General features: G+C 48.1%; 2 protein-coding genes across 5 annotated transcripts in view; both read right to left on the minus strand.

Annotated features, from left to right (window-relative positions):
• Window positions 1-6,942: 6,942 nt before the first annotated feature.
• On the minus strand, window positions 6,943-49,168 carry ST14 (ST14 transmembrane serine protease matriptase). Its single transcript, XM_049654312.1, has 19 exons — window positions 48,947-49,168; window positions 25,650-25,809; window positions 25,176-25,303; window positions 24,899-24,969; window positions 23,612-23,769; window positions 23,359-23,394; window positions 22,891-23,131; window positions 20,677-20,816; window positions 20,226-20,323; window positions 19,115-19,224; window positions 18,894-19,024; window positions 17,552-17,656; window positions 17,116-17,226; window positions 16,880-16,993; window positions 16,439-16,561; window positions 15,442-15,628; window positions 8,668-8,942; window positions 7,741-7,877; window positions 6,943-7,648 (listed from the first exon to the last, which is right to left on the minus strand). The coding sequence occupies exons 1-19, from the start codon at window positions 49,025-49,027 to the stop codon at window positions 7,487-7,489; spliced, it is 2,568 nt and encodes an 855-aa protein (XP_049510269.1). The 5' UTR covers window positions 49,028-49,168; the 3' UTR covers window positions 6,943-7,486.
• A 15,136-nt stretch (window positions 49,169-64,304) lies between these two features.
• The window catches only part of APLP2 (amyloid beta precursor like protein 2), an 86,723-nt gene continuing 79,683 nt past the window's right edge, over window positions 64,305-71,344 (minus strand). For all 4 annotated transcript variants that reach the window (XM_049654331.1, XM_049654322.1, XM_049654352.1 and 1 more), the window contains 4 exons: window positions 68,892-68,977; window positions 67,645-67,719; window positions 67,114-67,269; window positions 64,305-65,833 (listed from right to left, as the gene is read on the minus strand). In XM_049654331.1, the coding sequence (XP_049510288.1) occupies window positions 65,732-65,833; window positions 67,114-67,269; window positions 67,645-67,719; window positions 68,892-68,977 (419 nt within the window). In that variant the 3' untranslated portion in view covers window positions 64,305-65,731. The remainder of the gene's footprint in view (window positions 65,834-67,113; window positions 67,270-67,644; window positions 67,720-68,891; window positions 68,978-71,344) is intronic.

Genomic DNA, 71,344 nt, shown 5'->3' on the forward strand with positions numbered 1-71,344 from the left:
TAAACCTGCTCCAGCCTAGGAATCTGCCAAAGACTCCCGCCTGTTTCCAACCCTTAACACAATCCAAGATCATATAAATGAGGCTTGCTCCACATGCAGAGATAGGCCATCCAGTTCAGGAGCTCAGGAAATACTTGTGGGTCTTGAAAGTGCCTGCCAGCCTCTGTAAAGTGTGGTGCGTTCTCCCAGGGTGTGCAGAAAACAGCTGGCAAACAGCCATTGCCTATGGGTAGTCACACCTTGAGGTGACGGGTCAGGAAGAGAAAAGGAAAGGGCCTTCACAGTGATACCCAAACCCAGCGTTTCCACACAGGGGGACGCAGGAGTTCTACATCCATGCTTCGCCAAGACTCACCATTAACTGGACGGGAGGAACGTCATGGAGAAAGGTGAACCACCCAAAACTTCCTTCGGGACCTCTACGCCTGCCCTTTCAGCAACTGATCTAATGAAAAGCGGTGTGTGAGCGCCCCCTACCGCTCTTACCTAGAATAAGACCCAGAGCAAGGATTCAAAACAATCTAACCCTAACCTAAACTTAACAAAATACTTTTAAACCAAATTAAAAGACTTTTGTCTAAAATACCCAGTGAAACAGTCCAAACTACTAGCCACTCATTTATTTTTCAAAAGCCTTTGAACTAGAACAAAACACAATTATCTTTACAGCTCTGGTTGCTATATTCCTCCGGATCTTAGCGAAAATCTGCCATCAGTGATCCAGAAATACTTCCACCCTGCCAGAAGCTCAATCTGTGGATCTTTTTTTGAGATGGAAAAATCTGAGCAAGGGGTATTTCCCTGGGCTCAGCAGGGCCCAGTACATGTTCCACAGCCCAACAGAATTTCTATCCATCTTCCTTTCCACTCACTGCTCCAAGCTAAGGTACCCGCGTCACCGTGGGCTTCTGCTGCCCTTTGCTTAAGCTTCCGCCAAATGCAACCAGCATTTAGCAGAAATGCATGGCTTAGGGAAGCAAGATGAGGGGCAAAGGTGGATCTTTCTGAATCTCAGGTCAAAACTCATAGTTCTGCCCATGGCCAACGACTCAAGGAAACATGTTCTCCCTCCAGTCCACATTGGCCTCAGGCACAGGAATAAGAGAAAGCAGATGGTTTGGCCCCTGAGAAAGGGAAATGCCCAGGGGCTATTGGGGGTAGCCAAAGAAATAGGAATGGGAAGGATTTTGAAATGCTGAAGGAGCCATTCCAGAGTCCAGCTAGTGAAAGTTCATTTTAGCCTTTTCCACGGTGGTGCCTAAGCCAGTGAGTTTATTACCTGGCAAGAGAGGTCCTGGACCCAGCATCTCAAAGCTTCAGGTGGAGAGTACCTTGGTTCCAGAAGGCAGTACGGGATTAAGTGCACAGGCTTAAGGCCAGCAACTGGGGTTGCACCCTTCATCTTCAATCACTGAGGAAACCTGAGCAAGATACAGTGCACCTCCAGGCTCAGTTTCCTCTCCTGCAAACGGGAGTGATAGAATACACATCACAGGACTGCGATGAGCGTGCAGTTAGGTGACATAGATGAGACATTGGGCACATGCTGCTGGTTGTCACTGACACTTCTTCTATGTCACTGAAGCAGATCCACCAGATCCTACACAGAGCCAACATCCAGCAGGGGAAAGACAGCAAGATAACTTCAAACACCCTTTGGCGAGGCAGGTGTACAAAGACAGGTGGAGGAACAGCGACTTCCTCGGCACCAGAAGCCTGTCTCTGGGCTACAGCAGGTTGGCCCAGATGACCTTTAAGGTTCTTTCCAACTGTGAGGCTGAAGGGTGGGATTCTTCCAGGATGCCCCGCAGGCCATCGTTAGCCCAGGAAGTAGTTCCCACTGAGCAACTGAGGGATCACGGAAAAGTCCTGGCACAAACTGGAAAGGCCCCAGGCACAGGCTCCTTTCCCCTGCCCGGGCAGGTAGCCAGACCCTGTGACCTCACACCTACTAGGAATGTGAACCGCCCCAGGCCTTGGACATGCCTCAGGACCCTCAAGACTGGCTTCCTACATGTCCCCCTCCTACATCAATCAACTGCCCTCTCCTCGGTCACAAATGACAGAGTGGCCCCCAGAGAAAGCTTGTTGAATTAATGACTTCCTTCTTCATCCTTTCCTCTGGCTTACATAAATAAGCTTGTTACCATTTTTGGTGCAAGTCACAGGCTTCAAAGATCTCATTTTTTTCTAGTCTGTTTCTGTACATTTCTCCAGTCCTAATAGGCATTTGGACAGAATTCATATCATGAAATTCAAAGAGGTATCCAATGCCATTTATTTTGGGAGCTGTTCTCTGAATATACTTCTTTGTGGAGAGAGAGCTTCTCCACCGTTCTCTGCTGGACCTCGCTCGTCCTCCCCTGCCCCCAGCCTCCCTCTCCCAGTACCCCCTGCCCCCCACCACACACACACCACCGTGTTCTCGCAGCTCTCTGGAAAAAGAGCACAGGCTATGGATGGAAGAATTTCTTTTTTGAGTTAAGCAAGTCCATATGAAGTTCCAGAGGAGAGGTCTGGCACAGGCACTGAGTTATTCTTGATCATAAGGGTGTGGGCAGGGAAAGAGTGATGACCTCCAAGGTAAAGGACGCGTGTGGCGGAAGGGAAGCAGGAGAGCCAAGGGGAAGGGAAAGTTAGGTTTACATCCCTGGAAATTACACACATGCCTCCTCCTTTTGGAAGATTCTGAGACAATGGAACAGACAGACCATGGAATGGATTCCGCTGATGCCTGGAAACAACGCTGGATAGTACTTTTCAGGAAACAATCGGAGGTGAGGGATAGAATAAATAGTCTGAAGCTGCAGACAGAGAGGATGATGGAACTTGGGACTATACCACCCCTCTCGAGAAGAAAAGGAGGAAAGCAGGCCCTCTCTGACCACCAAAGCAGTTAGCGTGACAGATAAGTGTCAGGGAACAGCCAGGACATAAAATCTAGACAGAGCCCCCCACCCTTTACGTGCAGCTGGTGCCCAGGGCTCAATCCTGCCTTTCCCGATGCGCCCATGGCGGCTCCCTCTCATCTTCTGTCTCTGCCACCAGCTCAGAAGGGCTCTTCCCCAGGGGAGCCAGGCCACCAGCTGGGTGGCGGGAACCCATGCCACCCCACAAGCCCAGAACAATGGCCACTTGCTCCCTGTTGTTAGTGCCAGTGTCTGTCACCTTGTGGAAGATGAGTTTGAACCATCTTCTACGTAAAATGCCAAGATGTAAAAGCAGGTGACAAATATTCCCATTCCTGCTTTGGGGGTTGGGCTCATCATTCACAGCGGTATTTGGTGGCTTTCCAAGCATCCTTCCTGATGATCTCCCTGAGGGTTCCCGGCCCAGTGACCAGGGACCTGCCCTGAGACAGTGGTTATCCCCCACCTTCTTCCAACAAACACTCTCCTCCCTTCCCTCTTTCAACCAACCGCCCTCACTGGGCAAATTGAGATAGGCTTGTGGCTAGGCGGAGCACAGGGACCTGATCGGCAGAGACGTTCCACCCAGGCTGGCAAAGCAGATGGGGCTGCATTACCAGCCCAGAGCAAACCCCCCGCCCAGAAATAGGCTGTGTGGCAGGAAGGGCTCATGACCAGGTTTGTCAGAATTCCCAAAAGAAATGGGAGTCATGCAGCCTACCTTCATTCTGCGTGTTAAAATGTCCTTTCCTTATGAAATGATGGTGTGTGAATAATACAGTTCGTGGTGGGCCAGGGCCTAACAGTGCCGACTCTGGAGCCAGATTGCCAGCACTCAAATCCTAGATGCAACAGGTAGGTCCTAAATATGGGACCTGGGCCAGTGATTCAAACTATTGGTGCCCTGGTTTTCTGTCTGTACAATGGGAATGACCATAGGGTTGTGAAGTTTACATTAAATAAGACAAAGCACAAAGAACACTTAGAAGACGCTTTTCATTAAATGGGAGATGTGTTGGGCCCGTGCACTCTTACAACTTCACAGTTCCAAGAAATTCAAATGTCTGAGAACCACTGACTTAATTTCCTTTACATGTGGCTGCAGGTGCACAAAACACCCACCCACACCCACACCCACCTCCACCCCCACCTGTGACTCCAAGCCTGGAAAGGTGAAAAGCATCATTTCATCCCTAAAGGGTTGAGGCCCCCTAAATTCATGCCTGTAGGCACCTCAGAGCCCCTGGGGAGGGAGAGAGTGTCCTGGGGTAACAGCCAGGTAACATTCCTGTGACATACTCTACTTGGGACCTTCTTCCCTAAAACACACACCCTGCTCTTCCCCCTAAATGTATGTGTGTGTGTGTGTGTGTGTGTGTGTGTGTGTAAGAACACACTTTCCTATATGTCGCAGCTATCTGCCAGCTGTGTTTAATTGGATGATATTTCACACTTGCTTGCTACCCTCAGTAATAACCCACCTCCTACCCATAGGTCACCTCTGTTCTCGAAAGCTGTCTTTTGACTCTTCCCTGGGAATGTATGTTCTCCTGGGCCCAACGTCTGAGAGCCAGGGTCCTGACTGCAGTTTAGGGTGACGGGGGTACCAAAGGGGCAGAAGGACTAACCAGGAAAGGCTTGGTGCTGGGGCCTCTTGATACCCTAAAAAAGGACACCAATTATATTGCACTAAAAACCAAATGAAAAGCAGGAAGACCGCCTTCTGAGAACATTGGACCTGGGGTCCTTTCCTGTCCCACCTCAGGCAACCCCAGAAGGCACCCTTGTGACTGCAACATGCCCCGCCCCCTCTGGGTGGTCTGCAGCCCAGAAGGGAAATCCTGTGCTGCCCCCTGATGGCTGCACGACTTCCCTCCCGGCCCTGTGGGTTCTGCGGCTCTGAGTCTCCCCCAGCTTCCTAACTGGGCCCTTTCCGTGTCTATAATAAAGTCCATCCTAAGTAATCCAAATGTACTGTTATTTCTGCAGAATCTACATCTGGATCAGACTCCCGGCCCATGCAATTGAATAAACATTCACTAAGCTTTAGTTCAAATGTTTTTGGTTGGTGGCTAAAACAAAAGAGAGTCAGGTAGTTGGCAGGAAACCAAAGAGATGGATCTGTGGACTAAGGAGCCTCCGAGTGATGAGTTTGACTTCCCGTTACTGAAGGATTCTTAGGCCATTCTTATCTCCAGTCAGGAGTAAATGGATTTGCTTCCACGGTCTTTTGAAAAGAACTGACAACTTCATTGAGCTTCCAGGCATCAAATGTTTGAGGTTACTAAGACCTCAGCAGGAGTAGAGGACATACCTGTACACCACTGCCCTGGGCATTGGGCAGGGGGCACTCGGTGAGGTTGATGCTGTTACCCGTGGACACACTGCTAAAATGGTGGCCCTCAAACTTCAGGTTCATAGAATCATCTGGAACACTTGCTAATACACAGACTCCAGGGCCCTGCCCCAAAGTTTCAGGTGCAGGAGGTCTGGGTGCAGCATGAGCCTTCCCGGGTGGTGTGGCTGCTCCCGGCGAAGGGGCCACACTGTGGGAACACACTCATAGATGATGTGCCCAGTACCACCCTCCCGCCCCCGAGACTCCTGGAGAGGAGTCCTACCAGTATTTTTAACCCACTCCCCAGGTGGAAAACAGTGGGGCTGAGGAACCACAGTAAACTGGAACAGGGGGTTACAGAGAGACACTGGGCCCTTAGGGGACAAAGGCACTTGCAGAGTGAAGTCTTCTGATGACCCTGCTTGCATTTCTGACCCTGGGAAGGAGTGTGCAAGACCATGTTAGGCCATGGTGGGAGAATGAGGATGCTGTGGTCTGGCACAGGCCAGGCTGGCCTCCCCGAACCCCACTGTGCAGGGAACCACTTCCACAGCTGAGCCAAGGCTGCGGCCTGAGGGGCGTGCGTACTTGGGAAGCAGAGCACAGATGAGGCCTCTCCCTGAATGTCAGCTATTTACAACCTGGCACCACCTGCACAGCGGTCTTCCAACAACATCTTCTTTCCTCTACCTGTAACACCTTGGTAAAAATGGATGCTCTTTCCCTTCCTTAGAAGGAAAACCCAACAGGCATGCCTGCACAGGTGTCAAGACAAAACCTCTCCTCCTTCCAAAGGGTAAAACACTCAGGCTAAAATCCAAGGGGCAGCTCGTCTCCTCCATGAAGTCTGTCCAGATTGCTCCAGACCGTATCTTCCTCCCTTTGGTTCCCAAAACTCATGGAGGGCAAAGACAAATAGGTATTAACAATATTAACAAATAGGTATTAGCGTCTTCTAGGAGCCAGACCTAATCCAGGCATACGGTGATGAGCAAACACCTCCCCGTCTTTGTTCATGACACTGGCCATCTGATTTCTCTTCCTAGGACCCTCCTATCCCCCAGCCCCAGCTTGTGTAGTGCCTTGGCATACAGAAGGTCCTCCAGTATCCCTTCGGGAACTCCCTAAGCCCTCCCTAGAAAACTGATGTTGTCCCTCTGTGTCACTCCAAGCAAGGAGAAAGAGAATATTTTAAATTAATAAGTATGTAAAAGTCAAAGAAGGTGCACTGGAGATGTGAGAACCCTTAAGCAAGGCATCATCCCTTCTGCTAGGCTCAGGGACCACCCGCTCAGACCACACTGGACAGCCTCGAGTTCATGCATACCCTCATGTCTGCATGTACAAGCACGCACACACACACGTGCATACACACACCTCATCTGACCACCTCCCCACCTAAGGGAAAACCCTACTTCCTCTTTTCTTCTGGGGAAACAGCGCCTCCCTCTCCTAGGGTGCCCAGGTTGGGCCACAAACCCTTCCCACCTCATACCTCACTCCTAGCCCCCTCTCTGTCGTATACACCACCTTTCAGGGCACCAGGCCCTGCTCTCAGAAGCAAAACATAGCCCCTTGCTGGCCTCTGCTCTTGGTCTGACTTCAGGGTCTGTGCTGAATGGAATTTAAACCCAGTTTCTTACAGCTGAGGTTAGGAGGAAGGAGGAAGGAGGAAGGAGAGCCCATCAACTCCAGGAAGAAAAATATTTACCTAAAAACAAAGTTTACTCATACACACAAATTCACACACTAAGCCCCCCCCCCCCCCCAGGAGCTGATAAAAAAACAATTCAAATCTTAGACAGGTGTGTCTTCCAGGGCCCTTTGGCCTGGGTTTCCTTACAGTGTGAAGCTAGGAGTCCACAGCGCCCTACCAGCCTCATCTTAGCGGTCCCGGCGCAACACTACTGCTCCTGTATCAGAGAGGCAGGAGGAGGAGAGGCAGAGGACTCGGATCTTTGGGAATGAGCCTCAGCCCAGCTCGGGGCTGGAGGAGAGAGGCTGTGTCTTCAAGTCTCCGCTCCTTGGCACCACCAGTGTCCTCCCTCCCCACCTCGCATCCTTGCTTTGGAGGCTGAGGGAGGAGAGGGGCTCTCCAGGGTGATTCACCCTCTCCAGAGGTCCTGGGGATTCAGTTCACAGTCTGGCTTCTGGGAGGCCCAAGTCAGGGGTGGATTTAGCGATCGTGTCCTTGGCCCGCAAGTGTGCACGTTGGGTGGCCAACGGATGGCCCCTGCGTCTACACCCCAGTCTGCTCTTTAATCCAGTCCCGAAATACAGGGAGCCTCGTGTACACGCCGGGCTTGTCCCTCTGAGCGCAGCCTTCACCCCAGCTCACCACGCCGGCCTGGAAGATCCGCCCGTCGCCCTCCACGCTGGACAGAGGGCCCCCGGAATCGCCCTGCGGGGAGACCAGGGCCGGATGAATGCCCGCCCCGGGCCCCGCCCCCTGCCCGGGCCCCGCCCCCAGGCCCACCCCCGCCCCGCGCGCACCTGGCAAGCGTCCACGCCGCCGCTGAGGTAGCCCACGCACATCATGCGTGGGGTGATCTGCTGCGGGAGCAGACTCTCACAGGTCGTCTGGTTGATGACGCGGATCTCGCCCTTCTGCAGGATCAGTGCGCTGGAGCCTGGTGGGGGAGGGGGAGACGGGGGGGGGGGAGGGGGAGCAGTGCTGACCCGGGGCCATTGCGCCCACCTGCAGGGCCATGGGCAGGGCCCCATTCCAGAGACCTCGGTAGCAAATCTCCCGACACAGCCTCCAAACCTGTGGCTGACAAATGCTCAAGGAACTGATGCCACACCAACGCGAGGGGACATCGTGCAGCCCTGTGGGTAACTGGGCGACACGCGTAAAACCCGCCGGGTAACAGGTGACGGGAGATCGGACATTCGCCGTGGGAACAGGTGTGGGAAATGAAAAACAGGAAGACCCACGGAAAGCACCACAGAGGGGCCCCGGGGTGTCGTCATGGCAGTAGAGCCAAGTGTCGGGTTTACTTTTTCCTCTCTTTATTCTACAGGTTGTTAGCAATGTGCTGTAGTACTGTTATAACTCATTTTTTTCAATATAACAATTACCAACTCAGGGCCTTCGGATGGAGGCAGAAGGACAGAGGAGGCCAGGCTCCTGCAACAGGACCTGACACGGGCACAGCTAGCTTGCCTCTACAGCACACAGGACTCCCACCACAGTGCTCTTACATTCACTGAGCACCATCTTGGAAGGTGTTTTATCTTCATTTTACAGATGAAGAAACAGGCTCAGAGTTTAAGCAACTGCCAAGGTCACTCAGATAGTTTAGAGGCACCTCCAGGCCTCTGACCCAGAGCCGAGTATCCACTTCACCTTGGGACAACCTCCCGCTGCCAGACAGAGGCAGGTGGGCAGCCCACCCGTGGCCAGCCCAGCCGGCTCACCTCCCTCCTGGGTGTGGCCCCAGCCGGTGACCCAGATGGCCTTGCCGGTGGGGAAGGTGTGTGAGGCTTCCGGCAGGCAGATGGGCCGCACGGTGCTGCTGTACTCGGCCGGCTGTTCCAGCTCCAACAGTGCGATGTCATAGTCGAAGGTGAAGTCGTTGAAGTAAGGGTGGCTGATGATGCGCTTGAGCCCGAGCTCCTGCACCCCACTGGCGCTGCGCTTGCTCTGGTCATGCAGGCCCAGGAAGGCAGTCCATAGGGTATGGTCGGAGTACCTGGGAGAGGAGCGGGGACAGCGACCCTGAGCAGAGCACTGACCTAGGGAAAGCCACTGCCACCACCCAGATGTTGAGGGGACTGTGGCTTCTGCATGGCTGCAGCCCTCAGCTGAAACCGCTGGTGTCTCCTGCCATGGCACTCAGCCCCCATAACCCCCTTGTTTCCCTCTTTTAAGATATTTTTTTAATTTTTTTTTTAACATTTTATTTATTTTTGAGACAGAGAGAGACAGAGCATGAACGGGGGAGGGGCAGAGAGAGAGGGAGACACAGAATCGGAAGCAGGCTCCAGGCTCTGAGCCATCAGCCCAGAGCCCGACTCGGAGCTCGAACTCACGGACCACGAGATGGTGACCTGAGCTGAAGTCGGACGCTTAACCGACTGAGCCACCCAGGCGCCCCAAGACATTTTTAATCTGATTACCAAAAATGCATTTCTCATCAATCTGATCTTTCACAGAAGGAATAACACAGAACTCAACAGAAATACTTTTTTAACACAGTGGTTCAGTAGACTGTTCAGTAGACTGAACTTCATTTACTAGGTCTACTGTTGGTCGTGGGACAGGTGTAGCAATTCTGAACTCTATCATGCATACTGGCTGTCTGAACAATTCAGGAGGACACACTGATGTTGCTGGGAGCCTCAACTTCCAGTGTGGGAAAAGGGAGATACAAAAGGAATCGGGGAGGAGGGAGCGCAATCAGAAGTAGCAATAAGAGCTCAGAATTTTTCCTAAAAATGGCTCCAAAGCAATGACATTCCCAGCACACCCAGGACTTGGTTTCTAAATATCCTTCTCCATTAAAAAGAACCAAATCTCCTTGGAGAAATGGTCGATTTCAAGTCTGAAGCAAGCAAGGCATCAAGTGACCTTGGAACATTTTGTTTCACCAGAAGTAAGTGCTCACACAATCATGGAGCCAGTATTAGGATCATCCAAACATCAAAGTAAACCACAGGATTCAAGTACTGTATGTGCTGAATAATATAAAAGGGGGAGGGGAATCCAGGAGTCCATCCTGAATCTAAAAAATACTTTTGAAATTTTATAAGGACAGAGGAAAGCTACTCTTTACAGAACAGCTAACAAATACAGAAGAAGCAATACAATAAGAAATCACATTTTGCATCTACCATAGCAACAACCAACACCAGCAAGAATCATAGACGGATGATAAAGGCAGAGAGTAGGAGATTGCTGGGGAACAAGACATTCACAAGGATTCAAAGTGTCGCCCAAGATTACTCATAACCAAGTGGGGGAGGCACATTTATAATGGAGAAAGCCATGACCACCACCTTAACCAGCTGATCAGTGTTCTCCCAGCCATTCCCACCAATGGGCTAGGACACAACATCACCTGTGTAATGCTTTCGGGGGGGGGGGGGGGTGAGCTTAACCTAATTCTCACCATGAAGAAACAATCAAAATATCCAAATTAAGAGACATTCTACAGAATAACTGGCCTGGACTTTTCAAACATAAAATGCCATAAAAAAATAATAAAAAATAAAGGCTTGGGGGAACTGTTCTAGAATTGAGAGACTAAAGAAAACTAAGGACTAATACAAAGCATGACCTTAGACTAGATTTTAAATTTAAAAAAAAAAAACACAAAAGACAATATTGGGGGACACTGGGGGACACCTAGAACATGGAGGATGTGCTCACCACTTGTCCCATGTCAACACTGTCATTTCTGGAGGTGATCCCTGTATTGTGGGTATATGGGAGGCTCTCTCTGTTCTTGGGAGACACGAGCTGAGGCACTTAGGGGACAGGTGTCATCACGGTTAGGCTGCACATAACTCAGAGTTCAGAAAAGCATGTACACGTGTAAAGAGAGAGAAATACAATGGTATAAAGGGTATGAGATAAAGGGTATGAGAGTGTTCATTTTTTTCTTTCATTGTAGTTGCAACTTTTTTGTAGGTCTGAGAAATTTTCAAAATAAAAAATTGGGGAAATATCTCTTTTTTTAAAGTTTATTTATTTTGAGAAAGAGAGAACACGAAAGAGAACAAGGGGGAGGGGCAGAGAGAGAGGGAGAAAGAGAGAGAAGCCCAAGCAGGCTCCACACCATCGGCGCAGAGCCCGACACAGGGCTTGAACTCACGAACCGTGAGATCATGGCCTGAGCTGAAATCAAGAGTCAGACGCTTCACCAACTGAGCCACCCAGGCACCCCAGAAAAATATATCTTTAAAATAGAAAATCTGCATGAGGGGGGAAAGCATGAAGACCTGCCTCATCTTTAACTTCTCAGGAAAGTCAAGAGGCTACTGAAGCAGTCAGTCCTAAAACGTCCAGGCAAGGCACCTTCTCTCCAGCCGGCACGGAACGTTACAGTCCTCCTTGACCGTCTCTCTCCCCCATCCCTGCCTGAAGCCCAGCTCCCCTGCTCTCTGCTGACCTGGGCATCCTTCCCTTCTCTCCATTCCTGCCACCACCTCCCTACAGAACCTCACACCCGGACAGAAGCACTGGCCTCCAAACCGGTCTTTTTGCTCCTGGTCTCTCTTTAATTTGCCAGATGAGAACTTCCTGAAAACTGCTTTTGTGAGATCCTTTCCAACAGCCAAAGATGATTCCAAGACCTGCCGAATCAGCCCTCACCTCCCCAACCAGGAATTAATTCTGCATTTCTAACTTTTTCTCCCAACCATCTGTGGTGTTCCAGACTGCATGAGATCCAGTTTTCAAGTGGATCTCTTGAATCCACTGTGTACTTGGGGAGGGAGCCATGAAAACCACCCACGACAGCACAGCATGGGTGACCTCCAGAAAACAGGTAGCAGGCTGTGGAAGAGCATGGGGTGGGAAGAGGTGAGTCAGGAGAGGAAGCAGGTCATGAAGAAGGCCTTGGAGATCATATAGGACTTGGTTATTGAAGGCCTCCGGGCAGGGGAGAAAGCAGCACGATCACCAAGAGCCAATGTTTGCAGTGCTCAGGAGCCCCCCAAATCGAATATATGGAAGGTGTAAGGGCAGGACAGAGACTGAGGTTGGAGAGATGGCAGGGGCTGGAGAATGCGGCCATGGTGATCATGCTACGCCGTTTCCACTTTATCCCGCGGGTTATCGCAAGCATGTAAGCAAGGGGGTGATGTGATCAGATCAGCTCTTTGGAAAGACCACCTTCACATTGCGGAGACAGACAGGCATGCCAAGAAGGAAGAAGGTGATGAGGTAGAGGGGGCTGTAGTCACCGAGGCTGGGGAGCCAAGGGAGCAGTCATGTGAGGGGGAAAGAGTAGAGAAGGCCTGGGATGTCTAGCAGGCAAGGGCCAGGGGTTGAATGGACGGGACGGGTAAGGGGAGGGGGCAGAGTGGGAGGGTCATCCTCCTCCCCTCTGGTGCCATCTCACCTGATAGACATCCCTTGTCACCCCTGTGTCCATGCTAAGCCCCAACTAAAGCCACACTGGTCTTTTCTCTCCAGTCCACATTCCTCCATCTAGGACAGCCTTTGATTATACGAGCAGACTCAGTCGCCAGCTGTTGAAGGTCCACACATGTACCAGCCATCGAGAGACAAGGTGTGAAGGGTAGCCACTGAGCTGCCCCCGTGACGGCCATGTGGTTGGGAGGGCACTGGTGGTGGCCAAGCCAAGCACTCTTCTCGGTGCCAACGCATCAAGTCATTTCATTCCCCCAGTCAGCCCTTCAATGTAGGGCTGCCTATTTTAAGCTTAGGACTCGGGCACAGAGAGACTCAGTAACTTGCCCAAGATCACACAGCTAAGAAGTCATGGAACGAACTGAACCAGGTAGCCTCCTCTCAACCATGGTAAGGCTCAGCGAGCACTTGCCAACTCAGAAATGCGTCCAGAGTGACTGCACTCCACACTCCAGATCCTTGCACACTTCACACCCGCCTGCCTCTGCTCACGCCTGTCCTTTGTCTGGAAGGTCTGCGTCACCTTGTCCAGTTGCAAACACCCTCACGTTTCAACACTCACATCAGATGCTCCTGCTCATAAAGGCACTCCTAAGTCTCCCTCCCCAGCCCTGGGGCAGAATTCTCAACTCCCACCCGCACGGCCTAGGTAACCTGTGCCTGGTTGCTGCATAGCACTTACCACGTGCACGTGCATGTACATTTATGTGTGCACAAGCACGCGTACCGTATGTCATCCCCCTCGCCTGGGAAGCCTGGGAAGTGCAGGGAGGAAACCTTATTCATCGTTGTCTCCCAGTGCTAATAACAATGGGTGTTGAATGCATTAAGTGCACTATTAACTGGCAGACGGATAATCAAGAGAAGATGAAGGACAAGGAAATGAGAAATTCAGTGAGGAAGCAAGAGAAAGAGGGAGAAGTAACAGAGGGCACAGGGTGAGCTCTTCAGCGAAGACCGTACATGAATATCTTAGCTCGCCCTGCTGAGGGTCTAGAAACAGTGGGACTGCGGTATCACTAAGGACACCAAGCACCCTGGTCTCACTTTTTAAATACTATTCCCTGCTAACATTTCTTGAGGGAATGGCTAATTCTGGGGCTGGATCCGGACAAGCACCTGGTAGGAGCAGAAAGCAAGGAAGTGTCTCAAAAGAACAAAAGAACGAGGGCAGATCAAAAGGACACAGGAGCCAACCTCAAAGAGAGCGCAATGGTCACATTTGGAACAATTTGAGCAACAAAGTAGTATCACTGGATTACAACCCAAAATGTAAATATACATGCATCCATACAAATATAAGTAGATGAAGAAATAAATGAAAAAGAAGGGACAAATCTTCCTTACAGAAGACTTCCAAATTGGCTCACTTCCTAATAATAAAGGGGGAAATACTTTATGGTAGGAACCCCGGCAAGTGCTATCTCAACCAAATGAGAAAGATCAACATTACCATCGGTAAGTCATGTTGATATCATGTGCCTGCTGACAAGATGTGATATCCTTTCCAAACACTCAGAAGCCCAGTGTAATCGTGACAACAGCAGACAAACCCAGATGGGGGGCATTCCATAGGATGCCTGGCCTCCAGATCGTCAAGATCACAAAAACAAAGACAGACTGAGCCACTGTCCTAGATCGGAGATTGGGGGCATGGGACAACAGAATGCAAAGTGGGAGCCTGGACTACCTCCTGCCCCAGAAAGGATATAAAACCCCTGGGATACCAGGAAAGCCCACACTGGTGTTAGCAGAAGGGACCAGTGTGGGACAGACGCACCACATTAACAACAAGGGCAACTGCGTTAGGGTGTGTGGGAACTCCATTCTGTCTTTGCAACCTGTCTGTATCCCAAGACAACAAGCTTATTTTACAATATTTGTAAGTAAGCTTCCATCACTCCAAAAAGAAACAAAATCTCTTCTGCCCAGGGTGGAGGAAAGTGTGGTAAAATAAGAGAGGACAGTCAGGTGGGACGAGGCTGCCCTCTGACAGCTAAGCAAGGCCCTGGGGACAGCCACACTGACCCTGCCCCCTGCGGACCATGTCATCACCCATGCCTACGTGCACCTGCCTGACGTTGCTCAACGTCCGTGCCTTGGGCCTACTTGGTGCCCTAGCGCTGTCTCTCCAGAAAGTGCACAGTGGTTCTTCTCTCCGCCCCGCAGAAGGGTGACTAGGACAGTCCGGTCACCCTCTCACACAGCTGCCTCTGTCCAAAGGGCATGCACCCAGCAGGAAGGCCCTGAGGGCGGGGATTCCCTGCAAGGTCTGCTCCCCTGTGCCTGCTTCTCCAGGAGGAAGCCATCCCACTAGACTCCCTACGGCCAGTGGCTAGAGGCCTGCGGCAGACCACCTGTTCCTGCCGACCCTCTGGTCTGCAGACTGTGGCTCTGCTTACCCTGTTCTGAGATGCCAGCCTGACCCTTTCCTTAGAGGCTTTCCTGGGCCAGGCTGGAGTCTGCCCAGGGACCTGAGGCTCCAATGTGTGGAGCACAGTGTGTACCAGGTTTCAGGAACACGAGCATGTTATTCTCAGAACTCCAAGGATAAGAACTCATGCTGTCACCAAAGCTGCCAAAGCACCTGAGGCCCAGCAGGCGTGGATAACTTGCCCAAGGTCACTGGGCAAACAAAGCTGGAATGTGAATGTGAGGCTTGTCCTAGCCGGTCCCAAGGAGTCCCTGTGTGCGGACTAACGGCACAAGCCTTGGAATCCACACACTCGGGCTCTCGTCTGACTGTGCCACTTCATAACGGCACAACCTCAAGCAAATGTTCTTACCTCTCTGAACCTCTGTTTCTGTAAAACGGGGACGTAACCAGACCTGCCCAACTGGGTTGGTAGGAGAAGCACTTAGATACTGCTTGATGGAAAGGGAGTACCCAACAAGTGTTAGTTTTATTATTACCACTATGACATCCCGGGGTGTCTCCCACCCCTCCAGTCCTGGCCCTGCCCCCGTGCCATCCACTCTGCCATGACTTACACACACAGGGGGTTTCCAAGCCCAGAAAACAGAGGAGAACCTCTTAGGGTCTAAGAGGAAGCCTCCCTGCTCCTGCTCAGTGGCTCCCGCCCAGGGCTTACTTGAATCCTTTGTCGTCGATGAAGCAGTGAGCTGCTGACACCATCCAACTGGGAGAGATGATCGAAGCCCCGCACACGTGGCCCTGGCCCAGGGCGTGGAGGCTCACCTGCCAGGGCCACTCACCTTCATCTGCATTCTTGCCCCCGACGACCCTAGACTGCCTGGTGAACGACCGCAGCCCACAGTCTGGGAGGGGCAGAAAACCCAAAGGTCAGAAAGTCACGGCGGGGCACTAGCCCCTGGGGCCACACGCCAGGCTCAACGGGAGGTCATGTGGGGTGGTGGCCTTTTGGTGGGACCCTCTACAAATATCTTCCAGCCTCAGAGACCCACTGACTTCCTCCCGGCCCCCCTCCCCACTCCCACACTCAAAACCCTCACGCTCCTACCTCCTTAGTCCTGCCCAAATGCATTTAGAGGCCTTCAGAGAGACCTGCTGGTTTGCTTAGATTTAATTTGAGTGTCATTTGCCTAGATGTCCTCGTTGAATGCTGAAGGACACAGCTCTCAGAGGGAAGAGCCGGGGGGGGGGGGGGGGACGGCGATGCAAAGTCACAGAACAGCTACAGCTGTGCTCAGATTTAACCTATGGCCAGTGACTCTGAAATACACATGAGGCTACAAATTGAAGCATGGTTGGGGTGGGGACTAAACCCTGCCGATTGCTCTGGTAAGCTGTGCCCCACTCCAGGCAGGATGGGGAAGCCAGGACTTGCCACTGCCCTGTGGGCCAGGTCTACAGAGCAGGGGCCAGCCCAACACCTCAGCCAGGATGCGAGCTCTGCCACAGAGGCACTGATGTGCTTGCTGGCTGCCCTGGGCCCTGCCTCCAGGATCAGAGCTGGCCCATTGGACAGTGCCTCTGTGCCAGTCAGCAAAGTCACCCTTTCCCCCAGGTAGACAGGGGCAGAGATGGGTGACTGAGGCACTGGCATGATTTCTACCTCTGTATGTGCCTTGCACAGTGAACAACCTGCACAACTGTATGCAGCTCACCACAATCCTTCTCATCTGAGCCGTCACTACAGTCCTTCTTCCCATCACACTCGGGGTTGCTCTTGCTCACACAGAGACCGTTGCGGCAGCGATAGGTGTGTTTGGTGCAGGCAACAGTTGTTACTGCTCAAGGAGGAGTACAAGGGGAAGGGAATCAGTTCCATGGCAACACCCAACCAGAAGCCTGATGATCCATCCACCTTATGCTCCTTATCAAGCCTGCTGTACCCATCCACACCCATGCCCACATCCTTCCAGGCCCACCAAAGGTTCTCCACCTTCTGGAAGATTCTCTCCCCACTGACGTACTCTCTCGTCACACTTCACAGAGAGGGTGGTTTGTGTTTATCAAACTTTGGAAACTTGGAATGTGAGTGTGCTCATGGCAGCTCCCACCAGGAGGAAAGCCCCTAAAGCAAGGTGGGCTGGGCCAGGTCTCACCTCTGTCACACGTGGCCTCATCAGACCCATCTCCACAGTTGTCTGTCCCATCACACTGCTGGTTCTGTGGGATGCACTTCCCATTGCCACACTGGAAGGTCTGAGCCGGGCAGCCTGGGGACAGGGCCTCACGCTCAGCACCAGTTCGCCAACCCCCCGCTGAGGTTGCAGGGAGGCCCCTGCAGGGAGGCACTGCCACCCCCCTCCTCCCACCCTTCCAGACACCAAGCACTCACTGCACTGCAGCTCATCACTGTTGTCCCCGCAGTCGTTCACACTGTCACACACCCAGAAGAGGGGCTTGCAGAACTTGTTCTTGCACGTGAACTGGTAGGTGGCATTGCATTCTGAAGGGGGCACGGGGCAGCGGTCAGCTGGGCTCTGAGCCCTCGTTCTGACAGCAGTCATTGCTCACAGCTTCCCCGGGCAGGAAGGGTGACCACACAGCCACCCGGGGACCACCTGCCCTGCTGGAGGGGGCAGCTCCGGAGTGCCTCTGCGTTCCTGGCTATGGAAGCGAACCCCACTAGTGCAGAAACACTCCAGTGCCTGCTCGGACAGAAGGCAGGGCTTCCAAACAGCACAGGGAGGGAAGGGGCTTGAGGTCTACATGGGGAGCAAAAGATGGGGACGGCTACCCAGCAGCCGGGCGCGCGAGGGCAGAGGACTCACGGCAGTTGAGCTCATCGCTGTAGTCTGTGCAGTCAGCCCAGCCGTCACAGCGCAGCTCGTTCCGGATACACCTGCCCGTGTTACACATGAACATCCCCGGGCACGCTGCAGGGGAGAGGGCAGACCTCAAGTCCACAGCCACCAGCCTCGCCTCCCACGCCGACTGCCCTCCCTCAGGGCCAGCCTCACAGCCACACCGAGGACCAAAGAGAAAACTCTTCCCCATCCAGCCCTCCACGGAGAGAGGAGCAGGCTGCAGCCGGCACCCCAGGGCTGTGGTCCCCCAGCCCCACCATGCTGCGGCAAGCACATTTCCTACAGCCGGCACGGGAGGCTAGCCACAGACCCCTAGCGGGGCGGCGGGGAGTGGGAGTGGGGCCTTGACTGCCGATGATCAAGCCCCAGGAAGCTCCAGACAAAGTGGAGAGAGACTGGCTGGGTGTGCTCTCAGTTCTACTGCCCCATGTCCTTGGCCGCCCACTCCTGCCCAGGGGCCAGGCTCCCCATGCCCAACACGGAGCAACAGTAGCCCGGCAGATGGATGATGTGTACACCCCATCCAAGTGTCCAGTTGCATCCCTGGACTTCCTTAATTCTAAGACATGTCCCATATTCCAGTGTTTCTGAGACCGGGATGTCCAACAACTGATGTCATCAGGAAGCAGACAGAGCTGAGAGGAGACTGTTCTCTGTGCTGCACAGGCAGCCCAATCACTTATTGGAGGGGTTTGTTCATCCAATCGCATTTTGGGTGGTGAGCCGTGCGGTTGCATTTTAACTGAAATTTGGGTTCTTGCATATAATTAAAATGTCTGCCGGAAGGTTACTGTGTGATGTAGGGGCTGAAACAAAAAATCACTGTGACTAGGTTAGAACTGCTATGCGCACAGCAGACGGTGAGACTCGAGGCAGCAGAAACTGCCAGATCTCTTAGGTGTAGAACACGGAACTGTCCGAGCTAGGAGCAGGGGGCGTGATGAGTCGTGCCCCAGTATTTTCTCCCGGGTCTCCCTCTCTCTCTATTCCCGAAGGTGTTATAAGGCCACAAAGGCAAGCACAGATGCGCCAAGTCGTGGTAATGCTGAACTGGAGGGACAGACGGCTCAAAGGAACTCGGGAGGCCTCGGGCACGGTGTGTGCCAGGGTTCACTGCCCACCTTTTTCAATATGTGCATTTCCGGCAGCCTTGCAATTTTGTCTCAAAAAGCTACCGGACATGCACCTTAATGTTCTCTGGTACCTCAGAATTAGGAGAGCACAATGCTGGGAAGATACAGAGCAGAGAGCTCATCGTGGGCCAGTCCCTCTAGCCAGGTCCCCCCTTCTGGAGACGTGTACTCACGGTCACTGGAATCATAGGAGAGGTACTCGGCCAAGAAACCCGTGTCAGTGTAGGACTGGTCGGAATGGAAGCGAACAGTGATCTTGCTGCTTTTGCTGGTCACCACAAACTGGGTCCTCTCCCCGCAGTACCTGGAGGGGGCGGTCACCGGTAGGAAGAGGATCCAGAAGTGTTCGGGGCGCCCCCTTCCCCTCCAGCACTGGGTGCCCCAGGGTACTCACTTCTCCCCGTTGACCTCCACGTAGTCCTTGAGGCAGCTGCCCGGGGGCACGTTGGGCTCCAACAGGTAGAAGAGCTTGAAAAGCACTTTCACGTTTTGGCTGTTGGGCACCTACGGAGAGCGATGCTGCTGGGCCTCTGCTGCTTCCTAACCCCCCTCCTAAACCCAAGGATGCCACGTGCTGCTGGCCACGGGGGCTGGGGGACAGTGGCTGCTGTGTTTTTATCTCCCTGACCTGTGTGGGCGATATGGAACACACAGCAAGAGGGACTCGGGTTGGACGGCTGGAAGACCCTCTAGACTCAGAGGCAAGAGACACTCTTATTCCTAAAGAAAGCTGGTGGTCCTCCTGGCACCATCGAAGAAAGAAAGGAGAGATGGGTCCCTGACTCGGATGGCCTGCGGGCAGCCCCGGAGGCAAGACTTGTCATTTAGCAAGTGCTTTCTCCAAGCTGCACACACAATCGGCAACATTACCTCTGAGAGGCAGACACCACTCCTTCTCCTCTTTCCTAGGAGCAAGCTGAGGCTCTGATGTAGAGTGACTGGCCCAAGGTCCCTCAGGGGGCCACTGATCAAGAGCTAAAATGTGAGGGGCGCCCTGGTGGCTCAGTCGAATGAGCGTCCGACTCTGGGTTTTGGCTCAGGTCACGGTCTCACGGTTCGTGAGTTTGAGTCCCGCATCGGGCTCTGTGCTGATGGTGCGGAGCCTGCTTGGGATTCTCTCTCTCTCCCTCTCTCTCTGCCCCTCCCCTACACGTGTGTGTGCATGTGTGAACATGCACATGCACACGCGCCCTCTCTCAAAAATAAATAAATAAACATTGTTAAAAAAGAGCTAGAATTTGAGACCATTTGAATATGGGTCTGCTGGAGGTTACAAGGTTAGGGCTACTCCACCCTGCTCTACTCTGCAAGGCTTTAGATATTCGGCAACTTGGGGGCTGCTAAGGGAGCCCATCTCCCTCTCCTTGACCTTCCTCACTTGCCATTCTGGAGCATCCCTCTTCTTCCTCCCTCCCTTCCCCTCCCTCTCCCGTTCCCCTGTTCCTTCTCCCTCTTCTTCTCCCTCTCCCCCCTTTCTGCCCTCACAGGCACCCTACAGCTCCTACCTCAATGTCCCACGTGCAGTTCATGTTGGGCGGGTAGTGGCCAGGATAGTAGGGGCTGCTAAATGTCCCTTGGGTTCCACGTAAGTAGCCTCCACAGCCTGAGAGGAAAGGCAGGAGGAAGAGCCTGAGGACCGAGGACCTGCCTGGCCAGGCAGGCAGGTAGGTAGGCCGAGGGGCCCTGGCAGAGCCAGCCGGCGACTCTCTCAAGCTGCCTGCCAGGGCCGCCGCACACTCCACAGCCAGCGGCCAGAAAGGCTGAGCACTAGGAGACTGACCACTTTAGGGAGGGCTCCTGACCCACACAAGAGACAAAAGGCCCTGTGGCTTAAGCTTCAAACCTCTGACACCGACCTGAGCCAGTTCACCAGCCCAAGGGATTGGCCTGCGCCTCGTGGGCTCAGGCCAGCCCCTCAGACCTGTCCCTCCTCTGCCCCACCAGGCCCTTCCTTACTGCTCAGCTTAGGCAGCTGGAAGAACGTGGCCTCAAAGCCAGGGTGTCGCCGCTCAGTGTTGGTTATCAGCGTGACGAGCAAGACATTCTGGGAGGAGAGGAAGGTCAGGTTGTAGGAGGGAGGGTAGGTGCCACACAGCCTGTAGGGGTCAGAAGTTGTATGTGTTACAGAGAGCAGACAGAAACCAGGCGTCCCTAACCCCGGTCCCATCCATAAAAGGCCAAGGGTCATTTAAAAGCCCCTCCCCACACAAATGACCTGAGATAGGATTTATTTATCTTTGTTTAAAACAGCAGAAAACAGGGACGCCTGGGTGGCCCAGTCAGTTAAGCATCTGACTTTGGCTCAGGTCATGATCTCAAGGTTTGTGAGTTCGAGCCCCGCATCAAGCTCACTGCTGACAGCACTGAACCTGTTTTGGATCCTCTGTCCCCCCATCTCTCTTCCCCTCCCTGGCTCATTCTCTCTCTCCCTCCCTCTCTTTCTCTCTCAAAAATAAACATTAAAAAAAAAAAAAAACAGCAAAAACTCAGAAGCCTCAAATGCTTGACCACAGAAGATTCATTAAACTATGGGCTAAATAATAACAATACTAGTAACAGTAACAGCACCGACAACACTTAAGAACATGTTAAGAACTCAGGAGTCTTCATAACAACTCCACTAAGTAAATACTATTATCCCCATTTCACAGATAAGGATACTGAGGCACTGAAATAACTTGCCCAAGGTTCCACAGTTAATAAGTGGCTGGGCATCCAGGCTCCGGAGCCCACACAGCTAATGACTGTGTCACGTTGCCTCTTTGTGCTCATTGTACATTACACAATGCCACGTTATGCAACCATTAAAATCACAGAAGCAAGCTTACTGATTTGGAAGGATCATCATGATATACTTCAGTTTTCAAACCAGACAGCAAAACCAAACGTGCCGTAAAATCCTATTTTTAAATCTATACACAAACATACACACACATAGCAGAAAGCGTGGAAGAACACACCTCACAAATTTAACAGTGATTACTTCCAGATCATGATGGAGGTCTGTGCTCTCTGTGCATGTCTATTTCCCACTTTCTCCTTTTGGAGCCATGTGTTTATTTCGTTGTACAATTCATGAATTACAGAGAGGGGAAGAAACCTTGCACAAAAAGGGTGTTCAGGCTGGAGTCCTAGCTGCTGAGCTAAGGCAGCAGATGGTTCTATCTTGTTTTGGAGCCTGAATTCTAGCCCATTATTTATCACAAAACGTCTGCCCGGCTCATTTCCACAGGCAGCAAGAGAAGACTCTGGCCCACTGAGTCAGGGAGAGCTCGGGAGAGGGCAGCTCATGCCCACCCACGGCGCTCTGAGAAGCACGCTCAAGCCCCACAGCGCGGGGCGGAGGGCAATCATCTCGGCACCCCCGAGTTCCTCAGCAGGTGTATGATGCCTTTTTATTTCCTGTAAGCCTGATGCTTTGGGCAGCTGGGGGCTCGCAGCCTCTGGAGAGACTGCCCTTCCCAGGACTCGCCAATTCCTAGACATAGTCAACTCACCCTCAGGGAAGCCTTTCACATACAAACCAATCAATCCAGAGCCCACACCCCAACCACCTCCTCCATGGGGCTCTTCTCTCCAGGCCACCATCCACCCGTCCTAATCACCCCACGACCAGATACCTGACAACTAGAGATAGATTTGTGCCCCAGAACCCACTGGAATTACTCAAACCAGTCACTCCTAAACCTGCATACACTGCCCTGCCTGGCCTTTCCGGCAGAAACCACAACAAAGGCTCCTGCCTGTGTTCTCCTCTGGCCCCCTCTGCCTCCTGACTGACCCTGGGGCTTCCCCATGTGGCTTTGCATGCCCCCTCCTCTGGGAACTATAAGTAACAAACTATCTTTTCAATGGCAGCCACCTCCTGGTCCACTGGCCTCAATATAAGCGAGTCATGATAAAGTGAGCATTTTACAACAGCAGTCTCTGGCAAGGAAAGGAAGTGCGCCGTGCTCACTGGCAGCTAGGGACCAGTGAGCCTTCCTCACCCTTGCCAGGGCTGAAATCACCCCTGAGACGCTCTGGGAGCTCACACTGAGGATCACACACACCTGCTCTCGACTGCCTGAAAGTCATAGGCTGTATCTCCAACCCATGTTACACTTCCCTCTGGAGGCAGCTGCCAAGCTCCCGCACCGCAGCCCGCCTCTGCTTCCCCAGGACACTCACTGCACCACGGCACGGGGTTCCACGGGGCTCAGGGTGTCATACACCATGACCAGGTCACTGCCACGGTCGTCACAGGGCGCGACATCAAAGCTTCGGAAAGTGAGGCTCAGCACGGAGTCGGCGTCCCCCCGCAGGGTCCACTGGCAGCGGGCCCGAGCCGGGTATGGGCTGTCAGGGAAGCCAGGCGTGGTGAAGCGGGTCACCTCCCCGCTGCGGGCGTGCAGGGCAAAGCTGCAGCTGTCTGTGTGGGAGACGGAGAGGGCAGAGCTGGTAGGGGCGAGCAACCCAGAGCCTCCCTGGGGGGTGCACCCAGGGAGATGTGCCAGGCTGCCCTGGACCCAGAAGAGACAGAAGAGGGGGCTTCTCACAGCCTGGGACAGGTGGGGGATGTGTATGACTTCGGGGGACCCCCTTGACTGAAAGGGCGTCTGGCCACATCCATCTTCTCTGGGAGGATGGCATACTTACTGTCCTGGGTGGTCTGCACTGTTCTGGGGTCAGTGGCTGAAGAACAAGAGGGAAAACACAGTATTTACCGCTGTGGTCAATTTCATTCATCCTGCTTCCTTATTCCCCTAAAGGGAGGTACCCGGCCAGCAGACCGTCTTCCCTTCTATGCACTGGCTCGGGAGTGCTGCCCTCCTGCAACGGTCCAGGGCCTGGCCCTGCTCCAGGGAAGCCTGGCCCAGCAAATGCCCACGCCCAGTGTCCCTGTACTCACGGAAGGCCACCACCGAGGTCAGCACGAAGGAGTTGAGGGCGCGGGCACGGGGTGGCATTGTGATCACACGCTCCTTTGCCATGGCGCTCTCGGCCTCCTCCACCAGGTACTTGGGGATGCTGAACTCGGACCAGAAGTAGGCAATGACACTGCCCTCGCTGTGGGGAGAGGGGTGAGCCTGAGGCGCAGGTGGGCGCCAGGCACCCCACCTGTCCCCACACTCTCCCAGATGCTGGATATAGATGTGATGGCTCAGGCTCCCCAAGAGACCTTCCTCCAGGCAGGGCCCACCTCAGATTCTTTTATGCTTGCCCACCTTTCGATCCTTTAAGGAAGAGATCTTGCCTCTGTACCCTCTACTCTCACAGTCTCTCGCCAACCAGACGTGTTCTGGGGCCAGCTCAGGTTTGGGAGTGGGAAAGCAGCCTGGATTGTGAGCTGTCAATGCTACCACTAGCTTGGGCGCATTGAATATCAAACTCTCGAGTCTGTGTCCTCATCTCTGAAAGAGGATGAGAATGCCACCTGCCAGCCAGCACTCATAAAGATTAAACTGGGGCACATGGGTGGCTCAGTTGGTCAAAGTTCAAGTCTTCCATTTCGGCTCAGGTCGTGATCTTATAGTTCGTGGAATCAAGCTCTGAATCGGCATTGGACTCTGTGCTAATGGCACACAGCCTGCTTGGGATTCTCTTCCTCAACTGTCTTTCTGCCCCTCCCCACTCCCGCTGGCCCACTCACTCTCTCTATCTCAAAAAAATTAACATTAAAAAAAAATTCTTTTTAAGCACACATGACTCTTGATCTCAGGGTCATGCGTTTGAGCCCCACATTGGGCATAAAGATTACTTAAATAAATAAATAAGCTATTAAATAAATACGTAAAGATTAAACTAACTAAATCAAAAGTACTTTTGAGATAAAGTCTATTTTTAAAAAAGTATGTTGAAGGCTGCCTAAGCAAGGAAAATATGAAGACTCACCGAAGCCTTCCAAACCCAAATTTGGAAACATAACAAACGATCATCACCATTACTGAGTGGTTTACATGGAGGACACACCACACCTGTCTTCACCCGTGGCACCTGGGGACACTCCTACAGATGGCTACCCCTGCCCTGGAGACAGCAGAACTTGTGGGCTAAAGTACACACACCTAGGGAAGAACAAGGATGGCACCTTGCTCCCCATGCCAGACCTTGAAGCTGCATCACCCTGCAGGCTGCGAGCTCTCTGCCCACCTACCACACAGCCCTGATCCCACCCAGCCTTCTCCCCGGCACCCACCTGAAGGCAGTCACAGACGACTTCTTGTAGTAGGGGCCCAGGGTCGGCACCCCACTGTACAACAGCTTCAGCTGAGGGCGAGAGGGAATGCTCACGGCATGCCAGAGAACAGCAATAGCCCACTGCCCAAGACCGTGCCTCTCCCTCCCTCCTGGGACCCACAGGCCAGCCCAGGGATCCGGGAGTGAAGGGAGCAGTGTTCTTTCAGCCAGGGTGAGGCTGGGAGTGCCAGGGCAGACCCCAGGGACAGGGCTCCCTGCCCATGGACTGGACTCACCGCTTCCTTCACCTTGCTGGCCAGGTTTGCGAACTCCGTGGAGTTGGAGTTCTCATAGGCATCCAGAAAGTTCTCGTTTGTGATCCTCAGGTAGCCATTGAAGACCTTCTGAACCCGCGCATTCTGGTCTATGGGAGACCAGAGAAGGAGGGTGGTCAGAGGAAGTGACACCGTCATGCTACCCTGGTCCCCCCACTGTCCTCAAGCTGCCCTCAGCAACCCTGGAGGAGTGAATGCCAGGAGAGGCCAGTGGATGCATGAACTTGTGGGCCAACACCCCTCCCTTATGGCTTGGAAGAGCCAGGGGAGCCAGGGCCCTGGACCCTTCCTTACCTACCCCCAGCTGCACCCTCCGGTCTCTCCCTCATGCCCACAACCGGTGGCCCCTATGTCTGTCCACTGAGAGAGGACATACAGCCACCATCCTCCCTCTCCCCATCACTCTCCCCAGAGCCAACCCCTGGCTCTACTCACACTGGAAGTGCCACACCATGAAACAAGTCATGAGAGAAAGCAAGAAGATGCCAACCAGCACGGCCACCAGCACCACCCAGCGCTTCGGGCCCCGCTTCTCAACCTTCTTGGTGTTGTTGACTGGCAAGAACTCCACGCCTTCCTCAATGCCCTTCATGCTCTGAACAGAGAAATGAAACACAGCTCAGAAACTCTCTCTCTCACCTTAACAGCCTCCCAGCCCTGCTCCAGGAAGAATGTTTACACTTTGTAAGGTCCAGCTTGGAGCAAAAAGCGAGGAGAAATGAGAAGTGGCCTTCCCATCCACGCATCCCAGTGTCAAGGCAGCGCCACATGTGTACTGCTTAAGAATTGATAGTTTAAATAAAAATGAAACAGGCTGTCTAAACCCAGTCATGGAGACTCTCCACTTAAATGAATCATCTCTGACGCAGGTACATGCCCGCATGTGGGGAGAGCAGGCCCAGCCCAGGGCCGTGATTGGCCGCCACGGGGTCTCTGTGTGAGCTTCTAGAGGCAGCCCCTCCTCCGGCTAATGCAGCCCTGGGGCCTTGGTGCAGGGAGACCCTGCCAGATTCAGTCCCCACTGATCGCGGGGAGGCAGGAGGGGGTGGGCAGGAGCCTATGGGCAGCACGGAAACCGTACACCCAACCTACCCGGTGCCCTTGCTCTGCCAATGTTTAACCAGCCCCAAGTAAAAAGGCAGTAAACCGGGGCAGCCCTGCCGTGCCACTGTGGAACAAGCCACTGTTTCTCGCCTTGGTGTCCCACACCAGAATCTCAAGGTGACATGAGGCCAAGGTTCTACGGGAATCCACACCCAAGCTCATCCCAGAGCCGGAAAAGCAAACAAAACACCCAACAAACAGGATGGCAGCTTACCCAGGTTCCTCCCAGTCGGGGCTATCCAGGAAGAGAGGGGACATGAATAATACGACAGGCGGGGTGTCCGTCGATGACAGGCGGGGTGTCTATGGGCGCCTGATGACAGAGAGGCAAACTCTTCTGCCCTATAACATACACTCTGTCTGCCCTAAATCCCGGAGAGGAGCTCTGCCCTTTCAGGTTTAACTACCTCAGACCCACTCCAAAAAGGGTTTGTAATAAACGCAATAGCCCCCAAATTCCACAGATGTGGCCATTTCAACAGTTTCCAGATGTGGTTCTGCTGGTGTTTACCTCACACTCTTGATGTGCTTGAACTAACATTTCTTGATTTGTTACATTTGAACATCACCTGTTAATTTCACCATTATAAAAGAGTCTCCCGACTCCTGACATGTTTGGATACTGAAATTTCTATTTTAGATCCTTAACTGGTTACTTTTGTGACTTTAATACTGCATACAGAAACAGTAGCTTCATAGCTAGCCCTGCCTTGGTAATTATATTGCAATATATAAATGAATCAAATCAACATGTTCTATACCTTAAACTTACACAATGTTCTTATATCTCAATAAAATAAATTTTTAAGAAGGAAAGAAACACACTTCAGAGACAACTGCTTAAAATGCTTTCACAAGCTGCTTATTCTGGGATTTATCTACATACTTCTAAATAATATGCAAATACCACTATCTCTTGATTCATCTATTTAAAATATAATCATCTGACTTCCTATTATGATAATGTGAATTTTAATATACTTCCTTCTCTTTTTCTCACCCATCCTCCCAATAGCTATAGGGCTAAAGTTTTTTTTTTTTTTAATTATATCCACATTCTATATCTAAATTACTATATTTTCATGACACTTGAACAACATGGGAGATGAGGGGTACCCACCCCACACATAGTCAAAAGTCCACATGTAATTTCTGACTCCCCAAAACTAAACTACTCACAGCCTACTGCTGACCAGAAGTGTTCTGTGGACTTCTGTGGACCAGAAGTGTTCTGCTGACCAGAAGTGTTCACAGCCTACTGCTGACCAGAATATGTTCAGCACATATTCTGCATGTTATATGCATTATATACTGTATTCTTACAAAAAGTAAGCTAGAAGAAAATGTTAAGAAAATCACAAGATAAAATACATTTACAGTACTATACTGTATTTATTTTTTAAAAAAACACACATATAAGTGGAACCACACAATTCAAACCCGAGGTGTTCAGAGGTCAACTGTATTAGTCTTTGAAAACATTGTTCATTATTGTTTCCCTTCCAGTACAATAATTTGTTTCTCTTGCTGCCAAATTTCATTTACCTGGGTGTCTTTTTAACATATACTGAAGTCTTTCTATACAATCTAAAAGCTACATAATACTCTTCCAACCTTCTACATATAAAGTCTGTCAAATACCCTCTCACTTCATTTTTTTCCTGGAAGCTTCCTTTCTAGAGCCCTCTGTCCTTTCCCATAGCTAATGTCTGGAACTTCCTTCAACATCACCCTGGGAATTTCCTTCCTCTCCCTCTTGTGTTAAAACCCCTATTTCCTGGATTCCATATCTTCATCTTTCTTGGCTTACTTCATTTTAGTAGAACACATAGTTCAGTAGCTTCCCAAGAGAGAAATTTTTTAAGACTGCATTTTTCTGGAAGTATCTTCACTCTGTACGCGCATATGTTGATAGTTTAGCTGGGTATAGAACTATATGTTTCAAATAATTTTCACTTAAAATTTTGAAAGCTCATTGTTTTTTAGCTTTTAATTTTGCTTTTGAGAAATAAGATAACAGTACAAATCCATTATTTCTTAGTCATAATTTGTTACCTTTCTCTGAAAACTTTGAGGATTGCTTTGAATTGGGTCTTTAGATTTCATTATGCTGAGCTTTCCACCTGCTCTTTGAATTTGGAAATTCCTATCTTTCAGTCTGGGAAACTTTCTTGTACAGGCATACCTTGTTGTCCTTTGTTTTATTGCACTTCACAGACAAAGCATTTTTTACAAACTGAAGGTTTGTGGCAACCCTGTGTTGAGCAAGTCTTATCTGCACCATTTTTCCAAAAGCATTTGCTAACTTCATGTCTCTGTATCACATTTTGCTAATTCTCAAAATATTTCAAACTTTTTCATTATTATTGTATCTGTTATGGTGATCTGTGATCAGTGATTATGACTGAAATCTCAGATGATGTTTGACAATTTTTAGTAATAAAGTTTTTTTTTAAGTTTATTTATTTATTTTGAGAGAGAAAGACACTGAATGCACGAGCAGGGGAGGGGCAGAGAGGGAGAGAGAGAATTCCAATCAGGCTCCACACTGTCAGCACAGAGCTTCACATGAGGCTCGAACCCACGAATTGTGGGACCATGAACTGAGCTGAAATCAAGAGTCAAATGCTTAACTCAGTCAGATGCTTAATCGCTCCACTAATAAAGTAGTTTTAAATTAAGGTATTTACATTGGTTTCTTTTTTTTAATTTTTAATGTTTATTTTTTGAGAGAGAGAAAGGCACAGCACAAGTTGGGGAAGAACAAAGAGAGAGGAGAGAGAGAATCTCAGATAGGCTCCACACTTGTCAACACAGAGCCCTATGTGGGGCTCCAACCCACGAAACCATGAGGTCATGATCTGAGCCAAGATCAAGAGTTGGATGCTTAACTGACTGAGCCACCCAGGTGACCCTTTACATTGTTATTTAGACATAATGCTATTGCACACTTAGTAGTGTGCCTCCTTCATTTTCTCTGGTCTATCTTTCTGCAATTCCTATTACATTGATTCTCTACTTATTGTTTTCCTGCTATTATCCATCTGTTTATTTGTTTGCTTGAAGTAATCTCTATGCCCAACATCGGCTCAAACTCATAACCCTGAGATCGAGAGTCACATACTCTACCAACTGAGCCACCCAGATACCCCCATCTCATTGTTTTTCAACTTCTCTAACTGAAATTTTCATTTATGCTGTTAGCTAATTTCCCAAGAGTTCTTTCTTGATCTCTGAATTTTGGATACAAAATCTTCCCATCTTTATACTGCTATTGAGTACCTTTTCTCTGTTTTTTGGCTTTCTCTTTCATGTTGAAGGCTTTCCTCAAATGCTTCAAGATGATTGGTTATTCATTTATATTTAAGAATGAGGTCCTAAAGGTGGTTTGGAAGCATCATTTACCACAAATGGGTTCACTGTAGGCTACAATTAAGTGGCTATCCAGATTTTTTTTACTGGGCACTCCCAACTGTCAGGCTATGTTTCTTTTCTATGGGATGGTTTAATTGCTCCAGAGAATCATTTTCTAATTTCCCGGATACACTGATTTAAACCCAGACACTAGCATTCTGGAACATGTGAAAGAATAGATCTTTGGCTATTTTTCATTCCTCACTACAGCCTTCCTCTGCACGTAGTGTCCTCAAGTCTAGAGAAATCAATTTCCCATCCCTTATGGAGGACTGGTGGGGTAGGGGTATCTTTGTTTGGGACTGAGGTGGGATCTAGGGATTTCTAACAATGCCCCTCCCTAGTTCTCCTCTATCTCATAGGCTGAGCCAAATTCTTACACCTGGTAGAGGACATTATCAAAGACTGTAAGAATATTTCCAAGAGCTAAAGAGAGGCACATATCTTTAAATGCAAAGGGTTCACTGAATGGTAAGAAAGAGAAATGAAAAAACACAACTAAATATATCATGATAAAATTCAAGATAAAGTAGATCCTTTACATCTTTACCTGGCATTTTTTCCCCTCTCTCATATTTTACATTTCTTTGTCATTTGGTTCTATTCTGGGATTTTTTAAACTTATTCTTGTGAACCTTTAATGGAATTTTTAAAATAATTTCACTGACATAAAATTGACATGAAATAAACTACATATTTAAAGTATACAATTTTTGGCATATATATACACCCATTAAACCATCACCACAATCAAGATAATGAACATATCTGTCACCTTCAAAAGTTTCCTCGGGCTATTGCCTCCCTCCCATTCCTCCCTGATTGCCTTTCTAGTCCCAAAGCAACGACTTACCTGCTTCCTATCAGTAAAGACTAGTATGCTTTTTCTAGAACTTTTTATAAATAGAATTATACAACATGTACTCTTTATTGTCTGGCTTCTTTTACTCAGCACAATATTTTGAGACTCATCCATGATATTAAGTTTTTAATGTATTTTTTAAAATTTTTTAAATGTTTTATTTATTTTTGAGAGAGAAAGAGAAACAGAGTGAACAGGGGAGGGGCAGAGAGAGAGGGAGACACAGAATCCGAAGCAGGATCCAGGCTCTGAGCTGTAATCACAGAGCCTGACATGGGGCTCAAACTCACAAACGGTGAGATTATGACCTGAGCAAAAGTTGGACACATAACCAACTGAGCCACCCAGGCACTCCAAGTTTTTAATGTTAATAGTGCATTCCTTTCTTTTTTCTTTTTTTTTTTTTTTTTAAATCTTAACGTTTATTTATTTTTGAGACAGAGAGAGACAGAGCATGAACAGGGGAGGGGCAGAGAGAGACAGGGAGACACAGAATCTGAAACAGGCTCCAGGCTCTGAGCTGTCAGCACAGAGCCTGACGCGGGGCTTGAACTCATGGACCGTGAGATCATGACCTGAGCCGAAGTCGGATGCTTAACCGACCGAGCCACCCAGGCGCCCCTAGTGCATTCCTTTCTATTCTTGAGTAGTATTCCATTATATGGATACACAACAATTTGCTTACTTACTCACCTGTTGATGAACATTTGGGTTATTTCCAATTTGAGACTGTTACAAATAAAGCCGCTATAAACATTCCTGTACAAATCCTTACATTGGCATATGCTTTCACTTCCCTTGGATAGATACCTATGAGTGGAACAGAAAGTTTGTATGACAGGTGTATTTTTAACTTTTTGAGAAGCTGCCAAACTGTTTCCCAAAGGGACTGTATCATTTTACATTCCCATCAACAGTGTATGAGGACTTCCATTGTCCACATCCTATCCAACATTTGGTATGGTCAATCTTTTTTATTTTAGCCATTCTAACAGCTGTATAGTGGGGTCTCATATGGTCTTAAGTTGCTTTTCCCTAATGACTAATGATGTCTAACATCTTTTCATGTGCTTAACTGCCATTTGTTTATCTTCTTTGGTGAAGTGTCTTTTCAAATTTTTTCCCTAGTTTTTTAAATTGGTTTGCTTATCTTCATATTACTGAGTTTTGAGAGTTCTTTCTATATATTCTAGATACAAGTCTTTTAACAAATACAGAATTTGCAAAGATTTTCTCCTAATTTGTGGCTTGTATTTTCACTTTCTTAACAGGGTCTTTTGAAGAACAGAAGTTTTTCATTTTGGTGAAGTTCAATTTGTCAAGCATTTCTTTTATGGACTGTGATTTTGGTGTTGTATTGAAGAAATCTTTGCCTGATCCAAAACAACAAAGATTTTCTCCTATGTTTTCTTCCAATAGTTTTACAGTTTTAGGTTTTATTTGGCCCTATGATCCATTTTGAGTTTTTTTTTTTTTTTTTATTTATATGGTGGCAACTGGGTGGCTCAGTCAGTTAAGCATCCAACTCTTGATTTCATCTCATGTCATAACTTCATGGTTTGTGAGTTCATGCCCTGTTCAGGTTGACACTGCAGAGACTGTTTAGGATTCTGTCTCCCTGTTTCTCTGCTCCTTTCTCTCTCTCTCTCTCTCTCTCTCTCTCTCTCTCTCTCTCTCTCTCTCAAAAATGAATAAACACTGGGGCACCTGGGTGGCTCAGTGGTTGGGCAACCGACTTCGGCTCAAGTCATGATCTCACAATTCGTGAGTTCGAGCCCCGCATCGGGCTCTGTGCTGACAGCTCGGAGCCTGGAGCCTGCTTCAGATTCTGTGTCTCCCTCTCTGTCTCTGCCTCTCCCCCACTCGCACTCTGTCTCTCAAAAATGAATAAATGTTAAAAAAAAAATGTAAAAATAAATAAATAAATACTTTAAAAAATTCTTTTATATGATGCAAGGTATAGATGAAAGTTCTCTTTTTCTTTTCCTTTCTTTCTTTTTTTTATATGGATATCCGATTGTTCCGCTATTGGGACCATATTTGTTGCACAGACCATCCTTTTTCTACTGAATTGCCTTTTCACCTTTATCAAAATCAGTTGTCCAAGAGGTGCCTGGCTGGCTCATTTGGTGGAACATACAACTCTTAATCTCAGCGTCGTGAGTTCAGGCCCCATGCTGGGGATGGAGTTTACTTAAAAAAATTTTTTTTCAATCATTTATCCATATATCTGTGGGTCTTTTTCCAGACTCCACTCTGTTTCATTGGTCTCTTTGTCCATCTTTATGCAAATATCATACTGTCTTCATTACTGTAGCTTTGTAAGTCAAAAAAACTATTGAAATACTAAGTGAGTTTAGCCAGGTTGCAGGATACAAGATTAATACACAAAAATCAATTATATTTCTATGTATTATCAATGACCAATTGGAAATTTTAAAAAAATTTTAAATAGCATTTACAATAACATCAACAATATGAAATACTTAGGGGGCAAATCTGACAAGAGATATACAAGACCTGTACGGTAAAAAATACAAAACACTGCTGAGAAAAATTTTTAAAGACTTAAATAAATCAAGTAATATCCCATGTTCATGGATTGGAAGACTCAATATACCTGTCTATTCTCCTCAGATTTGTCTAGAGATTCAGCATGATCTTGATCAAAATCTCAGTAGGCTTTTTGGAGAAACTGATTAATTGTTTCTGAAATTCATGTGGAAATGCAAAAGATTCTGAATAAAAAGAACAAAACTGGAGGGCCAATGTCACTGGATCTCAAGCCTTATTATAAAGGCAGTGAACCTTTTATTTCAAAAATCATATACAGTATTTCATTTCCAAGAGTGATGTTTTATTCTTTGATGGTTACTTTTTTTTTTTTTTTTTTTTTTTTTTAGAGAGAGAGTGCAAGCAGGGGAGAGGGGCAGAGAGAGAAAGAGAAAGAGAAAGAGAGAGAGAGAGGGAGAGAAAGAATCCCCAGCAGGCACCACACCCAGCAAAGAACCCCATGCAGGGCTCAATCCCATGATCCTGGGATCATGACCAGAGCCAAAATCAAGAGTCAGACATTCAGCCAACTGAGCCGCTCAGGAGCCTCATGATGGTTGCTTTTTACAGCCGCCTTTTCTTATTTTATGAATTCACTACCTTCTTGCTTTTTCTTAGGAAACTAGATTTTTTTACATTCAGAACTTTGTCTTTGCCTTTCTCTTTCAAGATGTAGATTAAATGTCCAATGGTCCTTGGCTGTTTAATAATCATGTTTAAAAAAAACCAGTAAAGTTTTGGCTAGATTCTCAGAATAGAGTGTGTGTATGTTTACATGTGTTAGATGAAATGTAACAAGATAATAGCTTATTTCATTTATTTTCAGGGCACAGAGTGGCTCAGTTGGTTGAGCGCCCAACTCTCGATTTTGGCTCAGGTCATGATCCCAGGGTTATAGGACTGAGCCCCGAGTCAGGCTCCTTGCTAAGCATGGAACCTGCTTGGGATGCTCTGTCTCTCTATCTCTCTGTCTCTCTCCCTTCACTCTTCTCCCCTGCTCGCTCTCTCTCTCTCTCTCTCAAAAAAAAAAAAAAAAAAAAAGTTTATTTTTAAATTCCAGAGTAATTTCACAACTATTTTGGAATCATTCATGGCTTGTGCCATCACTCCCGCTCTATAGATAAGGCAAGGAGAGATGATGACTGCAAGGTCACATAGCTACTTGGTGGCAGACCCAGATTAGATCCTGGTTTTCTGCGTCCCAATGTGATCAGCTCCAGGAACTCAGGAAGCAGGTATTAAGGGAAATAGAAAGCAAGTTCCTTGGGAAGGGGAAAGTAGCTGACAGCATGGACAGCGGACTCCAGGGGCCACCCCCAGGCTTACTATGGAGCAAGGCCGTCAGCATGAGGACTGGCTCAATGGCAGGGTTTGGGTTATCCCTGCATGTGAATTCTGGGGCTCCCTTCAGCCCAGAAATGTTGTCTAATCAGTAACTAGACTGCTTCCTTTTATAACCCTACCCTCAACTCCATTTTTAGGCATATCATACTTGCCTAACCCAGTCACTTTACTGATAAGGAAACTGAGGCTGACAGAGGGAGTGACCTGTCCAAAGTCACAAAGGCAGTGAAGTCAGTAAAGCAGCAAAGCTGAGACGAGAGCCACACCCTTCCAAGCCTACCTGGGGTTTCAGGCAAGCACATGGTCCATCAGCCTCCACAGGAGGAGGTGGCAGGGAGCTCCCCCCCTCCCCAACCAGGTCCTAACTGCTTACATAACCATCTCTCTACACATAACCATCTCTCTGCAGGACCATAAAGCCAATGGAAGACAAAATATGCCAGGGCCTGCTTCTGCCTCTCCTTTCTCTCTTTCATAAAAGTAAACACATGAGCAGGTGCACATAAAAACTCAGGGCTGTGAAGCCAGGTGCTTGGTTATCATGAACAGAGATAGAGGCCACATAACTCTTGAAGCCAATTCCCACCAGCCAGCTCAAGTTAAACCGCGACCAGAGTCCCCAGAAACACAGCATGGCTCAAGGCCAGCTCAGACAAGGGAGCAAGGAATGGTTTCCCCAAGGACAGATGCACATAAAGGGCTTGGAGCACACAGACACACACAATGAAAACCCTGGAGGGCTGAAGGGGGAGAACCCAGGTGATAGGCTGCAGGGACAAGATCAGATTATCACCATTCCCATCCACTTCCTGGAGGGAGATAGAGAGTACAGTCCAGAAATCCAGGAGGGGAGATGTATAAGCCCTGGAGAATATCTACTTTCTGTTGTTTTAAGCACACAAATCCAAATGATACATATCCTCCCCAAGGCCACTGACTGTCCAAAAACAATGACTTCTAGAAGGTATTTGATGATATAAGAAAGATTCTTGCAGTCACCTGACTACCATCAAGTAAAAAACTCACCAGAACTGGAAGTGAAATGCTAAGCAAACAAAACTTGGTGTCCAAGTCAACCAAAAAAATCCTTCCATTTGGAAGGCAACTTCTCCTGGGTCCTCTGTCACCAGCTCCAACTCTCCAGGGCCACCCTTCCATGGGCTCCAAGGACCACCAAATCCAAAGCCAGAATTTGTCACTGGTAGCTTAGAATGTGGTCTTCGCTAGAGAAAAGCAACTGGTAAATGTTTGCATTTATAAACAGCAAAAATAATACTGACTATCCAAACATCTACACAAGATTTCAATCAGAGCAGATGAGGAAAAAGTTAATCTTCATGCCAGACATTTTTTTTTTTAGTTGTTCCTCATTTGGCCACGGTGGGGTGTGACCTGATGAGAAGGCAGGGGATGAAACTGAACACTGAAGAAGTCACTCAGAGTCCTGGGATGACATCACACAACAACTGGCAATCTGCTTCTGCTGTTGAAGATCAAGATCAAGGGGCAGAGGTGACATCAGTGGCTGGAGACACAGGTGTTTTTCTTAAACCTGAGATAAGGACAATGGTGGTTGGCTTCATGTGCCACTGTCAGCTTTGTCGTTGACTTGTGGCAGGGTGCCCTTCACTTATAGCTTTGGTGGCTCAGTATACCCACCATCAGCTGAGATGGATCCCAATTCCATGATGTCATCACTGCCACCACAGACATGAGAACCAAAACACACCCCTCAGATGATTCAAGCAAGAAAGCACAGTCTGCCCATCTGCAATGGTTTTCCAAGGTGAGGAGGGATGCTGTAGCCCTCATACATGCCCTCCTTTGCAAGGACAAAGGCAAAGCCAGCATAACTCTCAAGGCCACCCCCTGATACCAGTTGGAGTTAGATCCTGGCCAGGGTCCCCAGGAATACAGCATGGCTCAAAGCCACTTCAGACAACAGAGCAAGGAATGACTTCCAAACACTAGAACTGTACTTGTCTTCCTGGGTGATGCTGAGCACAGATGTGCACAGAATTGAGATACCAGAGGTGACACTGGAGAAGAGTCTCTACTTAGATGGGCTCTCTCCAAACTCAGCAGCTATGGACAGAGAGCAGCCAGCCCATGTACAGGCTCCGGGGGCAAGGACTTCACAGTGGCCCGCACAGAGAGGATACCTGATTTGTTCATCACAAGATGACTAAAGGGACAACGAGAAGGGAAAGAAAGCCCACATTGGAATCCTCCACCCACTCACCAACCTGGGGTAATTGATCTCGCAGAAGCGGGAGTCTCAAGAAACCCACAAGGAGCTACAGTTCCCATGATCATACCACCCCAATATTTCCCAGACTTGTCAGGTCACAAAAAATTATAAAAGAATAAAATAAAACAAACACAGGGCTTGCTCAGCATCTAGTTTCCCAAGCCTCTCCCCCTGGAGATTCTGATAGTGTACATCAGGGGCAGGGTCCTGAGATCTGGAAGTTTAACAAGACCCCAGGTTATTCTTAGGAACCTGACGGTTGGAGAACCACCACCTACCATTTCCCAGAGGCCACCTGCCTGGCTCACCCACTTCCCATTGCTGTGAGAGGAACCATCTAGGTTCGAGTTCCACCCGCCCTATTTTAAGCAACCAAGTGGATGCAAGGAACATGCCATATGGGGCTGCACTTTGCTTCTTGCCCTGGGACCCTCCCATGATTAGGGTATAAGCATCACCCCAAAGTCCCCGAGACTGCCACCAGAGCTCCTGGGGGACACACACTCCCAGCCGAGGCCTAGTCAGCTGGCGGTGGACTCCCTAAACCCTTCTTCCTTTTTGGTGCCCAACCCTCTCACCCTTACCCTTTGACTCTGTCCCTGTCTTCAGCTGCCCCACCAGAAGCAGCTGCTGGGAAATGGGTGAGGCTTCAGGGCCCTAAAGTGGGTCCAGAGCTACCTGTAGATCTGTGACCTCCAAGCCATCTAGGGGAGCAGAAAGCTGATCCACAGCCAACAATTTGTACTGGAGGAAGCAAATCGCAACTCGGCCCACCTGGTCAGAGCAGAAAGGAAAGTCCCCAGGGGGCTGACTCAGCCACTGTGGGCGCTCTGTCAGCACAGAAACTCAGTAGGTCTGTAACAGCCAGTATCTGGCTACTGCAGGTTTCACGCTGTGTCCCCTTCCCGACTCCCTGCAACGCCTGGGCCCTTCCTAGTGCACTAGGAAGGCCTCCTGCTCCTGACCAGGGGGACAGAAGAAACCAGGGACCTCTGCACCTGCTCACAGCCCAGAGGCAACTCACCTACCAAAGCCATGGAGTCTGCCATCTACTTACATTCTAGGCCTCATCTGTATTCCATGTTTCTGGTCGTTTCCGAAACATTTTTATAAATGTTAAAATCCATTTCAAATGCAATTTTTTGCAGAGCCTCAAAATAATAAAACAATAAATGGACTGGTTGAAGTAGCCTCAGGACCCAGGGGGTGTCCAGACTACTCCTTGAAACACTGCCCTCAAGGACTGTGACAGGTTTCCAAACCACAGGGTCTCCCTGAGTGGCTGTCAGAAAGGGGCCAAAGCCCGCAGAGGCTCTGGGGATGCCCTGACAGTTCCCAGGGCTCTCACCCCCATCGCCTCCGTGCCTCACAGCTCAGGGAGGGACAAGGGAGGCCACCACAAACATATTCATGATTTCTGTGCATCTTTGTGCATTTTTAATATAGGTTATCTCTAATGCCTACAACTAAGTTTCATTTCCAGATGAGGAAATGCATAAAGGAGGGTCACCCAAAAACCTAGACAGCTATAAAGTGGCAGGCACAATTCCAGACTCCAAAGCCAGTGTTCTCAGGACCCTCTGCTGCTTCTCAGGGGATCAGGGATCACCCCTTCTCCCACAGAGGTACAGATGTGCACACCGAAGTTCAGAGAGTAACTGCCTTAAAGAACACTCTACAAAACTCTACCTGTGACACAACGTGTTTCCAGGGCCCGAGAGGCAAGAAGCCTTGACCAACATTGCATATGGATTCCTACCCCTACAATGCTGGTCTAGGGGTGCTGACTCCCCCCACTCTGACCTTGCCCCCAGCCAGGAAGCCTCCAAATCTGTAAGGAGCCAGGAAGCTGCTCGTATCCTGCCCACTCAGAATGGCTCAGCTCTCCTTTACCACCTACCAAACTCACCTGCCCTTGAAAATGCAGCTCAATGGGGCGCCTGGGTGGCGCAGTCGGTTAAGCGTCCGACTTCAGCCAGGTCACGATCTCGCGGTCCGTGAGTTCGAGCCCCGCGTCAGGCTCTGGGCTGATGGCTCGGAGCCTGGAGCCTGTTTCCGATTCTGTGTCTCCCTCTCTCTCTGCCCCTCCCCCGTTCATGCTCTGTCTCTCTCTGTCCCAAAAATAAATAAAAAATGTTGAAAAAAAAAATTAAAAAAAAAAAAGAAAATGCAGCTCAAGGCTATGCCCCTCCAGGAAACTTTCATAGACCACCTTAATCCACAGCACCTCCTTATGACCTGCACCACCCACTTGGCATCAATGATACCCCATGCCACGCTAAGCAGAACAGGCAGTCTTAGGGAGTCAGGGTAGCCCAGTTTCTTCTTCATACCGTTTCTCTCCCCAGCCCCCTCTATGACGCTGCCCAGAGGTAGCACTTGATTGGTGGGTTGGCTGATTGAGGGACTTCTCTTTCCATAGCCACACTTGGGTAGCTTACCCAGGGCAAGCTGGGCTAATCTCCCAGGTGCCAGGGCCCAGGAAAGTTTCCAGATTTGTATCCCAAGGTACCTCCATCCACCCCTGGAAGGGGAGAGAATGCTCTCAGTCCACATCCCAGGATTTTGCTGACAGCACCCCCGCACCTCCTCACCCCTCCCTCACCAAGCACTCTGGTGTCAGCCCTGGCCTGGCCACCCGCTACAGGCAGCCCCACCTAAGTTTGGACTCTCCCAGGCTCTTCCTCTCCTAGTTTTCAAGTACATGTTCCCCCCCCAGGACTCAACACCTTTGTGATTCCAACCTGAGAATTCCATCTCTGTTTCCAGATCACACCGTGGGAGAGAACACCAACAGCAGCCCCCACCCCTCCCCTGGCTCTTTGATCCTCCCGAATCTGCCTGGGTCCCATCCTTATTCTCCTGAGATCCTTTTCTGGCCCCCACCACTGTCACGGGATTCAGGGAGCAGACACATCTGCCAGCAGCAGCACAACCAGAGATTACACCCGAAACTAAACAAGAGGAACAAGCCGATTTCACAGGCTGATTTCACAGGCTGGTGCTTTTTCATTGACCGCATTTTTTTTATGGAGATAACTATGTTCACGTGCAGTTGTAAGAAGTAACGTGGAGAGATCCCTTGTACGTACGCTTTGCTCGGTGTCCCCCAACGGTAACATCTTGTGAAACTCCGGTATAATACCACAACTGACCTAGGTTTCTCATTTCACTTGTACTCATTCATGTGCGTATTACGTTCCACATAACTGATCACCAGCGTAGGGACCTATATCCACCTGCACAGTCAACATAATGGCCGGTTCTGTTTCCCACACAAAGATCCCTCCCTCTGCTCTTTTGTAACCGTGGCCACCTCCTCCCTGCCCCCTCCCCAAATGATCTATCCCCATTCTAAAATTGTCCTTTCAAAAATGTTATATAAATGAATCATCCAGGACATAATCTTTTAAGACTGCTGGCTTCTTTCACTCATTAAGATTCCCTGGAGAATCATTTGAGTCACTGCATGCACCGAGAGCGTGTGCTTATTACTGCTGAGTAGTATTCCACGGCACGCAGGCACAACAGTCTGTTTGACTGCTTCTCCATTCACCTTGCGAGGACCCGCAGGAGTGAGTGGAAAAGCCCAAGTCCACCTGCTTCCTGGAGCTGACTAGATCCCAAAGCCTCTGCTCAGGCATGGTAACAGAGCCATAAACCTAAGGGTCAGTGTGGATGAAAGGCCTGGATAAGCAAATGGGAAAGCACAGCCTGACGGTAAGTCACCTGGAGGCCCAAGTCTACATTCAGGAACCAGAATCCCAGTGGCATAAGCAGAACAGGAAAGAGGTGAAAACTTGGGAGACAGTGTCCTTGGAATCGCATTCCTAGAGCTGGGCCAAATTGTAGATGTCATCCTGCCTCCCATCTTCGCAGGGCCATCCTTTCCGGGGCAGAATAGCACTTTCCTTTAGTGCCAACCTCAGCATCACAATAACCCCTACACGTTAGCATTGCAATAGAGCCGGCCTAATTTCTCCAGCTGGGGGCAGCTCCCCAAATACTCGAAAATACTAGAAATAATCCAAATCGGCAATCAGCAATGGTGCTCTTGGAGTCTGCTCCTAATCTAGGGAAACGTGTTCCACTCAATTATTCAACGTTTTTTATTTTTATTTTTGGGACAGAGAGAGACAGAGCATGAACGGGGGAGGGGCAGAGAGAGAGGGAGACACAGAATCGGAAACAGGCTCCAGGCTCCGAGCCATCAGCCCAGAGCCCGACGCGGGGCTCGAACTCACGGAGGGACAGCAAGATCGTGACCTGGCTGAAGTCGGACGCTTAACCGACTGCACCACCCAGGCGCCCCCCACTCAATTATTCAAACGATGTGTTTTATAAACCTCTGGCTATCTCATTCAACCTCACAGCAATATCCCCATTAAGACACGGTGCCCAGAATTCAACAGCATACTCCAAATGCAGACCAGTGTGGTCTCCACAGGGGCTATTCGTCAATGACATACCTTATCCTGACAGCTCTATTTCCATTAATGCATTCAATTTGCACATACAAATAATAATAAACACATGATGATACATCCACTTGATGAAAGCTTATGCAGCAATCAAAAACGGGTTTTCAAAGAGTAGGAAGTATCATGAAAAAACTCTAATATGCAATGTTAAATGAAAAAAAAAAAGTCAAAAAGTTCATATGTACTTTCCATCCCTCTAAACTCAACTCAGGTGTCTCCCTGAGAGATTCCCAAGGAGGGGTTCTCCCCGTGGGTTTTAGTCAGGTGACTAAACTCAGTCCCAAGGGTTCGCCAGCACCCTGTGCACCCCCAGTCCCAGCCTTGTCTCAAGGTCAACCAACTGCTCCTTAAGGATGGAGAAATGGGGCTGTCTTGTTCCACAATCCCAGCATGGGTTAATAAATTTTGATGCATTAACTGATTACAACCATGGCTTTAGCTACAGAATTGGAATTACATTATGATTCTATTCTGGGGAAAATACATGTCACATATATTAACATCCACATAAATATTAGTCTATGCATTAAAGACTGTAAGAGAATATAAGCCAAACTATTCAGAGGGGTTATAAAACCCAGAGGAAAGAATTTCAGAGGAATTTCACTTTCTACTTTAAATCAAGCTATTGCTTGATTTAAAAAAAAAAAAAAACAAACAAAAAAACCTTCCTTGTATTTAGAAAAGCAACTTAGAAAAAAAAAGCAACTTTTGTATTTAGAAAAAAAGCAACTTTTTTTTTTTTTAGAAAGATGCATAGGCAATACCAAATTATTAAAATGCCTCTCTAGGGTACTTTCCCTCATTTTTTAATCCTTGAAATATGTATATATTAGCTTTTTAAATAATAATTTTAAAAGGTATCACCAAACAAAAATATGAAGGAGGAATTTACTGTACATTTTAGGGAACCACAGAACATGCCTGGGTTTTACTGAGCTTGCCACTGACTCAAAATATTGGATTTATTTTGGTGCCCTGCTTCTTCCTTCTCACTCTCCTCACGTCTCAACTGCGGGAGGGAGGTGGTTTTTGTTTCCACTGTTAGGGTGGTCACTAAGCACAGCACTTAACTCCTAACACAAATCAACATAATTCTGTTCCTGCCACCCCATCACGTTGGCTGTCCAGCTCCTTCTGACTCAGAATTAAGTCATTCGAGGTATCGGCCTTCCCCTCCCAGAAGAGTGTCATTTACAAAACTGATAAGCAAATGCTCCAAGACCTCAACAGAGTTGTTAGTAAACAAGAAATGGCACAGAACCGAGGAGGGAGTTAGGAAGAGACCCCAGGCCCCTGCACAGTGACATGGATCCATGCATGGACCCTCTTAGGCACAGTCAACCAACCTACTGGGACCCCACTGCTCACCAGCCCCCAGGCCTCCACCACGCCAAGCAGATAAAAGGCTGATACAGCAATTCCCCAGGACACAAACTGTGTGTGCACAAGGAACTAGATAAAACATATGCATAAGGTAAGGCGTGGAACGAAGCGTGAAGAATGTAAACAACCCTATTTGTGGGCTTAGGTAGGTGAATCTTTCCTTTTTTTATTTTAAAATTGCCTTTATGATTTTTAATCATGTGTATAATAAATAAAGCTACATTTTGTTCAAAGCCTTGTTGAAATCACATCTCCAGCCAGTCTCCTGGTCTACCAGATGAGTAACCTCATCAAAAGGGGAAACCAGACGAGTTTGGTGTGAGAGGTTTCCGTGGATCTGTGTCGGCGCCTGGTGCTCACCACTCTGGTTAATGACGTGTTCCAGTACTTTGCTGGGGATATGCATCAATGACCATCATCTTTGTAATACAACTGTATAATGGCTTGGCAGTTAAGATGTAGGCTTTGAAGTCACATAGATCTAGGTTTGAACCCTTGTTCTATCTCTAATTGCCTTTGGGTCATTATGCATACCTTTTGAGCCTCAGTATTCTCAGCTTTAAACTGGGCGGTTTTATTCACAGAGTTGCTGTGTGGATAGAGAAAGATACTGAATTGAAATACACATATTTAGTGAGGGTAGAAACAGTCGTGATCATATTCTTTACCTTTTCACGATCCTCACTATCTCAGAGACACCAGGGATTCAAGATTTTGACCAGTTTGCCACCTATCACAAGAATTCTAAAGATTTTGTTGCCAAGCCTGGACAGAATAAGCAAACTCAGAAAATATGAGATTCCAAGACAGCAATTTTAGTAGACACCTGTGTCTAGAAAACTTCTTACAAAGAAAAAGAGGCAATTACTATCCATGAACTCTGAACAAACCCCAAATATGTTTCTGAACAAACCCCAAGTACCTTCTCACCACTGCCAGCCAGAGTGAGAGTTCTTGGAGAAGCCCAGAAGTTCCCATTCCTGTCTACTAATCAGCCGTTATAATTTTGGTAAGTCCCCAGCACCTCAGAAACATCCTAAGAAGCAAAACCCAGTTTCTTATCCAAACCAAACTCCTTCTCACCCTTAGTAATCCATCCCACCCTAAGCACACTGGACTGACAGCCGTCCTACACTCTGGAGGCCCAAGCAGAATAGAGCAGAGCCAGACTACCTGGCTTCAAATTCCAGTCCCACTACTGTTTCACTCTGTGACCTTAGGCAAGTTGCTTAGCCTCTCTGTGCTTCATTTTCCTCACCTATAAAAGGGTAATAATAACACTGAGAGGTATAATACACGGTATATGATCAACAAATGCTAGCAATGATCTCAACACTCCAGTAGCATATGCACAATGTCAGAAGCAACATCTTTGGGCCCTGGGCCCAGTGGCTCTGTCACACTGTCTTCTTCTAAGAACAGACTTTCTCTCTTAGGAGAGACATGAGCCAACCATCTGGTCAGAACCAGAAGCCCAAGAAGGAAGTGACACCAGCATCACAGTGGCCACCGGCCACCAGCCACAGGGCAGGCAGCCACACCCCCCAGGGTGCAGCGTGACAGGCCCAGGTCAGGGAGGCTGTGTTGACATGGCATCATCACCACCAACAAGCCGGCTCTGGGCAGATCCACCCGCGGAGGGTCCTCACAGGTTTACACAACTTAGGCTTCAGACACAGGCAGCTACCGAGCTAGGATTGTCTTCTCTGCCTCAGTTTTCCCATCCCCTAAGTGAGGCCATGAAGGTCCAGGTCTTCCCAGGACTGAGGTGCCGGGAAGCACCCTGGGATAGGCAGGCTGCCTGGGAGGTGAGTCCCCACCTAAAGAACTGCCCACCTCCCCTGCTGTGCCCTCACCTGCTGCACACACTGTCATGGCATATGGGCATCCCAGACAGCCCCAGTACCTACTCAAGAGAACCTAGAAGAAGTAAGTTTTTTAAAGTTTCGTTCTGTATGGGAGGGAGGAAGACAGGGATGAGGAGTCAGTCATAGGTCGTAGGCACACATTTCTTTTCCGTAAAAGGATCTTTCTCATAGAAGCTGCATAAAGGGTGGTCTCATTTCCCAGCTCCTCCCAAAGAGATTCCCTGTGTTCAGCGGGACAGGCCAGCACTTCTGGGAGGCCAGTGCCCTGCTGACAACCTTAGTTCTCAGCCTCTGCACACTCCTCCTACCAATACTACATCACCTTCTTGTTGTCTCCAGGCTGTTTCCAACTCAGAAATCCAGGGAGAAGATATTTGCAAACACATATCAAATAAAGGGTTAGTATCCAAAATCTACAAAGAACTTATCAAACTCAACACCCAAAAAACAAATAATCCAGTGAAGAAATGGGCAAAAGACATGAATAGACACTTCTCCAAAGAAGACATCCAGATGGCCAACCAACACATGAGAAAATGCTCCACATCACTCATCATCAGGGAAATACAAATGAAAACCACAATGAGATACCACCTCACACCTGTCAGAATGGCTAACATTAACAACTCAGGCAACAATAGATGTTGGCAAGGATGCGGAGAAAGAGATCTCTTTTGCATTGTTGGTGGGAATGCAAGCTGGTGCAGCCACTCTGGAAAACAGTATGGAGGTTCCTCAAAAAACTAAAAATAGAACTACAACCCAGCAATTGCACTACTAGGCATTTATCCAAGGGACACAGGTGTGCTGTTTCGAAGGGACACATGCACCCCCATGTTTATACCAGCACTGTCAACAATAGCCCAAGTATGGAAAGAGCCCAAATGTCCATCGATGGATGAATGGATAAAGAAGATTTGGTATATATATATGTATATATAATGTATACACACACACACACACACACACACACACACACACACACACACAATGGAGTATTACTCGGCAATCAAAAAGAATGAAATATTGCCATTTGCAACTACGTGGATGGAACTGGAGGGTATTATGCTAAGTGAAATTAGTCAGAGAAAGACAAATATCATATGACTTCACTCATATGAGCACTTTAAGACACAGAACAGATGAACACAAGGGAAGGGAAGCAAAAATAATATAAAAACAGGGAGGGGACAAAACAGAAGAGACTCTTAAATATGGAGAACAAACAGAGGGTTACTGGAGGGGTTGTGGGAGGGGGGATGGGCTAAATGGGTAAGGGGTATTAAGGAATCTACTCCTGAAATCATTGTTGCACTATGTGCTAACTTGGATGTAAATTTAAAAAATAAAATAAAATACTAAATTAAAAAAAGAAAGAAATCAAAACTGTGTGATCTATACACCAGGCTGCAACTTACAAAGGGCTTTCATGTAAAGTATCCCTGTTAATTCTTGCAACAAACCTGTAACACATATGTCATCCCCATTTTATAGCCACAGAAACTGAGGCTCAGATTAGGTAACATCTGAGATCACCCACCAGAAAAGCGGAGGCACCAGGTCTTAGCTCCGTGGTGGACACTCTGGAACTCACAGATGGCCTCAGGTCCCAATTCCCCTACCCTGACCCTTCAAGCCTGGATTAGCTGTTTCCTAGGTGCCCACCCTGGCTTTCTCTGGAATCCAGTACTTATCATACACACAGAAGTTAACCCCCCTCCCCCCCATATTCCACACTATACTGGGTATTCCTTGAAGGCAGGGGCTATAGGACTAGGATCTTTCTCAAATGTCATTGTCCAGTACCTGGCACATGCTCAGTAGGTAGGTATGTAATAAATATTTGTTACATAGATGAGTGAATGTTTGACCAGTTACCAGAGATGACTCTGAATAGCCCCCACACCTGATTTCCCAGTCCTGGTCTCCATATGCCTGGGGGATATTGACTCCTACCCAGGGCAATCTTGACTTGAGAAGGAACCAATGGAGCTCAAAGTACTTTTATAGCTCCATCAAATAGGGCCCAGACACTCAAGGGCCCAGACACTCACAACAAGGGCCCAGAAACTCAGTGAGGCGGGCTTCCCAGTTCTCACTGGTGGCCATAATAATTGGCATCTGTACACCTGCTCTCATGGAGGGAGGGCTCACACGATCCCCAAACACCATGTGCACATCAGGGCCCCAGAGACAGTAGGGAACACTGAGGTGGCCACTTCCTACTTACTGGGAACAGGGTTGGGTAAGCAGGGGCCAGAGTCATCAGCCTTGGGAAGGATGCAGTCACATACAAGAATTTTAAGACCCACCCTATTCCATCCGTGCAGGAATGGGAATGCCAGAACATGGAACTCGGAAACAATAGTCCCCAGGTGGGGCTCAGCATGACCCAGCCAGGCAAATCCTGGGGCAGAAGCTGCACCTCCTGGTCAGGGAACAGGTCAAGGCAGAGTCTGCAGACCCTGACTGCAAACACTGCAGGGTGATCCAGAGAGTGAGCTTTCTGCTAAGGCATGGAATGGGAAGGAATATTCAATGACTTCCTGGAGAAACAGAAATGAGCTTTGGGCACAGCAAGCTACTTTCTTCAGGGCACACTGCACCACATCTAACTTTTGCACAACTCTCTTAGCATGGCTTTCAAGACTGTAATTTCCTTAAGGAAACAATCATATCTTATTTTGTCTTTGAGAACCTTCCATCCCTCCTAGTGCCCAGCCCGGGACTAGGTACAGAGGTGGTTCAATGGAGCTCAGCGGGAGAAAAGACAGAAAGGGTGACCCGCATGAAGAAAAGTCACAGAATCAGAGGTGGAAGGAAGAACCCAATGGAATAGAGAATGCGTGAGCTTCACAGAAGATGAGAAAATGAGCAAGGGCTTGCATGGGACAAGAGAAAGCCAGCTGACAGGAGTGTGGGGATGAGCCCAGGCCCAGCCCCCGGTAGGGGAGGGGGTGTGGGCAGAGAGGCAGCACAGAGGAAGACTGCAGAATCCCACAAAGGGGGGGGGGGGGGGGGGGCGGGGAAACAAGCCTGCCCTGAAATAACAAATACCAAACAGCAGGCCCTCTGCTGAGGAGGCAGGAGTCTAGAGCCCCAATGGGCAATTATCAACAATTCGTAATTATCAAGGATTCGTAAACATGGCAGTTACAGAAAGGAAAACAGAAGGCATACATCTGGGGAACCTGCCTCGAGCAGGGAGCCTCCGCAGGAACACAGGCCCAGGCCTCCAGGCTGGCTGCCCTACCCGTGTTTCCTTCCACATAGGAAGTGAAAAATGGAGAAAACAAGAGTGTCCAAGCCCAGCTGCTATCTGTGGTCCAGCTAGCCACAGCAGCCCCAGAATCTGGTCTTAAGTCAAGATGCTGCTTGGAGAAAAGGAACTGATTTCAGAGAGCTACAAAATCTGGCCTATGTGAAGCAATGGCGCAACCTGAGGCAGCAGATGTTACAGGACCAGGAGAGTAGAAAGAGTGCGGGCCATGCGGAGCCACCCCTCACCTGCATGAGGGAGAAAGCTCCCTCACAATACGCCCCCACCCCCAGCACCCACCCAGCGCCAGCCATGACCTGGGCTTCTCTGGCATTTCAGGGAAACCCAGGGTCCCAGCTGGACAGAGGCAGAGGTATGGTTGCTAGTCCTGCCTGGGCACTGCCACTAGGTGTGTCCATCAATAAAGCACCAACCCATCCCCAACTCTTACATCAAGGTTTAAGGTCCCCGGTGATTTTGTCTGCCAAACAAGAGCTTCCTGCTTGGGCATCTTCCAAAAGGCTCAAGACACATGTTCTTACATCCCTTCTCACAAAATCACCTTCCCAAAGGGCTTCATACCCTCTTAGAGAAGGCCAGACAAGTCCAACCCTGGGGTCCTTAGCACCAGGCTCTATGGCACTCAGAGCTCTGGTCTCCCAGTAGCCCTCTGCAAAGGTCGCAAAATGCCCTCTGACCAGGAAGGAAAACAACGAACTCCCGCAGCGACCAAGGATGGCTATGACCCCAAAGCCCCCTGGAAACCATCCTTGCTCAGCCCAAATCACCACACTCCGGGCCTCCGCCCCTGGTCCTTTCCAGATGTGCACTAAGAGTGCGGAGTTAATGGAGGGACCGAGATGGAGCCCTTTTCTCGGGTCAGGGAAAGGACCGAGTGGGCAGGAAGGCTGGAGGAGAGACTCGGAGTCTCCAAGGACCCGAGGGTTGCCGCCTCCACCTGGGCCGCCTCCACCTGGGCTGGCGCGCGGCAGGGCTGGTACCAAAGGTCCGCCAGGCACCCGCCAAACAGGAAATTCCACCTGTCGGGCCGGCCAGCGCCCGGGCCACAAATGGGCAATGGAGCGGTTCCCTTTGCCAAGACAAAGCGCCCGGGCCCTCGGCGCCCGCTCCCGTCGCCCCGCTCCCGGCCACACTGGTGGCTTCCCGGGCCCCGACGATGCCCGCAAAGCCCGCCGCGCCCCTCGCCAACCTGAGGCCGCGAGCTGTACTTGAGTCCTGCGCCGAGGTCCTTGGAACCCCCTCCGCCCTTGCGTGCCCGATTGCTCTTCATGGTACCAGCGGTCGGTCGCGGGTCTCAGAGGCGTGGTCCCCGCGGGCGGCTGGCTCCCATCGCCGTCGGGGCGCTAGGGGCGCGAAGGGCGCGGGGCGCACAGGGGCGCACCGGGGCGCTAGGAGCGCGGGGGACACGGGGGGCGCGGGGCGTGCCGAGTTCCGGTAGCAACCCCGCGTGCTGGCCGCCGGCGGTCGCTCTCGCCCTCACTCTTCCTGTCCCAGGCAGGTAGTTTCAGGGTGTGGCCTCCCCGGGGCCCGCCCCGCCGTCCGTCCGCCCGCCTCGCCGGCGCACCTTTCCCAGGCCCCGCCGCCCCCTCGTCGGTTCCCGCCCCGCGCGGAGCCCCGCTCTGCCTCCTCCCCTCGGGGCCTGCCTCCTCCCCTCGGGGCGAAGGGAAACACAAGGCCACGGGCGGGGAGGTGAGGGACAAGTAAGACCCGGAGACCTGCGCGGTGGTGGCCATGAGCATTAACTGTGCCCCGCGCTTACTGGGCCCTCGGTGAGTACCTAACAGCAACAAAAATGAGTTCACCCCGCTCTCTCCCTCTCCTAGAGGTGGCCCTTTGCGCTGGGGGATGACCCTTCCATCCGCCTCCTGGATGCCACCCATGGTTTCTTTCCCTCCCTCTTGCGTCTTCAATCCCTCTCCACCTTGCTAAATGACCAGGTCTCAATTATAACCCTTCCAAACCAGACAAACACCGGAACCGCCCCTTGACCCAGCCTCCCCTCCAGCCACTGCTCTCCTGCCCCGTGGCTTGTTGCTACCTGTCCCCCACTGCTAGGAGGCCCTTGCTGTCGTTCGTGTCCACCTTTCCCTGGGTGGGTGACCAAAGACTCCAGCTGCTCCACCAAACGCCATCTTACCTGTCCCCAGCATCCTGCACCTGTTTGCAGCAGCCAGTACTGATTGATTCCATCCTCAAATGTTCACCTTCCCTGGTTCTACTTTCTGACCTCTAAATGTCAAGGTTCCCAAAGTAATCTCTTCAGCCTCCCCCCTTTTTTCTCTACACTTTCTTGACGACTCATCTCATCTATGGCTTCAAATAGGTAAATCTGCCTTCCTCTTACTGACATCAGAAAGAGTCCCAATTCTGCATTAATAATTGCTGGGCGGGGGGTGGGGGAGTGGGCGCCTGGGCGGCTCAGTCCGTTAAGCATCTGACTTCAGCTCAGGTCATGATCTCACAGTGAGTTCAGAGCCCTACATCCGCCTCTGTGCTGATAGCCCAGAACCTGGAGCCTGCTTTGGATTCTGTGTCTCCCCCGCCCCCTCTCTTTGCCCCTCCCCTGCTTGTTCTCTCTCTCTCTCTCTCTCTCTCTCTCTCTCTCTGGAATAATAAATACATAAACTTAAAAAAAAAAGACTTTAAACAGTAATAATTGCTTGAGAACTTCTCCATTTGTGCTCTACTGGTATTACATAATCAACAAATATTATCGAGCACATATTATATGCTAAGTACTGTTATACGTGCTGGGAAACAAAAGTAAAATAAAAATTCCCACTTTGCAAACAACAAGCCCCAAACTTCCTTTCCAGACTTGACCATCTTCCACTCTTTCTCTAGCTGTAACAGTGGTCTCCTAGGCTCAAAATCTTGGACTTATCTTTCACTGTCCACCCTCTTATACCTTGTATCTAATTAGTTCCAAATCCAGTGAAGTCTTTCTCTCAAGTTGCTTATATGTATAGCTCTTTTCTTTCCTACCCCTTTAGAAGACCCCTTGGAAGCAAACCTTTATCACCCTTTTCCTGGATTTACATAAGAGCAAATGGATCTCCTGTCTCCAGTTTGCCATCCTCTGACCCCTCCTGTAAGTTACTCTTCCTTTTTTAAGTTTAATTTATTTATTTTAAGAGAGAGAGAGAGCTGGGGAGAGGCAGAGAGAGAGAGAGAGAGAGTCCCAGGCAAGCTCCACATTGCCAGCACAGAGCCCAGTGCAGCACTTGAACCCATGAACCGTGAGATCATGACCTGAGCCAAAATCTAGAGTTGGACGCTTAACTGACTGAGCCACCCAGGAGCCCCTCAAGTTACTCTTCCGAAGCCACAGCTTCTGTAGAACGTTCAGTGTCTCCTGGATCAAATCCAGCCTCCTTAGCATGGCTTTCACAGTGTGACCTGTCTTCCTTTGCAAGCTTGCTTCCCAGCATTCCTGTTTGGACCCTGTCCCTGAAACCAGACTTTCCGACATGTGCAGCTTTCCTAAAGGCCCTTGTGCACTGACAAGCCCTTCTCCTTCACACTCGTCTCTGCACATTGGGACAAAGTCTCCCACGGTAGTCATGAGTGTGTTGTCATTATTCACTGAGGGCTTTTAGCGTTCTGCCTTCTGGGCACAGGCGAGGATTGCACTCCTTCCACTTTGAAGTTAGGTGTGGTCATATGGCTCGCTGTGGACGAGGAAATGTTAAACAATAAACACCACTTCCAGGTAGGGGCCTAAGGAAGTAATACGCACTCCCAAGCTCTCTTCCCCAGTGAGGTACTTGTACAGACAAAACCTCCATCTCCCTGTGATCCTAAGGGGCTGCAGTGGGCGGAGACTCTTGCAGATGCCATGAGCACTGGCTATGGAGCATGAGTGAGAAGTCAGCTTCCGGGACGTGAAGCCACTGAGAGTTCACGGTCATTCAACATTGCGGCAAACCTAGCCCATCCTGATATATTACCTCCTCCATGAGATCTTCTTTCCCTCTAAACCAGAAGTACATCTGCTTGTACCTTTATCATGGGATTTGTCACCTGTTTTTTTTTTTTTTTTTTTTTTTCATTTCTGCCAGTGTCTCACTCAACTTTGAGTCCTCAGAGCATAGAACACTAGCAAAATAATTCGTGTCAATTTAATAAAGGAAAATAAGTCTGCCGTTGCCTATAGAAAGCATTCCAAAGCTAAAGAGAAGCTATCAAAAATAATTTTCTGCACAGTAGGACAAAGTCACTGACAGTACATTGTAGGCACTACCATTACCAATGACATGATACCCTTCAGTTAGTGTGGGTGATTGAAAGTAAGCCAGATCCAAGGTAACAACAACGAGATAGGGCTCGTGGCACTAAAACATGCTGTTCTGCTGAAAAAGGAGTGTCTCCTATCGTCTTCTAGGTTCCTAGAGCATCATCTCTTATCCCACAGAGCTAATAAATGCCTTGCACACAGAAGGCACTTAGTGCTATTGGACGCAATACGTATGCAGGGCATTTACTGTGATTCCAGATTAAGAGGAAAAGATTCAGACGGAGACCATTCTCTACGATCACTGTGTCAGGCCCATTTACATTAAACCAATTTGGTTTAATCCTCATAAAATTGTATTATGTGAGATAAGTACTTTTATTCCTAAATTGTAAGTGAAGAAAGCCATGGGCATGCAACCTAAAGGATGTAGCCAGGTTCTCACACTCTTAAGGGGTAAACCCAGACTCAAACCCACATTTCAGTGTGAGGCCCATGTCATTTCTTTGCGGCAAAGAGCGACTCATGCAGCCTCCATCGTCCCCTGCTTGCTCCAAACACCCCCACTCCAAAGCTGTCAGCCATCTGAGGATAAGCCTTTCTCACCCTGACCCCAGGACTCTGTCTGCTGGGGAAGGCAGGGCTGTGTCACTGGGACCCCCTTCAAAGACCTCCCCAATTAGCCCAATGCCCTTGGGGCCAGAGCCATGCAGAGCTTGTACAAGTATGGACCTGACTACAGGCCAAAAAACAGGCTTCAGCTGATGATAACATGGGAGAGAGGGGGGCCACTTTGGGTAGACCCAGCCCCAGTTTAAAATCCCAGAGCTCTGTCACTGTCCAAGATGGCGAGAACAGGGGGGTGGGTGGCAAACCCAGTTGAAGCATATTGTGCCAGGCCAGCAGGCTAGTCTCACTTCTGCCAGGAGAAGTCTGACAAGAGGTGTGGGGTGTGGGGGAGGATTGGAATGAAGGGGTGGAGCAGAGTGAATGACTTACAGATACAGATGGATACATCTGTGAATGTATCCACACCTTCTGGAACAAAGGGGTTTATGGTGCTGGCACTAGCCCCACTTTTGCTTTTGTGCTGCTGCTGCTCTACCACTTCCCTGTCAAGGTAAAAATGCAAGGTATAAATATGAGTTGTTTGGTAGCCCCAAGGTGATTCAGCCTTCTCCCTGCCTGATTACTTCACCCTGCCCCACCTTTTCCCCTTGTCCTGCAGAAATCCAAATTAAGCTAAAATATCACCCAGTGGAACTTTCTCCAGGCATATTAACCTCAGTGCTCCCAGAAATTGGTATGCTCCTCAATCAGAGCTTACGTTACAGGGCATTTGATTGTGCTGATCCACATAAGAGCTGTTTAATGTTGTTGCAAGAGGGGCGCCTCGGTGGCTCAGCTGGTTAAGCATCTGACTCTTGATCTCATGGTTCATGAGAGTGAGCCCCACGTCAGGCTCTGCACAGACAGCATGAAGTCTGCTTGGGATTCTCTCTTTCCCTCTCTCTGTCTCTCCCCTCCCCTGCTCGCTCACTCTCTCCCTCTCAAAACAAATAAATAAACTTTAAAAAAAAGAAAAAAAAGTTGCAAGAAACGAGTGAGGACAGCCCATGAAGCTGATGAGAATATCAGTATATCATCCCCTGCTCAGGCTTCTGCTCTTGTGTTTCTCCATTTATAGTGTAGGAATAAAAGTATTTAGTTTATATATCCTAATTTTATGAGAAGGAAACCAAATGGGTTTAATGTAATGATGTATAGTTAATTTGCTCCTCTGTCACATTCAGCACTCAGGAAGTTGACGTGACACAGTGATCGATTGTAGAGAAGGGTCTTGGCCCACGTTTCTTCCTCTTGATCTGGAATTACATTAAATGCACTTCAGGTGTATTGCATTCAGAGAATAGCACTGAGTGCCTTCTGTGTGCAAGGCATTTCTTAGCTCCATAAGACCAGCAGTGATGCTCTAGGAACCCTTCTTTCCTAGGGGGACAGCAGGTTTTATTTTATTTTTGTAGGTGAGCTGTAGGCCCAGCATGGGGCTTGAACTCATGACCCTGAGATCAGGAGTCACATGCTCTACTGACTGAGCCAGGCACCTCCACCAGGCTTGAATACCATGAGTCCCATCTCACTTAGGTTACTATGGATCCAGCCATCTTAGCAAGTGGCTTCATCATCCACTTGGTCAAAACAGTTCAAAAGACTTCACTGACTTCTTTTCCCTTATCCTACTCACAAACAACAAGGAACAAACAAATCCCGTCTGGTATAGTCCGCTCCAGCTGGGTTTGCGCCCTATTCTCAAGGTCTTGGACAGTTCCACCTCCAAAGTATATTTGAAATCTATCTATTCCTCTTTTCCAGTGCTGTGTCCTTCTTCCAAGCCACCATCATCTCTCATCTCCTCCCTGGACCGCACCCCAACCACCTCCTGAAGCCCTGCCTTCTTCCCCTCGGCTCCTCTCTGATCCGATCTGCTGTGATTACAGTGCAAGATCCTGGGCGCTACATCACTGCCCTCTCAGAACACAAACTCCTGAAGGCAAGGAGCAGTGTCTGTTGATTTCTCCACCTCACAAAAAGTGTTTGTTAAAATATTTAAAACCTAAATGAATAAGTGAAAATGTAAGTAAATGTTTCTGGTTTTCTGTTAGCACTTAAACAGCATAAAACAAGTACACAGTTTACTGGATTATTCTACAGCAACACCCTAGTCATCGCCACCCGTGAGAGGAACCGGAACCTGTCAACACCAGCCCGCCCCTGGGCCCTCTGTGTGCCTGTCCCAGAAATAACCCCTGTGCCCCAACCCCCCACTAGGAGCGGCCACAATGTTAACATCTGAGGTGACTATTTTCTGATTTTTCTTTCTATGGCTTTATCATCCAGGCCTGAAGCACTACACACTTCAGTTTAGCTTTGGCCTGTTCCTTGTCTCTTTTATTTATTTATTTTTTTAAGTTTATTTATTTATTTTGAGCGAGAGAGGGAGAGAGAGTGCGCATGTGCAGGAGGGGGGGGGGGCAGAGGGAGAGGGAGACAGAGAGTCCCAAGCAGGCTCTGCACCGTCAGCATAGAGCTCAACTCAGGGCTCAATCCCACAAACCTCGAGATCATGACCTGAGCCGAAATCAAGAGTCACGTAACCTAAGCCACCAGGCACCCCTCTCTTTTGTTTTAAATGTGTCTTTTAGGTCCCTTAATCTAGTGCTTCCCACTTGTTGTTTTCTCCCTTTACAATTTGTTTACTGAAGAAATCCTATCATTTGTTCTGCAGACTTCCCACACCCGGGATTTTGCTGATTGTCGTCTCAAACTGTTGTCTAGTTAGTGAGTTCCCTTGCCCTTTGTATATCCTGGGAATTGTAGTAGCTAGAGGCTTAATCAGATAAGGGTTTGATTTTTTTTTTTTCTTTCGTTAAGTAGGCTCCACACCCAACTTAGGGCTTTAACTCACGACCTCAAAATCAAGAGTCAAGAGTCGAATGCTCTATTGAATGAGCCAGTCAGGCAACCCTAAACATTGTCTTCTTTTTCTTTAAGTGTGATTTTTTGTGGAGGGGAGGGAAGGTAACTTCACATGTGGTGGTGTCTTCTTCAATATGAGGCACTGTCTGGCCATCTCTTCTATTTCCAGCTTCATGCTTAGGTTCTAAATTCAGGAAATGTGAACAGTAACTTTTCAGTTTATCATTCCTTGTTTATTTACTGGCTGAAATATCTCTATAAAGCAAAATTTCCCATCTATATCGTCAACCACTGGTAATGTTTGTATCGGAAAAGAAGGGTAAAGGCCTGAGTCTTTCCCTTTTTTACCAGTTTCAAAATAGTTAAATCTCTAACATCTTCCAAAAGAACCAAATGGAGCGTGTTTGCTTGTTTTTGTATTATTATGAATTCTTGGATTTTTAAACATATTTGCTATGTTTTGGTTCCTTGTCATTTTTATGCTCAGTGATGCTGAAATTGTCCCCTCTTTGACAGGTGGGAGCCTCTTCTAATTGGCTCTTACTTTTGATCCAGTTCTAATCATCTTTGATCATTGATTTGCTTTCTGGTAAGATGTTCCAGGTTCTTCTTATACATTTATTCCCTGCCCAGACATGCAACCAGCCATTTCTTGAGGACATCCTGTGTCTTTTTTAGTGAGAAATGGTATTTCAAGATAATCTCCTGGGTACCAGGGATATTTATTACTACTTAGTTGATCATTGCTTCTGGGACGTTTGGTGGACAAAGCTAGGAATTTTTTAAAGAAATAAAATACCCAAGAAATTTATATTGATGTTTCCAATTCAAATTAAGGACCACAGGGAATTGACAGAACTTTATCTTGTATCTGTATTTTTTCCCCACACTGAGAGTCCTTGCTCTCATGTCACTTTTTTTTTTTTTTTTGTCATATCTCCTTTGTTAAATGAAGGTCACAGGTACAGTTTTCTCATTAGAGTTCAGTGACTTTGATTTTAATGGAGTTTTTATCAACATGCCAGTTTACAAATAACAGAATTCTCTAGTTAATTTGAAGGGGGAAAAAGTTAAAAAGAAATTATTAAAAGATTCTTAGGAAGTTCATAGAATCTTTGGGAGGGCCAGAGAAGCAAGAGGGGAGGAAACACAGCCAGGAACACGGCCAGCCACAGTACAGGGCTGCTCAGGAAGTCCCTGTTGCTCCTGTCCAGCTCATCCCTGTGAGACTGACCCTGTTCCTCAAAGCTGCCTGCCTCTACTGTTACTCCAGCCAGAGACTGACCTGTGTCCTTTCTTTGTTCCCTCCTGAATGAGTCTCCTGTGAGTTCATCTCATTGGCAATCCTGAGTTAGGTCTGTGCCCTACCTACAAGCCAGTTGAGAAGTCGAGTTCTGTTTCCTGCCTTGGGTAGGCAGGACCCTTAATATGGAAATCTTCCAGATATAGGAGCGCTGCTCAAAAGGTACCCTCGTGTCTGTGAACTAGGCAACTGCAGGTGCTGAGCTGGTAGTCCGGAGGTGCTCTCAGAGCCTTTCTAGAAAGAATTTAATTTTCTTAACGTTTATTTTTTAGAGAGAGAGAGAGAGAGAGAGCATGAGCAGGGGAGGGGCAGAGAGAGAGACAGAGACACAGAATCTGAAGCAGGCTCCAGGCTCTGAGCTGTCAGCCCAGAGCTCAACGCCAGGCTCAAACTCTTGAACCACGAGATCATGACCTGAGCTGACTGAGCCACCAGGCAACCCCAAAAGGCATTTTATTTACCCCAAGCTACTACTTATTTGATACTCTGTCTAGACAGCAGCACTGAGCACTTCCTTTTGTGAGACTTCCCCTCCCCTAACCCTATCACCCACACATCCAAGTTCACCCCTTTTTCCATCTGTGTATGCCTCAGCCTACTCCCAGTCCCACAGTGCTACATGGGGCCTACGTGGGCTTTCTAAATAATCAGAGTACCCTGGAGCGCCTGGTTGCCTCAGTTAGTTAAGCATCTGACTTCAGATCAAGCCATGATCTCGTGGTTTGTGAGCCTGAGTCCCACATGGGGCTCTGCACTATTAGTGGGATTTTCTGTCTCCCTCTCTGCCCCTCTTCCTCTCTCAATCTCTCTCTCTTTCCAAATAAGTAAATAAACTTAAAAAAAAAAAGTCAAAGTACCCTAACTCATTTGCTTACATTCTAAGTTCAGTGCTCATGTGCCTAGTTAAAAGAACTTAAGTTTTAATCAAATAACGTAATATACGTCTGTGTGGTTTTACAAGATTGTTGCAAAATATTATCTTCACTGCAATTAAGTAGATAATACCAGTACTTCAAGCACAGAACAAGAAAATGTCCACAATGACATTTATTTACTTATTTATTTATTTGAGTATAGAGTTGGAATTCAAACTCAGGTTTGCTTCAAAGCTTTGTATTTTTTTTTAAATTTTTTAATGTTTATTCATTTTTTGAGAAAGAGACATAGCACAAGCAGGAGAGGGGCAGAGAGAGAGGGAGACACAGAACCCAAAGCAGGCTCCAGGCTCTGAGCTGTCAGCACAGAGCCTGATGAGGAACTCAAACCCACGAACCACAAGATCATGACCTGAGCCAAAGTTGGCTGCTCAACCAGCTGAGCCACCCAGGAAACCCCCCCTTTTTTTAAATGTTTATTTTTGAGAGAGAGAGAGAGGGAGAGTGTGTGTGTGTGTGTGTGTGTGTGTGTAAGCAGGGGAGGGGCAGGGAGAGAGGGAGACAGAGGATCCAAAGCAGGCTCTGCGCTGACAGCCCCAATGAGGGGCTCAAACTCCTTATCCGTGAGATCATGACTTGAGCCAAAGTGGATGTTTAACCACTGAGCCATCTAGGCACCCCCATAATGACATTTCTACTCCTAATACAAGCCTTCAATGGCCACAATATCAGGTTACAATAATTATCATCTGATCAAGAAGTTGGTTAAAAAATTCTAAATCATTGGGGTGCCTGGGTGGCTCAGTTGATTAAGTGTCCAACTCTTGATCTCAGGGTCAGGAGTTTTGAGCCCTGCATTGGGCCCCACATTGGGCATACAGCCTATTTAAAAAAAAAAAAAAAAAACCCTTATAAATCATCAAGACCAAAGTACTGTTCCTTTAGCAAGCCCTGTGTACTGGAAAAGATATGTTTTCAACAGTTTAAAATAATAATACCTGGGGCACCTGGCTGGCTCAGTCAAAAGAGCATGTGACTCTTGATCTTGGGGTCATGAGTTTGAGCCCCTACCTAGTAGGTAGCCAAATTAGGAAGAGCCAGCCAAGTTGGCTTCAAATTCCCACTTGTAACATTATAGCTGCCTCTTACATTTTATCTTATTTTATGGAAAAGAACGTATTGTGAAAAATTTCAGAAAACGTAATGTCATCGGATTGGCTGCTTTGGTAGAATAAGGAAATATTTCCAGATAAAGTTCTGGTGCTAGCCCACGTGGAAAACTTAAATGTACAATATGTTATGAAATGTCTTCAGTGTGGTTATTTTGATAAAAATCAGGAACACTTAAAATATGGTAGAATCTTTGCAATATTTTAAAATAAGATTGGAAGTGACCAAGAAAACATTTTGTTTCATGCAGATTCATATTGCGACAAAGTATTTAAAAAGTTGTTGAACTTAAAAGATGTTGCACTGTTTGTTTTTTTTAAAGCTAAAAACACCTGTTATAATTTGCTTTTTCTTTTTTTTAAGTAAGCCCTTGGCCCAACGTGGAGCTTGAACCCACGACCCCGAGACCAAGCCCTTACAAGCTCTTCCGACTGAGCCAGTCAGGAGCCCCTGATTTGCTTTTTCTTCCTCCTTTCCTCCCTCCCTCCCTCTCTCTCTCTTTCAATTTTTTAAATGTTTATTTATTTTTGAGAGACAGAGAGAGACAGAGCATGAACGGGGGAGGGTCAGAGAGAGAGGGCGGCACAGAATCGGAAGCAGGCTCCAGGCTCTGAGCTGTCAGCACAGAGCCTGACGCGGGGCTCGAACCCACAGACCGAGAGATCATGACCTGAGCCGAAGTCGGACGCTTAACGGACTGAGCCGCCCAGGCACCCCCCTCCCAGCCTTTTGTTTGTTTAACAACTTTGAGGTGTAACTGATACACAGTCAACTACACATACTAACAGTGTACAAGTTTAAATATACCCATCAAACCATCACTACGATCAAAACCTCGGCTTTGCTAGCCATTAAGTAATGAAACAAATAGATCTTGGGCCAGACTTTTAATTGCTCTAAGCCTTCAAACACAATTTAAAAATAATAAAATATGGAAGAGCATAGCATAACACTCCACTCCTTCAGTGTGGAGGAGGGAGGAGGACTTGGTGAGAGTATCTTCCCAGGACAGACACTGCCAGACCCCACCTCAGCCAGGTGAGCAATGCCAGCAACAGGGATTCACAGTGACTTGATATGGTGTGATGAGCATGACACTGTATTCTTCCTCCCGAGTAACACAAAACCTCAGGGTCTTAGGAGACAAACATCAGACACATCCCAATAGAGGGGCATCCTACAAAATTCCTGACCAGCAGTCCCCAGAACTGCCAAAATCATCAAAAACAAGGGAAGTCAGAGAAACAGTCATGGTCAGGAGGAGCTTACAAAGACACAACCAAGCGGTGCCTGGGTGGCTCAGTCGGTTGAACATCCACCTTCAGCTCAGGTCATGGTCTCGCAGTTCGTGGGTTTGAGCCCCGCGTCAGGCTCTGTGCTAACAAACAGCTCAGAGCCTGGAGCCTGCTTCAGATTCTGTGTCTCCCTCTCTCCCCCTCCCCTGCTCATGCTCTGCCTCTGTCTCTCAAAAATACATAAATTAAAAAAAAAAAAAAAAAAGACACAACTAAATACAAGGTGATATCCTGAGACAGAAAACGACGTCCAATAAAAACTAAGGAAACCTGAATCAGCTCTGGAATTGGTTGCGACAGAATGAAAGCAATCACTTTGCTTGCACTAAAGCTAGTAATATTTTACTGGACCCAAAAAGGCTCTATTAGATAACATTCAAAAAAGTAATTTCATCTTTTTTATACTTTCCAAGTCTCTCTTTATTATATACATATATATGTGTGTGTGTGTGTGTGTGTGTGTGTGTGTGTATATATATATATATATATATTATACATATAGGGCACATATTAAAGATGTTTCCTTTTTTTTTAATGTTTATTTAATTTTGAGACACAGAGCATGAGAGGGGGAGGGGCAGAGAGAGAGGGAGATACAGAATCCAAAGCCGGCTCCAGGCTCTGAGCTGTCAGCACAGAGCCTAACGTGGGGCTCAAACCCACAGACCGCAAGATCATGATGCCCAACCAACAGAACCACCCAGGCACCCCTAAAAATGTTTTATTGATGGAGGTTGCTACTCTAGTCAGAGCCACTGACTTCAGTATCTGAAGTTTGATCAGAGCTAGTTAGGCTAACTTGGCCATGGAACTATTGAAGACTCCCAAGTAATGCCCCATCCATTTCAAGAATACAGAAATAAGTATCTGAATTCTGTCTCTTGTCCCATCCTCTGGACACCTAGGCTTCTCTACAGCGGTTTCATACTAACAGCCTGCAGTTAAGGAGTGTTAAGACAGAAGTACCCCCAGACGGAAGTACCCCATTTCACAGTAGGTAACAAAGGCAAGATAGTCTTATTTTAGAAGAACCACTTTACCGTTTGTCCCAGAAAAAAAAAGAACCTGTTGCACATACCACAGACGTTGGCTCTGCACTGATTGGCATGTGACCTTGTGGGCATGTTTCAACTGTGAAATGAGAGAAGCCATGAGGGCCCTTCTACTTCCTTCTCTTCATTTTCTGCATGCCCATCACTTCTAATAAGGTAAGACTGTACGTTCCTTTAGAGCAAACCCTTGAGATTCCTGCAAATCTGAGGGACTCGTGTCTCCTAGGGTAAGAGTATCAGTGTGACAGCAAGTGAAACCAGAGGAGATTGCCAGGACACCTGGGCTGGCTCAGACCTCAGCTGCTGGGCTCTGATTTGTAACTGAGAGCAGACAGGGAGGTAGGAGGGCCTCGCACCAAAGTCAGCTCGGAACTGCTGGCCCCTGCTGCTGATGACAAGGTGGGCAGGGCCACATTCCCCAGGAGGCAAAGCTGAGTCACCAAGGCAGAAACCAGGAGATGAGTAAGTTTCTCTCAGTCCCCAAAGAGGGGACGGTGCCACCAGGGAGCAGAGTGGAGCTGGTCTAGGGTGAGGCCTGCTGGGAAGTCCTTGCTGGACACACACTCATCGCTGTGGGCGTTTCCTTTCAAAATGAAAAAACATACTCTTTATAGGTATCATATCTGCGTATCTAGATCAATCCAGGGTGAGGGAGGCCTGTGAGCCTAGTTGCCAGCACATTCGAGTCTAATCCCAGCTGCTTCCGTACTGACCACATATGGGTAACGGATGTGTAAGTGAAAACACTGCAATTTCACCAGCCCCAAACTCCTCTTGGGCCCATCGACTGGAATGTTGGTAATGGATAAAAGTCCTAATAGCCAACCAGATGGATGGGTCCTCGTTGACAGGCACCAGCTGTGGGATGACCCCCAGGACCTACTGTCCTCCAGGACAGAGGTACAGCGAACAAGGCAATTACTGGAACAGCTCTGAGCCTGGATCTCTGCTCCATCCCTTACCAATCGAAAGGCCTCCGCTTTCTCTAAGATAAGAACACCCATGCTGTAAAGGTTAAGACAATTAAATGAGACACTGCATGTAAAGCAGCTAGCAGATGGCAAGCACTAAAATAAATGAAGCTGGGCTGTTAGATTTGGAACCAGATAAGGAATGCTCAAACTACACTTCCCAGCCGATATTGCAGAAGGTCAAGTGACAACGCTTTTGAGACCACTCTGGCAGAAACTGCCTTTAAAAATTAAGTTTTTTTGTTTTTTTTCCCCCCATGGCTTTCCTGATAGCCATGTAAGTGGCCAACGCAGGAGGAAGAGGCAGATGGGGAAGTGCTGATGGTTATAAAGAACCAGCCTGTTCAACTGGTTTGTTCCATGGTGCTTCCTGGCCACAGGTTCGTAACATGCACATTCATTATATTCTAGAACCGTAAGCAAGATACATGCATTGTATGTGTACACATGTACATTTACAGACGCATATGCAATGTGACCTTAACTGCACCACGTATGTAAACTGGCATTACACTCAGCTGGGGTAAGAATGCTAAGATTAGCCCCTGAATTTACTCTTCTACATGGAGCTGGACATTAAAAAACACTTAAATCACCAGTGAAAACCACCCCCAGGGACAAAGAGCCGTAAGCAGACGGCAGGTAAACAAACCTCCTTCAATGAGAAAATAGCACCTCCTAGTGGTACATCGTTAAACAGAAATCAGGGCTGGAAATACTCTGAAAGTCCAGACACAGGCCCCACTCATTGTTTCCAGTTCCAAAAAGAAAAGACTTGTATTAATAAATATCAATAGCTCAAATTAAATTTTGCTGGACAAAACTCTCAACTAACTTTCCCTCTTGTTACTTTTTTTACTACTACAAAGAGAGTGTGTACACACGCAACCGGGGGGAGAGAAGCAAAGGGACAGAGAGAGAATCTCAAGCAGGCTTCACACACAGTGCAGAGCACAACACAGGGCTCGATCCCACGACACCAGGATCATGATCTGAACCAAAATCAAGAGTCAGACGCTCAACTGACTGAGCCACACAGGTGCCCCACCCTTTCTTTTAACTGACCATTGATCAAATAAATGATTGCTACACATTTATAGGAAATGAATAGCTCAAAAGGAAAGATGTAATTTAAAGAAAACTTAAAATTCTGATATATAAAAACTCAGATTTGTCATCATGAAAAGGGATGTCAAAAGAAATAGTAAAGCAGCTCCTACAAAATTTTAAACTTACAAATTCACAAGAAAAGGCTACAAGATAAAACAATCACCCAGATTATAGACTAAAACTACATAAATAGAATTTTTTTTTTTTTAAAGAGGAAACAATCGGGGCACCTGGGTGGCTCAGCTGGTTGAACATCAGACTCTTGATTTTGGCTCAGGTCACAATCCCAGGGTCTTGGGATAAAGCCCTGCATTGGCCACCATGCTGTGTGGAGCCTGCTTACGACTCTCTCTCCCTCTGCCCCTCCCCCATCCTGTTCTCTTAAAAAATATAAATAAACAAACAGGAAGTAATCAAGAAGTCCAAGGTTTAACCAAATTAGCATTTTAGAAAACATAAAATATGGTGGAGGAAATCAAAGATACCTGCCTTCAGATTGAAGGCATTTTCCCTTAGTTTTTTTAAAAGATTTTATTTTAAGTAATCTCTACACCCAATGTAGGGCTCAAAGTTAAAACCCCAAGATCAAGAGCCACATGCTCCACTGACTGAGCCAGCAGGGCTCCCTTAGTTTTTATTTTTTTATTTTTTTCAATATATGAAATTTATTGTCAAATTGGTTTCCATACAACACTCAGTGCTCATCCCAAAAGGTGCCCTCCTCAATACCCATCACCCACCCTCCCCTCCCTCCCACCCCCCAACAACCCTCAATTTGTTCTCAGTTTTTAAGAGTCTCTTATGCTTTGGCTCTCTCCCACTCTAACCTTTTTTTTTTTTCCTTCCCCTCCCCCATGGGTTTCTGCTAAGTTCCCTTAGTTTTTAAATGAAAAGTGGAATTAAAGCCTAAGAGCCTAACTCGCTGGAGCGAACAAACCCCTGCCCCTGCGGTGTGGCTCGGCAGTCCCCTAGGGAAGGACGACACCCAGAGTCTGGAGGGCAGAAGGGTTAAAACCGTCACCACGGATTAACAGCGGGCCAATGACACAAGGAGTCTTGGTGGAAGTTAAAGTATTTATTGATGTGTTTAAACTGTACATTCTCCACAGATCAGATTAAGGAGTTTGTGGGTGAACTTTATCTGTGCATAGTGGGAAGACACATGGATAAGGTGAAGGGGAGGAAGAAGAAGACAGACAAAAAAAAAAAAAAAAGAAAAAAAAAAAAAACACAGGAAAAAAAAAAAAAAAACACCACAGGTTACCAGAACCTTCAGAATTAAAAAAAAAAAAGAGGGGGAGAGGGGAGGAGAAAAAAAAGGAAAGAAACAAAAACAGAAGAAAAAGAAAAAGCTGTGAGCATCATCCACTATACAAGCATCACAAAGACTCAGGTGAAGGAAACAATCTCCAAAATTTTCCACGGTGTCTACAGAGCGTTTCGCATAAAACATGGAACATCCTCCTTGCACGTCAAAGCAAGCCCCCCACCTTCCCTCCCAGGCGGCATGGACACCTACCACTGTGGTCTTTGAACAGCAGAGAGGCTGGTGCCAGGCGAGGGTGGGCAGAGAAGTCAAGGTACAGTGGAGAGGGTTGAGGGCCAGTGCCTTCCGGGGGAAAATGTCCAAAGGGGAAAAGACAGCACATATGGACGTTACTTGGAAGGGAAGTGAGCAGTAAAAAGCTACGGTCAGTAACGGCAGACAGTGGAAGAACGTCATATACAAACTACAGGCTAATTTCTGTGGAAGAACTGGATTCAGAAGGAAAGCAGTAGTGGATGCCCTAACCTGTATACGTGAGGCTCTCACTAAAAGATGCCGGGGCTCAAATGCTTTTAACCTCCTTGGGACACCAAGGTACCCAGCACTGGGAACACCTGACTTCCAAAGAACTGGTCCTTTAAAATAATTTTGCAAGAGTATCATGAAGTGTTTGAACGGTCAATCACGGTTCCCCTTAACATTTAGTTTCTGGGCAACTTTCTGAAAGCTAGCTCATTTAACAAGGGAATACTGCCTTAGGTTTTTTGTTTTTTTTTTTTTCCTAATAAAAACCAGGACAGTGAATGAGCCTAAAGGAGTGACGCATACAATACAGCTGGAACGGCCTGCATATACAGTCTATCACCAAAAACCAACATTTCCCATTTACAGAGCGCGTATGTAAGACAATACAATGGAAGTGGGATTTCTGATTAATTTAAAAAAAGAAAACTACATCAGTCAAATATCTGCAATAGATCATTTTTTCATTTAAGGTTTATATATCATATATTGTTATATTAACATTTTTCACCCATTTAAAAGAATGGAGATTGTGATTCTACAGTAGTACTTTAGAGTCCTAACAATCCAGAAGGTCTGCACATCAGATGAATCCTCTGGAAGCACTGCTGGTCCAGTAGTTGATCCAAAATGCTGGACCCCTTCTAGCCCACCTGCAGCACCTCCCCCAGCAGGCGCTGCCACTTGCTTTCTCCCACTTAAATCTGCATCTGCTCCAGGTATTTGTAGGTCGGGTTTTCATAACCATGGTTCTGCATCTTGTTCAGGTGACGCTCTTCTGGGGTGAGCATTGGGTCAACCTGGAGGAACAGAGACGGAATATCACTGCACTGTACCACAAGAGAATTGCACAGGACGTCAGAAGACCTAAGGTGTTTGCTGTGCACTCCCCTGGGAAGCGAGGTCAACCGGGTGTCCCATTTCCACTGGGGACACCACACAAGAGCTGGTGGGGAGGACACAGGAGGAGGAGAAAGAAAAGAAGAGGGTCAGAGAGGCTTCTGAAAGTGCAAGTCCTGAAAGCTTGGTCCGAGTTAGAGAACAGAGTGAATTGAATTTACTAGCACCACGGTGACGACCATGTCTCGGTACTGCTACTTACTGTTCAGGACAGCACAGGGGAGCGTTCCCTAGAAAATAAGGACTGGGACCCCAAGATCCCTGGGGTCTTTTCCAGCTCTGAAATTCCACAATGAAGTCGGTGTCCAGCAGGAGGTGGACATACATCTGAACCAATTTTCCGGAGGGTATCATATTCTTTTATTTTTTTTTAATGTTTATTTATTTTTGAGAGAGAGGGAGAGAGTGAGTGAGCAGGGGAGGGGCAGAGAGAGAGGGAGACACAGAATCCGAAACAGGCTCCAGGCTCTGACCTGTCAGCACAGAGCGGGGCTCGAACCCACGGACCGTGAGATCATGACCTGAGCCGAAGTTGGACACTCAGCCGCCTGAGCCACCCAGGTGCCCCGTACCATATTCTTTACTGTATTTGTTTTCTGGAACCAAGACACCCCGGCCATTCCCATCCCCCACCACAAAATGAGTGGTAAGCAGTTCTAATTATGAACCAGCAGAAGACGGAACAGAAAACAGCCTGCTCTGGCTCTAAATTTCCTGTTGCTTTTCTCCGCCGTTAAAAAAAATATTACTTCTATTTCATATTTTTAAGATTCGTGATTGCCAGTGTTGCCTGATTGGTCGTATACCTGGTTTGCTCCTTAAAAAAACAAGTCAGTAACAAGAACAAAAATAAAAAAGAGTATCAACAGTCCTCATTCTCAAATATCTAACATACCTGAAAGAAAAAAACACTCAGGAAGTTTTCACCCTCTGCAGCATAAAATGCTCTTATGGTTTCCTCACATTCACCGTCGGAGCTGGCAACAGCCCTTTGTGATAGGACCAACATAATTCGGTTGGGACTGACTTCCAAAACATGATCTAATAATCCAGTGAGTAATTTAATTGAAGTGCAGCACCCACGAAGTTAAGATGTCTGAATTCCATAAGCCTCCCTGACTGCACAGAGCAAACCATCACCACCTCAAGGCAAAGTCACAAGAGAGCCCCTGCTACTCACCTCCACAATCCCATGGCTGATGGTGCCATACTGTCTCTTCCTCAGCATCACCAGGCTGATGACTATGACCGTGGCGATGGCCACTGCAATGACCAACAGCCCGATGAGGGCGCTGCTGCTCAGACTGAAGTCCTCCCGCAGTGGCCCCACAGATTCCTACGATAACAAAGTAGATGTGCGACAAGGTCTCAGCGACTCTTCGCACAATGTGAAAGATGGCGAGCGGGAGACCAGCAGCTCAAGGAGGGCCAGGCCCCTGTAGAGTCGTGACTCCGACACTGAGGGAACTCTGAGATGCTGCTTTCCAAGGGACTATCCCTATGAGGAGAACTCCCACTTTTTCCAATCTCCATCGAGATCCTAATTTTAGCTTTCTTACCCAAAAGTATGGAAATTGGGGATGGGGGTCTTTGAGAGTTTGAGACACCGAGCGTCTCTCCGTTTTCCACTTGAAATGAGAAGACAAGAGAGAAGCACCCGAGACCCATGGGAAACCTGGCATTTAGGTTCCGGAGCTGAACACGTACGTACCGGCTCTGTCTCCAGGCCGCCAACCCTCTCGGCATTGAAAATCATTTCCTTAACATCCAGGGTCTCGTCGATGACCTGAAATGGTACAAAAATGTCAGCAACTGGGTGGAAGGGGACATTAAGCATAAATGGAGCTTCTTTTCTACTCCACTTATTATTTGGTGGAGGGAGGTGGATACTGAGGATACCCACTAACCAAACAGTTCTGTCACGTCCTTCTAAATCCACTCACCAAACCCCTAAAGAAGCAAGTGTGGACACAAGTTACTGTATTGCAGCTAGTTCCCTAAGTGCTTCCACTTGCCTTTTCCTTTAGGTAACCACTATGGAGTGACATTACAGGATAAATTACCAACAATTCACGTTTAAATATCAAACTTAGGGGGCACCTGGGTGGCTCATTCAGTTAGGAGGCTGACTTCGGCTCAGGTCATGATCTCGCGATTTGTGGGGTCAAGCCTCCTGTCGGGCTCTCTGCTGACAGCTCAGAGCCTGGAGCCTGCTTCAGGTTCTCTGTCCCCCTCCCTGTCTGCCCCTCCCCTGCCCACAATCTATCTCTCTCTCAAAAATAAACAAATATTAAAAACAATTAAAAATAAATATTGGGGCGCCTGGGTGTCTCAGTCAGATAAGTGTCTGATTTTGATTCAGGTCATGATCTCACAGTTCGTGAGTTCGAGCCCTGCGTCGCGCTCTGTGCTGACAGCTCAGAGGCTACAGCCTGCTTCAGTTTCTGTGTCTCCCTCTCTCTGCCCCTCCCTGCTCACGTGCATGCTTGTGCTCTCTCTCTCAAAATTAAAAAAACAAAATGAAACAAAAAAAAAAAACTCAGTTGACAATAATCCAGAAATACCAGTGATAGAAAATGATAGAATAACTAATAGTGTGTATAAACCAAAGGCAATATAAGAACCAAACCCGACTCTATTCCATTTACAAGTTATTAAATCTCTATACTCACTTGAAAATGGCCTTTCATATTTTATTCGTATCTTTAGTTACAAATATATTTCCCCCACTGTATCGCAAGAGGAGAGCTACGGCTGAAAAGTAATTCTTTATTCCTTCTCATACCCAGATGCTAAAGAATACAGCAGATTTGTGGGACCAGTTGGAGTCCACCCATCTTGTACCATATGGAAAGTGAACACAGGGAGGTTCATTTGGAAAGCCTCTAAAACAATGCCACTCATTCTAATTAGTCTCAAAATTAAAACAGGGCAGGGCGGAGGGGAGAAATGGCTCACCATATTTTCGTCCACTTTATTCTTACTGTTAATCACTTTCTCCTCAGCACCGATCAGTCCTCCTTCCTGCTCTCCTACTCCAGATCCTGTGTGGAGAGAGATCACAGCTGAGCGTTTCCCAGGATAGGCTGATCTCATGCCAACCTCACAGAAGCAGGGGCCCTCACTGATCACCTCCCCCGCTGCGACATGATAGGCTACTTTGTTCCCATTTTTGAGGATGCACTGTGCTCTATAAGGATGAATGGTACAGGCATTTTCAGAGGACCGATGAGTTTAATGGAGGAGGAGAGAGTGCTTACTTAATATCCAACCTGGAAAAACGGAATGACAGCCTTCAGAAGAGAATGTTTATTGTAAGATAAACAGAAGTGGAGTTCAGAGGCATTCTAGCACAGAAAAACATGTAATACCCGTATGTGATACTACCGAGTGCCTATAAGCCCACAACCTGCTCCTTCAACACTCTGCGCTCGCTCCCTTTGGATGGAAGAACCATCACACCAGCAATGAATGTGCACATTTGTCTCAAGCATCTTATTTTATCCCACAGGCAATTCTTTCTGCCTGAAATACCCTCCCTGACCTCCAACCCTTCCTAGTTGTCCTTCAAGCTGCAGCTCCTCTTGGGAGACATTTCCAGCTTACAGCACTCGAAATCACTGTTTATCCTCATTTTCTTCTGTGTCTCCCTCTAGCCTGCAACCCTCTGAGGGCCTGGATCACAGATGTCACATCTTCAGTGGTCATTCAAGAATGAGCAGGAAGGAAGCATTCCACAGACAGGGAGAATTCAAACACGAGGGTGGAAGGTTCCTTTCTGTAAAGGGAGCAAGACTAGCCACACTCCTCTTGTCAAGGTCAGACATCACCTGAGCCGACATCACTTGTGTGTGGCACGCCAAATGACAGCATCCAAAGATGCGGCTCGACTGAACCCAGCACGAACCCAGGCAGAGGAAAAGTGAGGAGTGATCCTCCTTATTTTAGCTTCAGAAAGCATGTGATTTCTACCTACTCCATGAGTTTTTCATTAATAAGATACACAGTTCAATATAAACGTCCGCAATTTGAACCTCTTATAAACAGATCAACTGGATGGCACACTCCTCATTCTAAGGTGATCACCTGCATGTGAGTAGGACTCAAACATGAGTAAATGCCAAGCACTGCTGTCCCCGGACTGACACTAGGCCCGGCCACAGCAAGGCCTTCCGGCTCACAACCAGGCTCGTTGTTGACACGGAACCACCAGTAACAGCTGCTGCAGGTGTGGAATGTGCGGGCTAGCTAATGCGTTCACCCATCAGAAGGCAGCCCAAAATAACACTGGTTTTTCCTAAAGTTTTCACCTTAAAGAGCAATTTCCCAACTTGATTCTAGGGTAAGTTAAATCAGGCCTGGCTTTTATCGTCTCAAAATGCCACTGAAACAGCAATAGTGCACTTCGACTGAGAAGGAAGAATCTAGAAAGGTGCTGTCTCAGCAAGGCTGTGGATGAACAAGCCTAGTAAATTCTAACCCTTCCATCACTTTCTCTCTCCTCCTCCGGATTTTAAAGGTCAGAGGGCAGAATCCTACATGAGAAATAACACGGCACTGAACCAACTAATTTAAAGTCCTATGACCAGTCTAGACTGTTCCGATATTCCTTTGGTGGTGAAACTCACGTGTTCTCTTAAACACTGACCCAAACCACCTTGGTTTTATAAAAGGCATAATCAAGTGATGTTAAGAAAACAAAAGTTAATGTTTAAATTATTCCAACTAACAACAACTGAAGTATGTGGGCGAAAGCCAGGTAAGCTTCCAGGAAATTCATCTTTATCTGTAAATACCTAGGATTCATGGTTCAGAGTCACCTCCAAGAAGAGGCATATCCAGGTAGAATAAAACCAAGCATTTAACACAGAAGTGATCTTTACAGGATTGAAATTGCACTCTTCTGAGAAAAAGCCGTGGCACAAACCACAACATCAAATTCTTAGAGAACACCGTGTGGTGCATCCACAGCTGGTCGAAGTCAGCAGGCTCATAAAACACACACTGAGAACATGAAGCATATGCACTTATTCACAATGACCCTGGGACTGTGGACCACCCAACAAGCTGGGGAAATGCAGCGGCCTTTTATGTGACAGAAACTGCATAGGCTCTGAAGACAAAGCAGCTGGGTTTGAGTTCGGATTCCTCCATTTCTTACAGTCAGGACTCTGAGCAAATCATGCAGTCTGAGGCTTCTCCAACCGCCTAATCTGTCAGAGAGAGCTAAAGCCCCGGCCAGTAGGTGTGCTCAGTGCATGAAGTGAGGCCACGTACGCGAGGCACTCGGCGTGGTGCTTACACAGTCCCAGCCTGTTCTGAAGCTTGGACACTCACTACCACACAGCAAGAGTCCACTTGTCACAACCCGTTCCATCCATCAGCTTCTAAGTGTTTTGAGTAATGCTAAA

The sequence above is a fragment of the Panthera uncia genome, chromosome D1 (genome assembly GCF_023721935.1).
Source record: "Panthera uncia isolate 11264 chromosome D1, Puncia_PCG_1.0, whole genome shotgun sequence".
Classification (NCBI taxonomy): domain Eukaryota; kingdom Metazoa; phylum Chordata; class Mammalia; order Carnivora; family Felidae; genus Panthera; species Panthera uncia.

Coding starts and splice junctions, on each gene's coding strand:
- ST14 (XM_049654312.1), bottom strand. CDS start 49,027: ATGAAGAGCAATCGGGCACGCAAGGGCGGAGGGGGTTCCAAGGACCTC. Junction 15,629..16,438: donor CTCAGATGAGAAGGATTGTG/GTGAGCTGCATA, acceptor TGCCCCTCCCAG/ACTGTGGGCTGCGGTCGTTC. Junction 7,878..8,667: donor GGGCCACACCCAGGAGGGAG/GTGAGCCGGCTG, acceptor CTCCCCCACCAG/GCTCCAGCGCACTGATCCTG.